This window comes from Phragmites australis, chromosome 4 (assembly GCF_958298935.1).
Source record: "Phragmites australis chromosome 4, lpPhrAust1.1, whole genome shotgun sequence".
Taxonomy (NCBI): domain Eukaryota; kingdom Viridiplantae; phylum Streptophyta; class Magnoliopsida; order Poales; family Poaceae; genus Phragmites; species Phragmites australis.
In genome coordinates, this window is record NC_084924.1 from 39,881,647 (window position 1) to 39,942,594 (window position 60,948).

At 44.3% G+C, this 60,948-nt stretch overlaps 5 protein-coding genes across 7 annotated transcripts in view; 2 read left to right on the forward strand and 3 right to left on the reverse strand.

Moving 5' to 3' along the window:
• The window catches only part of LOC133916482 (uncharacterized), a 5,388-nt gene extending 5,168 nt beyond the window's left edge, over nt 1–220 (reverse strand). The window contains exon 1 of the mRNA XM_062360163.1: nt 36–220. Within this exon, the coding sequence (XP_062216147.1) occupies nt 36–124 (89 nt within the window). The 5' untranslated portion in view covers nt 125–220. The remainder of the gene's footprint in view (nt 1–35) is intronic.
• A 14,254-nt stretch (nt 221–14,474) lies between these two features.
• Nucleotides 14,475–16,564, reverse strand: LOC133914394 (probable phospholipase A2 homolog 2). The gene is made up of 4 exons (XM_062357507.1): nt 16,208–16,564; nt 16,064–16,109; nt 15,568–15,693; nt 14,475–14,952 (listed from the first exon to the last, which is right to left on the reverse strand). The coding sequence occupies exons 1-4, from the start codon at nt 16,496–16,498 to the stop codon at nt 14,768–14,770; spliced, it is 648 nt and encodes a 215-aa protein (XP_062213491.1). The 5' UTR covers nt 16,499–16,564; the 3' UTR covers nt 14,475–14,767.
• A 5,139-nt stretch (nt 16,565–21,703) lies between these two features.
• LOC133914395 (transcription factor bHLH30-like) lies at nt 21,704–24,206 on the reverse strand. The gene is made up of 2 exons (XM_062357508.1): nt 23,406–24,206; nt 21,704–22,510 (listed from the first exon to the last, which is right to left on the reverse strand). Exons 1-2 carry the CDS (start codon nt 24,189–24,191, stop codon nt 21,980–21,982), a joined length of 1,317 nt encoding a protein of 438 aa, XP_062213492.1. The 5' UTR covers nt 24,192–24,206; the 3' UTR covers nt 21,704–21,979.
• A 9,992-nt stretch (nt 24,207–34,198) lies between these two features.
• Nucleotides 34,199–34,786, forward strand: LOC133914790 (uncharacterized). Its single transcript, XM_062357805.1, has one exon. The coding sequence runs from the start codon at nt 34,199–34,201 to the stop codon at nt 34,784–34,786; it is 588 nt and encodes a 195-aa protein (XP_062213789.1).
• Nucleotides 34,787–52,141: 17,355 nt separating this feature from the next.
• LOC133916483 (putative metallophosphoesterase At3g03305) lies at nt 52,142–57,036 on the forward strand. Of its 3 annotated transcripts, none has more exons than XR_009909504.1 (3): nt 52,142–52,488; nt 53,987–54,703; nt 54,849–54,983. XR_009909504.1 is itself a non-coding variant. In XM_062360164.1 (3 exons), exons 1-3 carry the CDS (start codon nt 52,143–52,145, stop codon nt 55,028–55,030), a joined length of 600 nt encoding a protein of 199 aa, XP_062216148.1. In that variant the 5' UTR covers nt 52,142; the 3' UTR covers nt 55,031–57,036. The 3 variants fall into 3 exon arrangements, 2 of the variants coding, with proteins under 2 accessions (XP_062216148.1, XP_062216149.1); XM_062360164.1 differs by having other exon boundaries at nt 54,632–54,703; nt 54,849–57,036; XM_062360165.1 differs by having other exon boundaries at nt 53,987–54,983.
• Nucleotides 57,037–60,948: the final 3,912 nt, after the last annotated feature.

Consider the following 60,948-nt stretch of genomic DNA (forward strand, 5'->3'; position numbering starts at 1 on the left):
GAGGGGAGAGAGGGAGGGGGGAGGGATAGGGAGACCTAAGCACTTCGTTGTCCCGCTCAGCCTCGCTGACCTCCGCGAGGAAGCTCTTGAGGAGCTGATCCTCGTCGGCCTCCGACGACGCCATGGAAAAGGAGGGAAGGGAGGAACCGAGGAGAGGAAGACGCGGTCGCGGACTCTCGGTTTGGGTGGGCCGGGTCGGCTTCGGTTCGGGGAGGACGACGACGAGGCGACAGAGCGTTGCGTCGCGTCGCGTCGCGCGGGGAGGTAAGGCTGGGATGGGATCGTGGGAGTCGGTGGCGTAACGGACGGTCAAGATTTGCTGTTGTCCGAAGGTGCCAGGTTCCGCCGCGTGGGTGGTGTTGTGGCTGGTCCGGTGGAAGCATAGTGGGCCGAGTCTAGGGCCGGATGCTCTGGCCGAGTGTTGAGCTCGAAGGACTTCTGTAGCAGGGCCCAATGCATGGCCTTCTAACTTATAATTTCGGAAAGGAAAAGGTCTACTATTTCAGAAGTCTACTATTGATCGAGTCTACTATTTCAGAAGTCTGTTTATCCGTAAAATCAGATTCGGTGTAATCTATTTTTTAACTAATTTTGATGGTAATTTCATCTCACTGATAACAACTTAGCCTGCCCTTAACTGATTTTGCATCATATTTGATGGTGTTCACTTTATGCTAGTTAACTCTCTAAAACTTATAGAGAAATTAATAAAAATCTAAATAAAGTGAAATTAATTTTATAGATCCTATTAAGTACACCTTACACATAAAAAATATGTTTTTGTATGTTAATATTTTTCTTGACATGAGTTAATAAATGAGCTGCATGTTTTTTAAAGCACATTTTTTTACCAAGTTTTCTCTCCATGAAATATGATGCAAAAGATATTATTTTTGAATTTTTTTTATATAAGGTTTTATAATTGTCTCTAGTATTTTAGAATTTTTATGATTTTTTAATTATTTTAATTTTTTATGTCATGTCATCGAAATGCGATAGTAGATTGAGTTGTTGTCACGTAGGATAAAATTACTATTAAAACTAGTTAAGAAGTTAAATTATATCAATTTAAATAGTTAAAGAAGATAGAATACCTAGTTTTACGATTCGTGGATAATAGATTTGAGTAATAGTCAAGGGAGACGTAGACTTTTTCCTTTCGGAAAGTCTAGCGCCCGACGGGTCGGGCTGAACGACCAGCGTGGGAGGAAGGTTTGTAATGACGCGGGCCAGGCAGGGTGCACGCGCGTGAGAAGCTTTAAGCAAGACATGGATGAGTGGACTGACATCAACGAGCAATTTGGGTTGTATTTTGTTGTACTAGTACGTTCAGTTACTTTTGAATGATCATATCTCACTCATCTGTTGGCCGTTTTCAATCGCTTGCACCATTGTGTTCTTTAGCATGAACGCAACAAAATGATATCTATATTGCATATGCTTTAGATATTAGAATCATACACTGGGTTCTTCTGAGTATATAAGGTAAGAAGGGGGGGCACGTCGAGAACAGGAGCACTATAATCTCAATCCCAGAGCAATCAAACAATCATAGTTCACAATCACAAAATAGGCCTTCAGATCTTTGAAGTTATGGAACCTTTAAAGACTAATCGAGTAGAAGACCAGCATCCATCTAAGATTCACGTCAGAAGCCATTTTTCAATCAACTAGATCTTAAGAGTTAGATACATCAAAATTCCTCTAGTTCTTAGGATTAAACTCATCAACATCTATATTGTACTCTATGATCCGAAGAATAATCAAGGTAAATATAAGAAATCGATCAAATAGTATTCTAATTAATCATCAGAATGATCATATACTTAATCACGACCGCGATAATTAAGTAGAATACCATCTTAGTAGTCTCAGCACATGTTTTATATTCAAGATCAAAACGCATGACTTTCTAACATATAGCATTACAACAAAGCTAGCGAGTAATTAAATTATATTATAAGTTTTTAAGCATTCAACTATTTACAACAATTTACATCAAAAGAAAGCTAGATGATAAAGAACAGGTCACATCTTAACCAAAACTATAAACTACGCAACGAAAGATTAACAACTATGAACCAACAAAAACTAGGTAAAGCCATATGCCCTTATGCTCCACCAAAAGCCTCGTCACACAAATAGCTTGCACTACTCATTTTCGTCACCTACATCGGCAGGCGTGAAGTATCCAAACACGAGCTCCTCTTCACCGGTAGAACCTGAAAGAGCAACGTGAGTACGAAGGTACTCGCAAGACTTAATCTATAATAGGTATATATAAATAACCCGACTCCAAGAAAAATGCATTGAGATATTAGCAATGAACCGGCCACATGATTAACTAACTTTCACAAGCGAGATGTAAGCTTGACGTACACATGTGAGCATCTATAAATGACTACAGGTATCATTCTATCCCATAATCACCATAAGAACATATGTAACTGGAAACATAATAAGTATATCTGTAAATAGAACCATCTCAACCATAACCCAACATGTCATACCACAACATCCCACATTCGTGACTCTACGACCGATACGGATGGACAGAAGTATGCTCATGACTTAAAGCGTAGTAATTCGAATTGATTTTACACCCTGCAGGGGTACAACTTTACCCACACGACCTAAATCCATCCTCTTGGCCCCCGAGACAACCTTTCTCATATCCGGAACTACACACTTGCACAGGCCCTATAGAATCAGGGTTACCGTACGCGTGTCCCGGACACCTCCCGCTCCCCACCATTTTACTTCTCCTTTATTTTTCTTACGTGTCATAGGGCCGCAAGACAAGCGTCCGCATGGCGTATGATACTCAGTGCATTCGTCCATTATCCAAATATGTGGTTGTACGGAAAGTACTAAAGCCAACGGCACCAACAAATGGTGCTTAAACGATGCAAGCAGTCTATGGCATCCGGGCTCCTCTCTCGACCTACCCCTAGCACCGCCCACATCTCACCTCATCCTTAAATCTCATATAATCCACATCATTATCATTGTGTTGGTAAACAATAAGTAATCCCTAAGCTCATGAACAACGGTTAAACCATTGCTCAACTTCTACCGAGGATCTATACATTGCTAAGCATTTTAAATAACTCTTAAGTTAGACTCCAACAATGTTATCAAGGCTACAAGGATATGGATAATCAATAACTTAAGGTAAAGATAATGCAATTCATCAACATACGTTCTACCCATCTAAACCCGACAATGGACCAACTACTCATGCAAACATATATAAAGAGTGATTTATTAAGTTATACAATACGAGATCCAAAGTAGTAGGTTGAGTATTCTTATATGCTTGCCTTGCTACTCTGGCGATTACCTGATACTCCTGGCGCAACACTCACAGAACTCAGGTAGTTTGACGGCGCCTTCACTCGCTTGGACCGTTAGCGTAACACTCTCTAAACGAATCAAGAATGCATTAAAAAAAATAATCAAATGACGGAAAAGTGTGCATATGATACATGCTTGATAATTAATAGAGTGTCGTGTTTCAAAAACATTTACAAAAGACCACTAAATGAATAGGGTTCCAAAGTTTGAAACCCCGAAAAAGGTAACCTAAGTACACAAAATATTGCATGGCTGGTGGTCAGACCGAAATGAAGGTGGCGGTTTGACCGTCGGTTTGCAGAAGGTTTTGGCACTTGGTGGTCAGATCGACAGTATGTTGACGATCAGACCGCTGTCTGGCGGTCAGACCGCCACTAGTGGTGGTCTGACAGTGAAACCTTGTCGACGCCACTTTGCGAGGCCACCGGCGAAGGCTCCAACGAAACCTTCGACCACGAAGGGTACCAAAAGCTCTATGGGACCAGTGGAGTGCTTCTAAAATGATTTTGACAATATTCACCGAGCTAAACTCAAAATACTCCATGGATAAGCCCTAGGCTAAGGTTAAGCTTGGGTCTAAATGATATGGGGATCGACTTGAGCTCAGGGACGAGGGGAAAATAGTGGAGGACGTCTCACCTTAGCGTAGGGAAGTATTCTATGAGAGGAGATCACTCCAGGGAATCTTCGATTTGGAGATCGGGCTTCGGGGTGATGTAAGGGCTTGAGGTGGATGAATGCGCATAGGGACTCCTCCGATGAAGAGGATGATGTTGATGAACTCGAGGAAGTCTTCAAGGAGCTAGAGGAAGTGCCCTCCATCGATCTCTAGTCGTCGTGGACGTCGAGATGGTCTCTCCCTCTCTATTGGTGTGGGGTGAAGGAGTGAGTGAGAGTTAGAGTGAGAAAGAGAGAGAGAGTATGAGAGAGTTGGTCGATTTCCTTAAGTGGAGCCTCTGTGATGTGGTGGTCAGACCATGGGAAGCCACATGGCAAGCCTACGTGGCTGCCCTCTGGCGGTCAGACCACGGGGAATCTTAGTCAAAGCGCGAGAACTTGATTCTATTCTTCTTCATCTCCAAGGCATTTAGGGTTTTCCTAAAGGGCTCTAAACTACTTCCAAGTACTTTTAAAACATGTTTAAACTCAAATTATCTAACGAATACGCGTAAATATAATGTCATGATGATTATAAATGCTTAATCATGTGGTTAGCATTTTGGGATGTGACAGCAAGACATAACGTAGGGCTATGACCCAACTCGAGAGGGGTGGGGTAAATCTGTATAACTTTGTGTCTCTGTTTGCGGTACACTTCATCAATTTCGTAGGTATCCCTACTTTCAATACTGCAGCAATATATGACCGAATATCAAATCCTCGACAAGTTCAAGTTGCTACAAATATTTAACTATTTTTCTTACCTCATTAGAAGTTTTTACACCGTCACTACATAAGTTGCTATAACATATTCCCATAAGATATTACCTCACCATATGTTATTGCATGATCTCTATATAAGTTGCTAATATGCACTGAAGTTGCTACCGTACAATCACTACAATTCTTATTTTGTCTCCACATAAGTTGCTACCAAAACATCCCTGTAGTTGATATAATATACTCCGTAAAGTTAATATCAAACAATCGCTGAAGTTAATGCATGGTCTTTCACATAAGATACTACTATAATTTGAAATTATTACATAAGTTGTTACACTGTTTCTACATAAGTTACTACTAGAAATTCACTAAAGTTGCTATCTAAGTCATACAAAATTCAAATATTAGTAAATTTTAAGTTGCTACACAGCCTCTGCATAAGTTGCTATCAAACATTCACTGAAGTTGCTATGCAATCTCATTTTTCCACATAATTACTACAAACCTCATTGAACACTACCGCATAAAGGGCAACCACAATGGATTTGTAACCGCTAGTACAATCGGTTCCAAAACCGGCTATGGAAATCAACTATTATCGCAGGTTGTTCCTGACTCAACTATAGAAATGATTACCATAATTGGTTTGTATCCCGAACCAACTGTGATACTATTTTAGCATAAAATACAATATTCACGCTAAAAAAACTAATATATATTTTTACCGATGAAGCTACCCACATGTCGTAAATTATAAGTCAATTTTCCATGTGCGTGCGGTTCCTAGGACTCGAACCGGTGACCACTCCACTTCATGCAGCCCAACTATCCTATGTTACTAACTACAATGGGACATGCAATTTTTTGGTTCCATCTTGTCTAATTTTTTGACAATTATTGAGGCATCTAATGACTTGAAAAGAAAAAAAAATCAACTACAATGTTTTAGATCTCATCAAAGGCTATAATTTTTATATATGTTTTTTCATCCTCATTTGTATGAATAAGTTATGAACTTTCAAATATAACTGACACTTGTTTTCCCGATTTCATCACATTATATTATTACATTTCTATAGTTGATCCTACTTAACCAATTCATATATTATTGTTTTAGCATGTTATTACTACCATTAGACCTGATCCTACTTAACCAATTTATATGAACCTTTCAATATGTTACTGCTACCGCCTATAGTTAATCCAATTTAACCATTTTATATATTATAATTTCACTGTGTATCATAGTCAATTTTGATCAATGCTCTCTTTTTTTAAGCCATAAGCATACCAATTATTATTTGTGATTTTTTTCATCTACATTATTAATTGTGAAAATATTATTACCGATGGTTTATTAGCAAAACCAATGATAATAAAGCACTATGATAGTCAGTTCTAGCCATGTACCATTTATATTACATTACAGTCAGTTCTTAGCTCTACTGCCATGTCTTACGGTTCGAGAGAATAACTAACTATGATAACCATTTCTACAGGCAAATTTTTGCGACAAAATGGGATCACCTACTTCGAGCCGACTGGAAAAACTTTTTTTAAGTAGTGGAAGTTACTACTAAATATTCACTAAAAAGTGCTACCTCATATGAAGTTTGTTATCAAACACTTGTTGCAGTTGCTACAATGTGTCCACATAAGTTGCTACTGAATATTACTAAAGTTATTATAAGACATTAACTAAAGTTTCTATTTATTGCAACTTGCTGCACCTTGCTAAAACGATGAAAAAATAATAGTTCTTCTTCCTCCTCAGAAGAACCATGGTGGCATAGCTTCGGGCATGGGTAGGTATCTGTTGGAGGAAGAAAGAGGAGGAGGAGAGACATTGCGACTAGAGAGTAGTAGAAAAACTGTGCATGCGATGGGGTCATGAGGTGGACGGCGATGCGGCTTTCACACGAGCTGCGTGAGGAGGAAGGCAGGGCATGGCCTGATTTGGAAAGTGGGCTTCGCTGCAAATGGGTAAATTCGGGGGGTCACACGCTCCGCGAAGTCGCAGCTTAACCGCTTCCTTATAATTTAGTTCTTAAAAAACTTATAATTTAGTTTTGTGCGCACTTCAGTGGAGATACAAATAGGACTAGACTAACACCTGGACATCTAGTGAAATCCCTATAAGATGCTTCGTTATAGCATTTGAATAGTATGCTCATACCACAAATGTACACTTGTGACAAGTTATATACAATCTACTCAAAAAATTTAAAGGTTAATTAGATTGATGCCATTATTCTTTTGCCCGATTCAAAAACTGCCATTTTAATTCATGAAATATGGTGGCTACCATCGCGAATTTGCATCTATCTAAATCACGCCATTATGTTCGCCTCCGATGGGTTTGAGCCCACTTCCAGGCACCAGTATTTGCATATTTCCCGTAATGCCCCCGCTGGTCTATACCAATGCTCGGATCAACTCGACCAGGTTGCGCCCCCATTCCCCACTCCTCATCCACAAGCAACGTGACAACGGCGGAGGCGACAAGGCAAGACGGGCTCTAACCGATGATGGAGGCAGAACTCATCTGAGTTTCCTTAGGCAAGATTCTTGGCGGCCTCCAGCACAGTCTGCAGTACAACCATGTCCCATTCTAGGGTTTGGGGTAGTTTGATGAAGACAGCGTTGGGGTCTAGCGCAATCGGTAGCGACGGGAAGGAGCTCCCCCTTGTTGATTGCCCTAATTGTGGGTTTCATGTGATTAAGCTAAAGAGCAAGCAAACTGCGAGCTATAGGAGAATGTTCTACAAGTGTGAGAATAATGTCCAACCTAGTTGAATCAATTCAATGAAATTTGCTCATTTTGATTATATCCGAATATTATTCGTGTTTGATTTTGTTGCCCATGGTAGGATGATCCGATGACTTGCGGTTTTTACAAGTGGGAGAATGAGTACATGTCCTTTATGTGTCATAAGGGGTCACTGGAAGAAGCTGGTGTGCCCTTCTATGTTAACAACAGTCGCGCTAGTGAAATTGGAGATGGTAATAAATAAATTCTGGAGTTGAAGCATCAGATTCACGGAAATGATGCAACATATAGTGTCACTGAGCACAATGGTATGCATGGAGAAGAAATGACTTGTAGCGGAGAGGGCGTGTGTTTTTACTGCTTGTTTTGGTTGTATGCTGGGAGTGCTCATTGCAGTGCTATTCAAGTGATGTGTAGTGTATGTCATGTTGGCTTTTGAATTATGAAGTGTTGTGCAAGTGATCATGTTTCTATCAAGTTTGACAGTGCGCATGAGATAGTATATTGCTTTAGGTTTGTATCATTGCATAGAATAATAGCTCTTGTTTTAGAATGTACATTGGTTCTCAGTATATTGCTTTAGGTTTGTATCACTGTACAGAAGCATAGCTCTTATTTCAGAATGTACATTGGTTATCAGTATATTGCTTTAGGTTTGTATCACTTCATAGAAGCATATGAGACAGTTGGACATTACTATAAATGGGAAGATTAAACTATGATGCTTCAATGATCAATACTAGAAGCAGTATTGATGCAAACTAAATTCTTCAAGCAAAATGCAAATTAGTTGCTCAACACATGAACATGATATTTCACAGTACTGTGAATAACATAGCATCAGGTCCAGAACAACCATGATCAACTCCTAGCTATTACATGTCCAGAAGCACAGAATTAGGCTCCATCTTACAAGTATAGAAGAAGCACAAAATACACAGACCCAAGGCAAATGTTGGCAGCACAGTCCTAGCCAGTATGAGAGTTTTCTAACAGCTCTCACAGATGGTGTACTTAAGGTAGTCTAAGCCTTCTTCTTCTTTGGGGTCTTCTTCTTCTTAAGGGTTTTCTTCTTCTTAGGTGTTTTCTTCTTCTTGGGTGTCCACTTCTTTTGTGGCGTCTGCTCCTCACCAGCATCAGTGGTAGCTTATCTCTTACTGGTTTAAGAACAATTTGGTCAAAATGACATGTCAAGAAGCAACAGGAACTAGAGTAGGCAAAGTTGAAAGTTAATTGTTACCTCTTATTTGGTGTTGTTGAACTACATATATCCACCACCTCATCAAATGCCTCAGCAAGCTTGCATGTCTTTTGAAAGCTATCAAAACCTTTGCATCTCCTACACCTCACAATTCTTCTGCCAGGTTCAAGATCCCCCCCCCCCTGATTCTCTAAACTCTAGGGTTTCCTGGACCTCTTTTTGCATAGGTGGCTATCGGTGACACAGGAACCAGGGGTCCCCGAGTCCCGAGGCCAGAACAGCAGAGTGCCACGTGGCGCCCTCCCACCAGGGTTATCTCCTTGAGGGACGAGAAGACCAAGTTCCGGAAGAGAGTGCTCGGGGTCATGAATAGTGGTCCTTGAGTATCCGAGTTCCCCGATGACCCGAGAAGACCAAGTACCGGGAAGAGAGTGCTCGGGGCTGCGAACAGTGGCCCCCGAGCACTCAAGTCCCCCGACGACATGAAAAGCCAAGTAATGGGAAGAGAGTGCTCGGAGCTGCGAACAGTGGCTCCCGAGCACCCGAGTCCCCCGAGGACCCAAGGGAAGTCAGTTCCAGGAGAGAGTGCTCGGGGCCGCGAACAGTGGCCCCCGAGCACTTGGTTCCCCGAGGACCCAAACAGTCAGTTCCGGGAGAGAGCGCTCAGGGCCGTGAATAGTGGCCCCCGAGCACTCGGTTCCCCGAGGATCACAAAAGGGCATATCCGGGAGAGAGTGCTTTGGGCGGCAAACAGTGGCCCCCGAGCAATCGGTTCCCCGAGGGCCTGAGAAGTCCTTCGCCGGTGGCCCCCACAGAGGCCCAGCGGTGAGGTGTCAGCTGGTGAGAGGCCCGATGCTGCATTTAAGAGGGCGTGTGTCATGTCACTTTCAACTGCTCCCCCCACGCTTGCTACCAGTCCCTGCCACGGCCTGGCAGGGAGGCGTGGGGACATTTAGTGCATAAGTCCCATCGCGCGACGTGCGGCGCGCCTCGGGATAACATCGCGAAGCCCAAGGCGCTCCGCCTGCCGCCCCATTGTGTTAGGCTTGCTCTGACCGAGCGGGCACGCTGGGCTGCTCGGTGGCTGCCCGGTGGGCCCTCCCCGCAGCGCCCGTTGAAAAACAACATGATGACGAACAAGACCGGACGGGGGCGCGTTTTCAACCCTCCCCGTCACCTCGCGCAGCAGCCCATGATGGTTGCTTTCCATTTATGGCACTTGGAACTCGCGCCATCCTTTCTGGGCACGCTATCACCCCAGCGGGCATATAAGCCGGGCGGGCTCCCCAGAGAAAGGCAGGTGAAGCTCAGAAAAAGGAGAGTTCGACGGTAGACCAGTTGAATACGAGCTGAGGTCGAGCACCGAAGAACAAGGAGCACGAAGCTCTAGACTAGACAAACATTCTTGTACACAGCAGATACTCAAAGAGACACTCTCAGAGTATTTATAGCATAAACACAGGAGTAGGGTGTTACGCTCAGTGCGGCCCGAACCTGTCTAAAAATCTCCTGAGCATTTACTACTTTCTGCATCCGATAATTCTATTCCACCTGCATCTCATTTACGCCCATTTATTTCACCTGCAAAGCAGATTCAGAATCATCCCCCGACCGAATCTCAAAAGGGATCCCTTTGGATCCCCGCTTGAGGAGTTAACCCTCCGACAGTGGCCACACTTCGAACCCAAGGTCCACCACAAGCAACTGATACCTATCTGTTATTGGTGCAATCATACCAGTATATGCTATCCTGAACCTCTGCACAAGAGTAGTAATCGTGCACAAAATCTTCTATCTCAACCCCTCTATTAGCACAGACACCAGCCAAGGAATGGTTGCATGGCTTTCTTGTAATCTACCATTGCCTATATGAGCATCTATGGTTCTGCAAGTCGACTGTGTGCCTTCTAGTCACATTATTAGCATCAACCAAGATAATTTCTGCAACATCATCATCACTCCTGGCAACCTTGACAACTTTCAGGCTATTGCTTGCTTTATGGAGCTCCTTCATCACATTTGGCAGGATTCCATCAGCCATTTGTTTCCCAACCTTCCTTCTTAGAGCTACCTTCTCCATGATCAACTCCCTAAGTCCATCAACTAGCTCGTGAAGAAGTAGACCCTTCAGTGCCTTGATCTTCTTATTGAAACTCTCAGAAATATTGTTTGTGAGGTTATCACACTTACTGGCTTCTGAGAACCAACATCTATACTAGATCCTTCCATGGTTTTTCTCAAGCCACTCTATAGCATCTGGGTTTGATTAAAAAATCTGCTACATGTGCCATCTGAATCTGCCTTCCATATAACTCCTTGCAGTTGGATACAGGTGCTGAGTAAAGACAGATCCATGATATTTCTTCATGAAATTGGCATACATATGCTTCATGCACTCTCTATGCTCAACTTCAGGGAATGCATCATTAACAACAATTTCTAATCCTTTATAAGCATCAGTTGAAATTACCAAACCTGAAGGACTATCTATGGCTCTATGTAATTGTTGCATGAACTACACCTAGTTGTTTTCTATTTCTGAATAAAAAATTGCATATGCTACATAGAATAACTAGTTGTGACCATCTACTGATGTGGTTGAAGTCAACTGTCCAGTGTATTTACCAAAAAAATACAGTGGAATCCACTCCTATGTAAGGTCTATATCCTTCTAAAAAATCCATCTATACAAGGTTTCAATGCAACAAAGATTCTCTTGAAACATGTTTTCTTACCTACTTTCTATAGCTCAATTTCAATAAGTGAAGCCGATGACCTCTTCTTAATCTTTGCTACCATGTTAAATAGTAGTTGGAATCTCTCTTCATATTTGCCATGAATTTGGTCAAGTGCTAGCCTCATCCCTTCCTAAGCCTTTGAGTACTTCAACTTAATCTTGTATTGCTCTTCAAGCTTCTCTTTTGCGTCCTTTGCACCATTCTGTTGGTTCTTCTTTAACTAGTTCCCCAGCCTATCTGCAACCCACCCTTGAGTAGTCATCTTGCCTTCCTGCAACTTGGTTGTTGGACAATTATGCTCAAATGGAAGAACCTTTAATTGGAGATAAAAACCATGAATGTTACAAAAAAAATTAACAAAAACATTGACATGCATAATTGCTACACATATATTGTGTGGTTATCATGTAGTCTTGAACCATGAATGCGCCAAGGACAACCCTCATATGAACAACTGGCAATAAACCTTGTGGCACCTGTCTTTAACCAGCAACTTCAAAACCTCTCTTAACCACTTAATGCCTAATTACTTTTCTGAAAGCAATGATGCCAGGGAACAGTGGATCCTTCCTAATGTTTGGGTTCTCAGGATCATGCAGCACATGTAGTTCTAGAGGGTTAGCATCATTTACCTCTCTACCTCACGAGGCATAGCTCCTTTAGCAGCAGCAAGTTGTACAGTGTCACCATCAGCAGGTTGAGCAGGTTGCTCTGGTTGTGCAGTGTCAACAGTAGCAAATTGAGCAGTCTGCTTTGCTTGTGCAAGTGGAGGGCCATATATGTGTGTATCATCTACACCAACATACACCTCACCACTGTCAAAGATATCATGCTCAACTTCATCTGCTTCTTCACTAGTAGGTTCTTTAGAATCTGCTACTTTAGATGCAGATGTTGCCTGGCCTTTCTCAGGAGGGGGGCAAGATTCACTAGGATTGCTAGTTGGTACTCCTGGTGGCACAACACATAAAGGTTGTAAAGCACCAGCCTCATATTGATCATATATTTCTTTCTCAAACACTGCTACCAACAACATGAAGTGCTTCTCTGATTTGTAGATTTCAAGCACATCTACAATTTGGGTATCATGAACTAATTGAACATCCTCACCAATCCTTTTGTAAAAGAACCACACCATAGGTTTCTAGGCTATGCCCCATTTGACCTTGCCACTTAAGCTTCTCATAAGGAAATCCATTGAAAAGCTGTTGGAATCCACTACCTAATTTTGAGTGATACCTTTGGTATAGGGTTTCCAACCATCTGACTCAACTGTGATAAAACCTTCAACCTTCGTCTCTATTGTGTATCAGTGCCTAGCGAGAAAGGGACAAAACCAAATCAAAATCGTGCTAAAAAAGGGAACATAAACTACAAATCCGTGCTATTTTCTACTGAGAACCAATGCAGTGTGATGGATTTAGAGGGATCGTTGAGGTCTAGGGTTACTCACGGTTTTGGAGATCTAGGCGCACTAGGACCCATGCGGTCCATCTCCTCCATCCAAGTTGCTGAACCGCTCGCAAAGGATCTTGCCTCTACGGAACCTAGATAAGCTCCGCCTCCATCGTTAGTGAGGCCTCGCCTTGCCCAATCGTCTTGGCCATCAGTAGGGTTTCTCGAGAGTAGGGAATGGGGGTGTAACCTAGTTGAGTCGAACCAAGTGTCGATATAGACCAAAGGGGGGCATTATGGGAAATATGCAAATACTGGCGCCTGGCAGTGGGTCTAAACCCGTCGGAGGCGTATATAATGGCGTGATTCGAATAGACACAAAATCGCGATGGCAGCCACCAGATTTCATGAATTATAATGGCATTTTTGAATCAGGCAAAAGTATAATGCCACCAATCTAATTAACTCAAAATTTAATGGCCTTATTTATTAGGTTGTAATCAACAAACTTGAAAATTAACTTCTTTTTAACGAAAGAATGTTTTATTCCACCATAAACTTGCCAATTTGGCCACATACCATCACATTTTCTCAAACATTAATCATTTCCACCACTACAATAGAAGATGTCATTTAAATCAGGTCATCAGTGTCGGCTAGGTCAGAACTGACACTGATGAAGTATCGGTGTTAGTTCATCATCCCGCGCTCAATCATTGATTGAGCCGGGTTGAACCGACACTGATACTCAGTATCGGTGTTGGTTCTTAATACGAACCATCATTGATATTATTACTGCTAGTTTATAATTTGAGCTGGCAGCAAATCTTGGAGTGGATCCGAAATTTTGATGCAATCTGATTTTGGCTCGTGCCCTCAGGTCTAGCCCGATCTCTCTATTTCTCTCTCCCCTATCTCTTCAGGCTGGCCGCACGCCCGCACTCCATCCGATTCTATAAGTTCAAGCCTTCCTCACTAGCCCTCTCTCTCTTGTCACCCCCCCCCCCCCTCACCGACCTCCTCCTCCCAGCCTCCCTCACCAGCAACTCCACCCTTTGCGAGATCCGCGGCGGGATCCGGCAGATCCGACCATGGATCTCGCTAGCGGCGGTGTCAGTGACTCCTTGGTGTGGTGGCAGTCGCAGTTGCGGTGGTGGCATATGTGAGGTCATAGGTGTGATGGCTCCTTGTGCGGTGGCGGTGCATGTGAGGTCGCAGGTGAGGCCGCAGGTGCAGTGGCTCCTCGGTGTGGTGGTGGCCGCAGGTGAGGTGCGGTGGCGGCGCAGGTGAGGTCGCAGGTGAGGTTATTGCTCGCGGTGCCACTGGGAGCAAGGAGAGGAGCTGCAGAGGAGCTCACAACGGATGTCGAGCTCGAGTGGCGCCATCCGGTGGAGGGATGGGTCACTGTCGACTTTGGCTCAAGCGAGTCCGGCTCGATGCAGAGGCCAGCTTGATTTCTATTTTTTCGTGAAAATAACTTCAGTGCCGGTTATGAATCCATTAGTGATAGTGTTCGATTATCATTGCCGATTATGTAGTGCCGGTTCTAAAACCGACACTGATGTCGATTTGAAACCGGTATTGATCACCTTTTTTTAAAGTAATGTGCGGATGTATATTGAGCTTTCGTCTATCATTATAATCTATCTTGTTCTATTGTATCGGCTAATAAAGGAACAACAATGTTACAACCGTTTGAATTTGGCTGCATCCCTGCCAATTAATCCTACCACAAACCGTGTACAATATACACCAATACAAACTGCACCCACAGTGGTCCACGACCTCCAACTTGGACTACAGTACACGGACGGGCGCCGCGCCGCGCGCATGCGACTTTATTTGTGCTGTTCTTTGCAAGCACGGCCTGTTCCTAGAACCGCAAGCCTCTTTGGTCGCTCCAGCAGTCCTGCCGGGCGCCGGCTACTGGCCGTCGTCGCGCTTGTTGAGGATCTTGCCCGCGAGCACGGCCGTCTCGATGACCCCGCGTATGACGGACGCCGTCTGGCCAACGTCGCACTCGTTCCCCTGGAACGTCGGCCCCGCCGGGCTCACCCTGTCGAGGCAGCTCAGCAGGTTCTCGTTGCACCGCGTGTTCAGGTAGTCATCTGCCCCAAGTCAGCAGCAAGTAGTCAGAGACAGATGGGACGACGGGACGACACATGTACGCCTGATCCACCACTCGCGTACTCAGTGCGCTCGAGTGAGTGCGTGAGGGAGATATGGGGGCGATGCAATCATGCGTGCCGACGCGTGCAAGCGGATGCAACCGTGCCGTGCCGAGAAGGAAGGACGCGACGGCCCAACGGCGGGCTACTGGCGCACCGCGCGCGCGCGCGCGCGCACGAGTTGGTTGGCTGCGAGCCTGCGGCGCGCCGACGCACGTACGCATCCGTTGGTCTGAGGGTGCTGTGGCCTTGTGCAGAAACGCGACCCTGCATCGCGTTTTGAGTCTTTGGAGTTTTGACCAAACTGGCGCATGCCGTGCGCTTGGTTTAATTTATCTTGTAGCCTTGTACTAGTCTAAGATCGTGATCTGACTGCGTTAGTTGGCGCGTCAGCTCGGAAACACCTGGCGTGAGGCCGTGGGCTAAGTTGGACCTACCCTTGGTCCGTTTGGTGCGTTCAGGTGAAGCCAGTCCTCCTTGTGCTTTCTCCTGCTTTTTTTTTTTTTTTTTTTTGTTTCAGAAAGGAACTGAAGAGGCAGAGTTCAGAGAACGTACTGTTGTGGGTGTCGACGCATTGGCCGTGGACCATGCAGCAGGCGTCGAGGGCGTCGCAGGGCGTCTCGCCGGGGCAACCGCTGTACATGATCCCGCAGTATTTCCCGTACCTCAGCAGCGGCGGAACTTCACGGGACCGTTGCATCACAGACAACGAAAGCAAACGCGTGTCAGTAATTCCCTTTTCCAGTATCCGATTGAAAAGAGTCGACTTGAAACTTGAACTAAGCTGCTTGTCCGTTCCTAAAAATTGCAGACTATGTGCTGTTCATTGTCATTCATAGAAAATGGAGCTCTATAAAGTAATCCTCACGCGAACGAAATCTTAGTACTAAGGAATAGAGGATAAGAACATAAATGAAAAAAAAACACGGTAAAGTTTCAATCATCTTCTCTGAAACTAGCAGGGAAGAGAGATCCCAAACAGAACACAGAACTGGAAGGCAAAGATTCCTCTGTAACAAGAATGACAGTGTAAGGGTTGTGACGTTCCTACCCGTGCAGAACGAGGATTCGCATGTCCGGCTACAACCCTGGTTTCCCTGACGAAAACAAGCCCATGGTGGACCCCGAATCAACCGATCAGCTCGCAAAGCACTTGCAAAAGTTCAGATTCAGTTTGCTTCCCTCTGGTCCTTACCGCCGGTGGTTCCCCAAGCAGGTCGCCGATCTTCAGCGCTCGTGAGGCCGTCCCCAACAGGAGGAGAAGCAGCAGAGAACACCGAGAGAACACGAGAACGGATGCCATTCTCGTGGTGTTCGACTGTTCGTTTGTGCGTCTGTCTCTGTGTGTGGTGTGCGAGAGAGAACGACTGGATAGGCAGAGGGGCGAAATACCACGAGAATGGCACCGGCCGGCTGAGCTTTTATAAGCTTTGGAGTTTGGACTCTGGAGGAAGTGGTTGGACTTGGACGAGAGTAAGCAGTGCATGTACTTGATGAAGATGGACTCAGGGAGTTGTGTACTCCAGCTGTGGAAGTTAATTGCAAGTGAGACTAATAGAAACTCCAAAGACTGTACGTATACAATTATACCAGATGTCAACTATATATAGTGCAGTTAATTGCAAGTGAGACTAATCCTAATTTTCGAGTACCAGCAGAACATATATACTGCTGCTAGTTGGTGGGCGTGATGCGGGTCTCACTGATATGATCCCACATGATGGCAGGCTTATGCTCACAACAAAGAACATCAGATTTAGACCTTATCTTTTTGCTCATTTCATGTAAAGACTAAAGGCTCACCAAGCAGCGGATAGAATATATGAGATTTGACCGCATGTGTGAGCTAGTCCACGTCTTGCACCAATCCTGAGTACTTAAATGTTATAGAAGCGAGATCAAAACGAGGCTGTTTAGGCGTCTTGCTGAATCAAGAGATGACCTCGCAACCGTAGAGAGCCAGCCCCAACCGCTGCACATGGTCTAACGCTTGGCCTCCTGAGTCCTCTAAACGATTGGAACATTGCACCCAAATAATTTGTGTTGAAGCTAGTTTACGAGCTTAGCTCAGGTAGAGACTGGAGGCGCCTCGATTAGTGTCGTGTGAATCCCGTTTCCTGCAGATTTGTGGCAAGTCCTCTTTAGCATGCTAGCAACTGCATCTAAACTAGCACTGGACCTTCCGTTCGCTAGCAACTGCATCTAAGCTAGCACTGGACCTTCCGTTCTAGCTAGGTGGTCCACTGGTCCTTGCACAAGCGGACTGCAAGAGGCAGTGCTCCACAAGCAGAAGAAGGCAGAAGCTTTCTGCATGCCATTGGTTAATTGGGCTCGAAAGACCTGCGTCATGCAACGTCCAAAACTGTGCACTGTTCAGTGCAGAGAGTGCAGTCTTCGGTTTCAGAGATCAGAAACCGAGCAAAAACGGCCGACGGAGCGCATCATGGTACAATTCAGTTACATTTATTTTTCCCTTATATAAACTGTTCTGTTCGTGATAGTATATCATTAAGATTGCATATATATGGGTCACCGACTCAGCTCCCCTTCTCTTACAGGGGAGAAGAAAATGGAGTCCATCCAACACTTACCTTTTGCCCTTTTCCTTTTGGCAGAGTACCCGTTTCCTTTTCAAAGTCTGCACAAAGTGTCCCGAGACCCCAAAAGGCTTAGAGGAAGAAACATGGAGTAACTTCTCTCAAAAAAATATGAAACGGTGTTCAGAAAATGGAAAACTCCGCATACATATAACCGGTCAGGTCAGATTGATTATCATTTTAATTTGGTTCCTGCTAGTGCTACTAGTTGGCCTGCACCTAATTGCGACCTATATTTTCCAATTTATATTTACTATTTGTTTTAGAAGCTAAACATATTTCGAACAGGTCGTGCGTGAATAGATTATGAGTGATCTTAGTAAGTCCATCCATTGAAAAAAATATATTAGTAAATCGAGCAAAGAATTTAACCTAGAAGTGATGAAACACAAACTAGGGCGATGTGTAGCACACCCAGAGATGAGATCTGTGGTATGAATTGCATGTAGTAGGTACGTACCAACAGTTGTATCCGTGCAAGAATATATGATGTGTATAATCTATCGCCATGGCATACAATTGACCCCGGAAAGAAAAAGAAAAATAATGATTGAAAAACAAGATTGAAATATTTGACAAGACAAGCACTATTGAGCCTATTTGACAGAGCTTCAGCTTCAAAAAATTTTAGAGTCGGGCATTTTTAGCTCTAGGAATTCACGAAGCTGGAGTTATGAATACATAGAGAATGTTTAGGTGAGCTATTTTATTTTTATTTTAGTCTAAAAATATAGACTTAAATCACTTTGTCTTAGCCTATAAATATAAGATCAAACGTGGAGCTAGTAGCTAGAGTCATCCCAAATAGGGTTTACACTACTAAAAAAGCTCGTACGAGACTTCTTGCCTTTCACAGTTTTTTTTGGAACCATGTGATAAAAATTATCGCTTACAGTTCTAGTTAGAAGTCGTGTGAGACAAGCTATACGGTTGGAACTATGAGAGATAACAAATATCTCTTATGGTTCAAATGGGAATCTGTCCCAGATAATATTAAGGATAAGTCCACTCTAAAACCATGCAAAATACTCTGGAATCACGAGGGATATCAAGGGTCCAAGCTTCTCTCACAAGGTTCGTCACTTCGTCCCCACTACTCGTGAGAAATAAATGCACTTCGCCTTCCACGCCAGGATCCATTAAGTTCGCACCAGCCGAATAATTCTCCCCCCCCCCCAAAACCCAATCTCATCCCCATTCTCCTCTCTCCTCCCAATCCTGGTCGCCACGAGCTCATCCTCTACTTTGATCTCGACACTCCTCCGCCGCGCCTCCCATGGACGCTTCTCCTACTCCATCACCATCAGTGCCCGCTCTGCCATATCCTCCACACACGGGCCTACCGTGGTCGCCACTTAGTTGGTCCTCGTTGGAGTCAGAGGTGGAGGAAGAGGAGGCCATGGAGGTCTCGTCGAAGGAGACCAACTCTAAGCTCTCTATAAAGCCAAAGGAGGTCGGTGGCAACAATGACTTTAGCCTATGATGGGAGGGGTCTCCGATGCCACTAGGCATGGGCGAGGAGGATACGCCACCGGGCACCTACAAGGAGGAGGAAGAGGAAGAGCTAGAGGAGAATGACAGTGGCGAGGAAGAGGAGTAGGTCAGGAGCAACTCCGACCTGGAGGAGGCTAGTGCCAAGGAAGTGGAAGACAATGACGACATGGTGGACAAGCCAATGCAGGCCACGCCGATGCCAAGTGCCATGCTAATGTTGTGGATGACTCCGACTCCTACGGAGACAATGATCCCCTAGGCTTATTCACCATTAGCCACTCTGTCGCCCTCGGTGGCCAGCCGGCGAAGCATCGTAGGCTAGATTAGTGTTAGCGTGTAGGTCATGCATGCTAATTCAAAATTAGCAGTTCAGATTTAGCATCTTTTGCAATCCGGATGAGCATTTTATGTAATACAGATATTTTGTGGATCTAATCTTTCTTTTGTGTAAAATGAAAAATATCAGCAACGACGACGACGATGATGAAGAAGGCTAGAATAGTGTAGCATAGTGTAGTTTGTAGGTGATATCCTAAAATATAGTTATCATGTACTGATCTTCTTTTGTGTTTAATGAAAAGACCAATTTTTAAATTAACTTTTATTGTGTGTTTAAATTCATTATTGTATTTAAATTTGTATGTGAATATATGATTTAAATTCAACATGTTTTTAACTTCATTGTTGTGTCCAATTTTTTTATCAAGTGAATGTATTACGTATAGGTTAAAAAGAATATATTTTTAAACCTTGGCATGAAACACAAGCAGGCTCAGTTGTAGGAGGTTAGGTCACCGTCATGAGGGTGTGAGTTTGAGTCTCGGGCAACTAGTGAAAATGATGAGAAAAATAATGGATGATTGTGGAGATGCCTAGATGGCTTGACCATCGTCCTTTTTTTGACAGATTTTAACATTTTTTGTCTTTTTTTCAAGCTCTAAAACCAAATATCATAGATGTATTGTCCATAACGGTTCCAGCATCGAACAATCTGAGATAATGATTTTTCTCACACGGCTTTTTACCCATTAGAGATAATCAACACATTTGATGATATAACTGTGATGACTGAAAACTATGTGAGACGAGGATTTACGAGCCGTGCGGGATGAGCCTGTGTGTGATAGTGTTATCTCCACGCACATTAAACTTGATAAAAAAATATAGCACGAAAAGTGTCACATTACCGTATCTTCTCAAGATGTTCGATACATATACAAGGGTACACAGAAACCAGACAATATGCAACGTAACAATTTCGAAAAAGTTCCAAGACTAAATTAATAACATATTCTCTTTGTAGATCTCTTTTCTCACACATATAAAAACTTAAACCCTACTTGGCACGTGAGAATTTTTCAGATTCCTACGATAATCGAACTGTTTCCTACAAAATTCATGTAAATTTTCATTAAATCCATACATTCCAAATAGGGACTCAGAGTACACACCACCTTACGTATCGTCTTCCCGTTCTTGATTCAGATTCATAGAACAAAGATGCACCTAAGGAACCATACAATCCAGACTTATTACATAGTATTGCTTCCAAGTTACTACCACCGATCAAAAATACTCAATAACTTTTTAAATATTTAGTTAGGAAATATGAAAATGGTACATGTAGATTTATCTTGAATTATACTTTCATAACTCATAAATATATTAGATTTTATAAATATATTATAATAGAAATTAGTAGTCAAATATACACATTAGAGACGGTGGTATGGCCAAAACGTCAAGTATTTTTTACCGGAGGGAATAGTAATTAAAACTAAATATATCACACACACTAAAAACAACTTTTTCATGTTATTTGCATAGCAATTTCATCCGCACATTGAACTTTTCCGAAACAGGATGTGAAAACCCCCAGTCCCATTGAGGAAATCAGAAACTACAGAGGCCTCTGATCATCGATATTACAATTTTATATCTAAACTAGAATAGGGAAATGGATTTTCCACAACAAAATGTAAGTAATTCAATCCTCGTACACCCTCTTGTTTTCCATCAGACACCGACATATTCTAAGAACCAAAATTTATAAATTCTGGTCAACAAGTCCAATTGTACATAGTTTAATTAGTGGCATAAAGTGACATTGTTAAATTTATAATTGAAAGTTATTCCGCATGATATGTAGCTGCGAGCAATATAGCGCAAAATAAGAGAAAGCAAGGAGGTAAATGTACGTACTGAATTCTTACCACAAATATTATACAAACGATGATGTGACGAACCCAGATTAAGATTTGCCTCGAGTCCTAATTGAATAGATCAGAAATAAATTGTTGGTCAAAGTCAAAGTTTTGGGACCATGACAAGTCAAACAACACCCTACAATATGAAACCAAGGGAAAAACAAAGCTCGACTGCTAATTCTGAAGGTGAGTGATGTTTCTACACGGAAAAGGTATGAAACAGCTAGAACAAATATGCTAGTTAGCTAGCCTCATATCCCTTCTCTGAAACATGCATTAACTATTGTCTGAAAGCATAGCACATCAAATACTAAAAACAAGATATACATTGTGTTGTATGACTGATGACCGGCTAATCTTATTGAAAGGTCTGCACGGTTGTACTCCAGAGATCCCATGACCGGATGCTAAAGAGAAAGAAAAACCTTGTATTGATTGCTGAGATATCCCCATGCAGATACACACACCACCTATTGAGACCAACACACACAGATCGAGAAGACTATAATAAATGAAAAAACTAAAAAAAAAAGTCTCATTTGGCAAACTTGCATGATCCATAAGCAGCTAGCTAGTTGCGCGGTATTATCATCAACTATGAGATACTGTGGTGTTGTTTTTACTGTTGTTTCGTTCCATTTTTGCACATCTCATCAAGTGGATGTTAGCTTAGATAGACCTGTTCTCTAGGATCACCGCGAGACTCGTCGTGCGCTGCCGCTTGAGCCCAGCGCCTGATGACGCTGCTCCTCCCGACTCCTCGGCGGCCGACGACGCCGTGCGCTCCATGACGGCGCGCAGCGCGTCCTGGATGGACGCGACCGTGTGATGCGGCGACATGGGCGCCTCCTCTTGCTGCTGTTGCTGGTCCCCGTCGGTCCCCGGGCACCCGGCGCTGTCATCCCCGGTGACGACGAGCACGTTCTTGACCCGGCCGCCAAGGGTGGTGATCTCGGCCTTGAGCGCGCGCAGGCGGAGCGCCTTGAGCGCGCGGATGAGGTCCGGCAGGAGGTCGGCGCGGTCGTCGCAGCAGATCGATGCGCGCACGACGAGGCGGCCGTCCTCGTCGCTGGACGCGTCGACGGTGAGCTCGTCGGACTCGGTGGGCAGCGGGCACGCCTCCTCCGTGATCTCGGACGTCTGCCGCTTCAGCTCCTTGACATGCTGGATCACCTCCGCGAGAAGCGAGGCCTTGTCCGTCTGCGTGACACGCACGATCCAAACAATCAAACACATGGAGTAAATCACAAGGAAAAAGACCACGAGCCAGCACTAGTTTAGTTGAAAGAATGATGACAGGAAAAGGATGCATGCAGGGCAAAAGGGGGCCGTGCGTGGCGTGGTATGCATGCTTCCGAGCGTGGGACTCACACCCCCCTACTAATTGGAGCACGAACAAAACGTAATCAATACAAAATGTTAGTGCAATGCATGGGTTGCTGCTGGTGGTGCTCGAATGCACCCTTCCACAAGCGATCTGTGTTCTTACTTTTGGCGTGAAGTGGGCATCTCACCATCACCACTCCCGATTCTTTATACTTGTTATGTTAGCACGCCTACATGCAGTCAAATCCACTCTAGTTCGTGGAGTGTGTATTTGTGGTGGTGCACTAACTAACTATAGTTAACACGAGAAAATTTGTTAGTGGCATACGACTATACGAGAACGTGGCTGGCTTGGGATATAGCAGGTTTGCAGAGGATCAGAGACCCGGATCCTTGGCAGTTGCTAGGGCGGTAACCCGGATGGAGGATCTCTCGAGATGGCCAGCTTTTGTTCATCTTTGCTGCCACTGTATACTGTTCATGTCCGAGCCTGACACGGGCTCGCGTGTTTGTCTCTCCTCGGAGAGGCCGGCAGTAACTCCCCGCGTCGCGAGCTTTTTGTTTCCGTCCCGGTCTCTCTTTTTCGCGTCAACTAGGAGGCTCCCTCCCTGGCTCCCTCTCCCTGTCTCCTAGCTCAGCCCTACACCAGTGCTAGCTGCTGTGCTATCGGATGGAGAGCCAGCAGCAATGGAGTTCGCGCGCACGCATAACATGCGCGCCTATGCAGATATGCGCGCGTTGCATGCATAAATTTATTCTATGACGTTACCTTGGTTGTGTTGGGCAGGAGGCTGCGGAGACGCGCGAGGTGCGTGTTGATGCGCTCGCGGCGGCGGCGCTCGGCCTCGCTGTGGCTCTTGGACGCGGCAAGCGCCTTGGCGTCCATGATCTCCTGCGCGGTCATCCGGCCGAAGTCGCCGAACGGCGACGATGCGAAGGGCGGCGGCATCATCATCCCTGGTACAGGGGAGCCGCCGTGGTGCCCCAAGTAGAGCCCGCCGAGGCCGAGCGGGTCGGACGACGACGACGTGCCGCCTGAGTGGTGATCGTACGCGAACTGGAGTGCGCGCCGCGCGTAGAAGTCAGCGAAGAACGGGGGAGGCAGGGGCGGCTGCGGCGGGAGCGGCGGCAGCAGCGGGAAGAACGGGGTCTGGCTGCCGCCGATGTTGTGGCTGTGGTGGATCGCACCGTGCGGGTGCTGCTGTGGCGGCGAGGGCCAGCAGAGGATCTGGGACGGCGCCATGGTTGCACTCACGCTCCCCACGCTACTACTCGCTTCGAACACCATGCCCGCTGCTTCTTGACCACCGCCATCTCCTACTCCTCGCTCCACCACACCGCTCGTTGCGCCATCGCATGCCCTCGCCTGCTGCTCGAGCTCCTCCTCCTCCTCGTCGACGAGCACGCCGACTTCTTGATGGTGGTGGTCACTGTGACCACCCATCGATCGATTTGAAGGTGCAGCTAAGGTTTGTGGTGTACGTTCGAGTGCAAGTGAGATGGATGCTTCTGCTGCTGGTCTCTCTAGGGCTAGCTTTTGTATAGGGTGTGGCATGTGGCAGCATGATGCGCCTTTCGGCCTTTTTGTCTTTCGCTTATGATCTCCCCCGGCCTCGCAAGAATTATGGCGACCTCCCCTGACCCTGATCACACACACAGACGCACAGCAAAAAAAAAAAAAAAAAAAGGTCCTCGCCTTTTCTCGCTTCAATTCATCAGCCTCTAGTCCTAACCTGATAGCATTACTTGGCTGCCACGCCTTTCGATGGCCTTGTGGGGGCAAAGGCTAGTAGGGTAATATAATTACTTGGCTGGAGTAATGGAGACAGGAGGAGAAAAGGGTGTGTAAATGGAGCTGATCGATCAGGCCTGGAACAGAACCGTAAGGGAAGGGTAGAGAGAGACGCAGAGCGGGAAAATATTGCATGTAAGGAGAGAGAGAGAGAGAGAGAGAGAGAGAGAGAGAGAGAGAGTGTTTCTGCAGCTTATGTCGTGTGTGTGCGTGGAACTGTGGATGCATGAATGCTCGGTCATGGCCCATGTTATGCAGGAAGCAAGCACCCGTTCACTTTACCAATCCACGCCTCCCCGAGAGACACAATCATTGTGTCTTGGAATACACACCTCGCCGGCCTGCGGTTAACAGCAGAGCAGTACGAGTACACGAATTTGTTACTCTAACCCCTGCGTGGGCGCAGGATTGAACAAAACAGGATCCGCGCAAACAGCAGGCTAACTACTAGTGGCGCCACTCATCTGCGCCACGATTATCAAGTGGTTTCAAATCTTAGCCCATGATTAAAGAGCTCGCCAGGCAGCTAGGTCGCGAGGCGAATGAGGTGAGATCTCCCCCCCCCCCCCTGCATGCCGGCGCCATGATGCGCCCGCGCCCAGGCCCCCTGCCGCGATGCGCGTCGACGACACGATCATGCTGCTGTGCCGCTCGCGCTCTCCCGGGCCGGTTAACTCGAGCGGGGAGCGAGGCGCGGGGGGGACAGGTGGAGCAGCCTCCTACCACCAGATATCGCGCTCCCCTCCTCGCCTTCTCGATTGTTTTCGTACGTCGTGGGCACAGTGCCTGGCGCCCTGGCTTGCGCGCTCTGGCTCGTGAGGGAGCGGACGGAGGAAGGCATCCGTTCCAGAACGGTCAGGCTGCATGGCACGGCACGCCCCTTAGGCCATGTGCGCGTCATGCAACGTGACGCGCCCGAGCGCGCGGCAGTTTCAGAGGCGGGGGGGGGGGGGGGAACTAACCGGTCGAGGCAAAACGACTGGCCAGGGCTCATCATGTCGTGGCTCCGCCGCATTCACACCCTGCAGCACAGGCCTGGCCTAGGAAGCTTAGGAGGAATAAAAGAAAAATCCAGTAAAAAAATACATTATATATCCATCTGATACTTTCACATAGCACGGATTCAGCCCAGAAACCTTAGGAGCAAAAGGCCCAGCACCCTCCAAATATGGGCTGAATCCGCCACTGCCTCTCTGAATTGTTTGAGCTTGACCTCTGCTCGTACCACGTCTCCCTTCGCCGGTGCTGATGGTGATACAGAGTCGTGCGTATTTATGTTTCGCGTATGATGCTCACGTAAAAGGTCGGTCGATCCCTCTCAGTGAGTCAGACCTCTGTCACCACAGTGTAATGGAAAGCATAGAAATTCCTTTTGCCACCTCTGTACTTTCTTTTGTGGAAATGGAAAGCATAGAAATTCGACTTTCATATAATATCTTAATAGAATTTTATGTAATGGTCGATTTATTTTTTGGATTCTATATTATCTGCATATCTAGAATCCTAGTAAGAAAATATCCCTAACAATATATTATCTTAATAATTGAGTATTAAAAATGACTTCCACGCTCCCTCTGGAGGTAAAAAAAAACTAACCGTTAATCGGTGGAAAAAGAAAAAAATATACACGGTTGATTGTTATTGTCATAATCATAACCGCTAGATCTAATGTTGCTAGAGGTAGACTGATACCTACACGACCAACTTCACAGTCCATCCTTAACATGTTCCCGTACTACGTACAAATTCATAAAAAACATCCATCTGATTCTGACGAGATACGCTCAGACACAATGAATAAATATTCGCCATCGCTCGACATAATCGATCGCTTACCAGGAACGCTTGACTTCTTCCCACCTGGAATCGTTTGCCAGGATGCTGAATTTGTTCTCGGCCGGGATCGCTCGACAGACTCGATCAACAAGCAGAATTCAGATTTCTCGCCCCCTCGCCGGGATCGCTAGACTGAATCAATTCGATTAGGTTTTTTCTTTTTTACGTTGTTTTAGACGAACCGTGAGCTAGACTACGTACTGAATTAAATTTAACCTAAATCTAAAATAGTTTCAAACCCACTGAACTACCCTTAGATCTACCATTGACGCTACCCTCGCCTTCTTGGCCACCTTTGTCGCCGCGTTTTGCCTGAGTGACGCCGTCGTCGAAGCCACCCCAACATTGGCAGCCTCACCGCATGCATTAGTATCGCCAGAGATTAAAAGCAAAGTGAAAAATTCAGTTAAAACTGAAGCAGGTTGGCGACCAGGGTGGTCGGTATTCCCTGTAGACTGCTTCCTCTCGCTGGAGTCGGCATGGCCACACAGACGGTGCCCACAAGCGACTCGACCAAGATTTACCGAATTTTTCATGACTCTGAGAGTCAGAGATGTGCACGAGAGTACAAGATGAAACGAGAGCGCCTGCTCAGGTCTTCGGTATGATGAACGGGACGGACCGTGGTGGTGGCGCACATGGCGCTGTACGAGCGTCACCGGTACTGATACCGGGGCCCGAGGCCGGCCGGCACATCGGACGCCCCTCGATGGAGCTGACGAATATATATATATATATATATGACACCTATTCTATACTCCTAGGAGTATGTACTCCCACATGCAATATACCACCTAAACAAACACTTTATACTCTTTTATCATTTTTAGTATACTCTAATACTAATTCTAAGATACTCCAATATGAGTTGTATGAAAAAAAATTCAATGTTAGCCTTTCATTTTTGCTATATACTCTTTTTTATACATAAAAGAAGTATATACGCAAATTATGATAAAAATCATGGAATTTCATAAAAAATTTCGTGGGATTTGTATTGTAGTATCTTATAATTACTAATGAAGTATATTTAAACTGATAAAGAAGTATAACACACGTGTAAAAGTGGTATATGAGAGGTGGGAGTACATACACCCAGGAGTACATACTAGTTTTCCTATATATATATATATATTAACAATAGTCTACCATCGTCCATTCATATATCACGTGTAGCTCGTTCACCGAGCGAGACCTTGCTATCGCAATAAACGTGCGGCACCTTGTTGTGGCCGAATTTAATTTATTTCTAGTAGATTAGACGTCTGTGTGCTGTAATTTTTTTTATCGACTCGTCCAGTGTCATTAGATGTTTATGCGATATTTTGGATACCCAGATTTGCTAAAACAAAAAGTTGAATACGATGATTTTGATGGGAACTACGACATACACGGATGGTGTCATGTACGGTACACGGCCATTATAACCTAAACATGTAACACATCTAAACCTAGCATGCCTTAGAAAGTGTAAACAACATAATTATAACATCTGATCTACTGAGTGCAACATGAATACTTTTCCTTCCTCGCCCCTTTCGACTCTGCTTCACGCACTCTACGTGCTCTCTCACGCTTCCTCTCTCTTTTCGTCATCATACGATTATGCTCATTTGTGAGAAACAGTGACGTCCTAAGAGGGGAGTGAATTAGGACACTTAAAATTTAATTGGCTTAAAAAACTTTACAAGATAAATCTATCTCAATTTCTATCTAAATATGCTCGAAGTTTATCTAGTGTGTTTACTCTACAGCTCAAGAGGATTATAACCTACTCTAGCAAGGTAAATTGCAAGAATATAAAAGAGGAAATATAAATAAGGTAGAGGGAATAACTCGGCTAAAGAGATTTTTATCCCGTGGTACCGATGGCATGAATGCCACCCCCAAGTCCCCGTTGGAGCTCCACCAAAGATATGCTCCTGGTCGGCACCCGATCATGACTCTTGAGCTACCAAGCCACCAAGATAATGTCTCATCACTAGCCTCTCTTCCGGTCACTTGCTGTCGTGATCACTTCGGAGCTTAAGCCACCAAGGCAAGAGTCTCCACGTCCCCGTACACGTATCTTGCTGCCGCTCCACACCAAGTCGAAGGGTCAACAAGCTTGAGCCACCAAGGCCCAAGATGCCGGTGAGTCACCAAGACTCTAAGGCATTAGCTATCACTTGATACAAGCTAGGATCACTCTTTGATCCCTTCTTCAAGCTGTATCACCAAGCTACAACTCACTCTAGGCCTATAAGCATTAAACACTCTCTAATCTTGTGCTTAATCGCCTTAGATAATCACTTTAAGTATTTGGTGGCTTGGATGTCTTCTCAAGTGTATATGAGCTTCCTTTAGACTCCAGCAAACCTACTAACTAGCCGTTTTCCCAACGACTTAGAAAAGCTATTAACATCAGATGATCTGGTGAGAACAGTAGTACTAACACCGGATCATCCAGCGAGTACAACCTCAGAAACTATCCGTTGGAACTCCACTCAATGCATTTGTGAACACCAGACACTTAGGTGTACCTTCAAATCTATCACCAGACCTTCCGATGAGTTATATTGAGCCATCCGAGCCTTGCAACCTCTCTGTGTAAAATGCTCCGGTGCATTTTATCTTCAGAGCACCGGCTGTTCTTCATTCTTCAATACTTGCATTCGCCTCTGCAAGAAATGCCCCGGTGCTATAATCCGGTGTGCAAAAATCAAGCAACAGACCATCCAGTGGGTTGATCTTCAATATTCTGCACTTGCGTTCTTCTCTGCAGGAAATACTTTGGTGTTATACAGTGCAGATCACCGGACTATCCGGTGAGGTTCTTAGCCTTCTCCCCCTTTGTCAGAAATATTCCGGTGAGTTTAACACACAGAGCACCGGACTATCTGGTGGGTTGATCTTTAGTCTTCTGCACTTGTATTCTTCTCTGTAAGAAATACTCTAGTGTTACCCAGTGCAGATCATTGAACTATTAGGTGAGGTCCTTAGCCTTCTCCCCCTTTGTCAGAAACACTCTGGTGATCTCATGTTCTATTCACCGAACTATCCAGTGAGGCTATCAGCCTCTGGATATAATGCTCCAATGAGTGCAAACTTCTCTGCATCGGACTATCTAATGAGGCAAATCTCATGAGACTTTACCAATTCAATCAAACTTTGTCTTGGTTGTGGTGGCTTCTTGATGTATTGTATCCATGATACCTACTAACATATATTCTTGATAAACATGTTAGTCCTAACGGCTATGTTGTCATTAATCACCAAAATCACAATCATGGTTTAATAGGACCATCTTCACTACAATCTCCCCTTTTTTGGTGATTGATGACAACACAACCAATGCAAATAGCAAATAATAAATGATACCAATCGTAAAGAGCATAACGACTTACCACATTGCTTGGATGCATGTTCTTACCATTTAGTCCCTCTTTGTTGTGGCTTACCCTTTCTCCATTGCCACTATCTCTCTTGATCGACCCATGCAAGAACTTCTCCTTCTTTGTCAACCTAGGTGTCTCATGTTGCTTCTTGTAGCAAAGACCAGCAAGATTGCTACAACCATTGCATATTCTAACTTGGAAGTGGGATGAAATTGGTATGGATTTCATAGTCGGGTTATCCAGAACTCAGAAGGGTAACGACTCCATATGGGTTATAGTGGATCGTCTAACTAAAGTAGCTCACTTCATACCAGTCAAGACAACCTACAGTGGGAACAAGTTGACAACCTTGTATATTGACAACATTCTAAGACTGCACGGAGTTCCTAGGAGTGTCGTCTCTGACTAAGGACCGTAGTTTACATCAAGATTCTGGAAGAGTTTGCATACTGCCCTAGGCACTAAATTGGACTTTAGTTCTGCTTACCATTCACAGACTGATGGTCAAACTGAAAGAGTAAAAAAGATCTTTTGAGAGCTTGTGTGATAACATACAAAAAAGACTAGGAGCTCTTCAGATTCCGATCCATAGTATGTTCCAATTCACTTGTTAAAGAAAAAAGTCTATCATTTGCAGAGTTCTCTTACAACAACAGCTTCCAAACTAGTTTGAAGGTGTCACCTTTTGATGATTGTATAGAAGGAAATGTAGGACACCTCTGCTGTGGTCCGAGGTATGAGAGCGTACGCTCTTCAGACATGCGTTAATAAGAGACGCGGAAGAACAAGGTTCTCAAATTATAGAGAATTTAAGAGCATCTCAAAGCAGACAGAAAGGTTATGCGGATAACCGAAGGAGATACTTGACCTTTGAAATTGGAAACTATGTCTACCTCAAGGTATTCCCAATAAGAGGCACTCGGAGATTCCAAGTTTATGCAAAACTAGCACCAAGGTATGTGGGACCATACAAGATTCTCGACAAGATTGGAGCAGTGGCATACAAGTTGGCACTTCTAGAAGAGATGTCTGATGTGCATAATGTGTTCCATGTAACACAGTTAAAGAAATGTTTGAGGGCTCTAGAGGAACAAGTTCCCTTAGAAATCATGGATCTGCAGCAAGATCTTCAGTATGAGGAAAGACCTATCCGAATCTTGGACGTGATAACTCATCAAACCAGAAGGACTACAGTCAGGTTCTGCCAAGTATAATGGAGTAATCACACAGAAGCAGAAGCTACATGGGAGTGCGAAGAGGATCTAATGAAGGATTTTTCAAACCTCTTTGACGAGCTTTCTGATCTCGAGGTCGAGATTCCGTTTAAGTGGGGTAAGTTTGTAAGATCCTGAGTTTTTAAACATGTTAATTAATTGTAAATTTCACTCCCAATTAAAATGTTTTATGATTAATTAATCTAACTAAAGTCAAGGAAATATGTTTATGTGTACGAATGTATGTATACTAGTATGTATACATTCATATATGTCAAATGGACTAAGTATTCCAAATTGCACCAAGTTATCTAGCATGCTTAGGATTTAATACGTCTCCTCAGAAATGTCGCTCTTAAAACACCTCTCCTCGGAGATAAGATTTACTGCTATCAATGATAACTCATATATCATGAATCATCAGTGGTTGTGAATTCTGTGATGGTTGTAAAATCATTGATGTCGTGTGAGATATGGTGGGTGATATGTAAAAATGAGTAAAAACTGTTTGGTAGGGGCAGGTGGAGTAGTACTCTAGATGAGGATGCTCCTGGGGGTTTGGTTTACCTCTATGGTATTCAATGCCAGAAGATACTTGCCCTGGCCGTTTAAGGGTCGAGTCATTGCGCCATCACGCTTAGCCACCCCTATGCAACCATACATCCTAAATGAGCAGGACTTAACTTCTCCTTTACTGGACTGAGTTAGGCATCATACTAGGAGGCTGAGAGAAGCGAGGAATCAAATGGCCATCTGTCCCTTTGTTTGAAGGTTGCTAGTACCAGCCTAGGCTTAAAAAGTGGACTGGCATTCAATACATGGACTCTGGCCCTTAAGGGTAAATCTTGTAGAAAAGCCCGACAGGAAAGAGGATTAGAGTGTCTCGGTATGATTTACTCCTCCGCTTGCAACGGTTGAAGGCTGAGCATATCGTGTGGGTACAGTGTACAACTTCTGCATAGTGTAAATCTATTCGAATAGTCGTATCCACGGTCATGGACATGCGACAATAGTAACTGTTTTAACTAGACTCCGGGTGCGTTGTCTTGATGAGTGGATGTGGACTAGATGTCCATGTGATGAGGTTGCTGTCTCAATCCGCCAGGATCTGTGTGGTACTAGAGGTATACCAGATGTGATGATAGTAACCACGGAGTGAGGTATAGCCCCTCCTAGGACCGAAAACCCTCAGACATAGCTTGTTACCTGGTTTTGAACTATTTAAACTGTTTTAAAGTCAATCATAGATCATACAATAGAATACCTGCATAAACTGCTTTACGCATAAAAATAAACCATAATGCCTCATCCTTGAATTACCCCTTTATGCATCTATCAACACCTTCAAGTAGTATATGACTTGCCGAGTACATTCCATACTCACTCTTGCTGTCATTCAGATGAGGAAGCCGATGCTGACTTCGTCGGAGGTGAAGACGGAGATGAAGAGTAGTCTTAGAAGTCATGTTCGTATCAGCTGCTTGTGGCTTTGGGCCTTTACTTTCTGCTGTGTTTTTGTTGGCCGTTTGGCCATGTTTGTAATATATTATATGGTTTGTAAACCTTTTGGGGTATGAGCCTTAATACTTATGTATAAAGTTTGACTGTGATACTACAACTGTTATACTGTGCGTATTAGCTACTTGACCCAGAGACTGATACGGGAGGTATAAGAGATCCCGGGTTTGGGGTCTTACAGAAGTGGTATCAGAGCCATGCTTGGTTGTAGGACTTGACCTTAGGACATATTTGCTCGTGTCTATCTATTTTCCAAAAACTATGTTATCAAAACAGCTTCTGTAGTTGCCTTCTGTCTTGTTACCTTTGAAAAACTTATTATGCTAGTTCTAAGTTGTCCCTTTTTCCCTGGCAGATGGAAGACGAGGACTGCAACACAGTGTGATGTCTATGAGTGAAGGGCTTTTTCAAGTTGCTGTGGGAAGCTTGTTATCAGTTGGGGTACAATCGACGCCCCGAGTACACGGGGCGTGAGTACGACGAGAATGGTTCTTATAAGTGCCAGGTTCTTCTGCATATCTTCAACTGCTCAAGGCACCCCAGCTGGCGACCAGGGCACATCAGCACCACTGGAGTATGATACCCTGACACGTAACAGTTGCTGGCCTACGAAGCACTTCAGCATCTGTGCAGGAGACATGTTAGAGAGGTGGTACACTCTCCCATGAGGCACTTTCCAGTTGCCGCTGGCCAGCAGGTTGCTTGGTGTGCACACCTAACTGCCATGGAGGATGCAGGACAGGAGGAAGAGGAGGACAATACCACCGTGGTTGTCACAGCACAGTACCTTCACGCCTTGGAGCACTTGCACAATGAGACCTACCAGTTGTTCTAGGCTAGTCGTCAGAGGGCAGAGGAGTCAGACTTGGGAGAGAGCTCTCTGCGTAATACTGGACAGATCAGAGTCCAGGCCACAACCGCTGCAAACACCGCGGCAAGGAACCGCGAAGGATGGTAGAGGACGGTAAGGGTGCATCACAGGGATCTTAATAGACAGAATACCATGAATGGCTCCCGAGTCAGAACAACTGATAGGAAGAGTACCTTCACGCTACCCGTGAGTCGGACCCAGCACATCATCCTTTCAGGTGTACCTGTTTTACCTGCATAGATAGCAGCAGCTATAGCAGATGGCAGGATTGGCCCCTCACCAGTTCCAGCAACCAGTGGAGGATTACTGTCTGCCGAGCCGATCAAGGATGAAGATATGGTGATACCAATCGACGACTCCGAGGTGGAGGAGAACCCAGCGAGCGTGAGCTTGTTAGTGACCACGACAGTGACAACAACGCTGATAGGATCTCCGACCCCACTTCTACCCTGACACCAGCTGGGACCCTCCCACCGGTTGAGTCAGCTGCTGACAACGTCGTTGACAGGTCAGCAGACGATGCTTAAGGATGATGTGATGTGGTGAGTTAGTAATAGGAGTAGGTTACCTGTGGCTTTCGTTGTAGATAACTCTGTAGTCTAATGCTCTGTGAGCATGCTTTTGTCGTTGTAGATCAGAAATTTTTGTATTAGTGACCTAGAGAGATGATCCTAGGTTTGTTTAGTACATATTGCTTGTGCTTATGTGTGGTGTTGATTCTTGTTGACTCTTAAATGCATGCTTGGCAAGGATTGTCCTTGCTTATATCTTGTTTGCCCCTCATTTTATAGTTGTATCTCAGCTCTTGCTTCCTCTCTTATCTACAGAGAATAGATGGAGTCATCCAGGTAGTTGTCTCACTTTCGGCAACAATGCCAGGGCTCTCTCATCATTGTAGCCCCTGAGGGTGGATCTGAAACTGGAACTGTGATAGGATCCAGAGGGAGAGCCGCTATGGACCAAGGTAGAGGTAGAGGCAAGGTTGCCAACTCCCAAGTTAGTAGGGAACCAATGGAGCAGGAAGTCCACCAAAGCCACCGCAGCAGTCAAGGAACCCCACTGCTCCCACTGCCAGAGAATGACCTCGTGGTGGTGATTGCCAATCAAACCTGCCTACTAGAGGCCATAGCACGAACAGGAAACAACAACCGAGGTTATGGACCTCAGAATAAGATGTCAGAGTTCAGGTGGATCAAACCTCCAACTTTTAACAATACCGAAGACCCCTTAGAGGCTGACGACTGGCTTAGGGCTATCACTAGAAAACTCATGGTCATCAACTGTGAGGGTCAAGAAAGGGTGAATCTAGCAGCCCATCAACTTACTAGATCAGTAGCAAAATGGTGGGAAAACTACTACGATGTATTAGTAGATGTCGATGCCGTCACTTGGGAGAAATTCTGTGAAGAGTTTCAGAAGTACCATGTGACGAAAGGAACTAAGGAAATGAAGGCTGACGAATTTCATAGTCTAAAGCAAGGATCAATGACAATAAATCAGTACATCCGGAAGTTAATCCGTCTTTCCCGCTATGCCTTGTAAGACATGTCAACAGACAAGAAGAAGCAGGATCATTTCAAAAAGGGACTATAGCGTAGCTTGTATGTCTAACTCGTACCTATCATCTACCACGACTTCAACACTATGATGAATGTGACCATCCTTCTAGAGGAGGCTCATGCACCAATAGAGGTAGAAAGAAAGAGAAAGTTCTCTGACCAGAGGCAGCAGGGCAGTAAGTCCCAGGGGATAAGTCTCAACCGTAGGCAGAGATTCCAATATACTCCCTCTGTTTCGCAATGTTTGTCCACGCCCACCATTACGTACAAACCAAGGAATACTGAAATCGAGTGAAAAAATACATAGAGATGACCATGCTACCCCTAATCAATGCAAGAATGAGAGCAAGTAACTCACTAGCGTTGGAGTAAATATATGCATGCACTCAAGGGTATAGCAGAAAAATAGACCATAAAGCATCCTTGGTTACCACAATGGACAAATAATTTGAGACAAATACTCCCGAGGCCATGGACAAACATTGCGAAACGGATGGAGTAGGCAGCAACAAACTATGTAGTATCAGACCCCAGGATTCACATCCCGCACAATAGCATCCGCTTCCCGTAATTCTAGCGCAGGGCAGACTTCAACAGTTACACAGAGAACATGCTACATCTGTCATCAACCAGATCACTACATGAAGGACTGCCCCAATGCCAACAAGAACAATGTTCCAGCCCATTCAACTCCTAGAGCTCCAAGAGCAGGAGCAGAATGAGGAGTGAATCAATCAACCGAACAATCACAGAACTATGGAGGAGGCCGTGTCAACCACATTGATGCGCAGGAAGCGCAGGAAGCACTCGAAGTCATACTCGGTGAGTTCCCCGTCAACTCAACCTTTGCAACAGTCTTATTTAATTTTGGAGCTTTGCATTCATAAGTTGCTCCTGTTCTGCTGCTCTGGCTGTCGACAAAGTCGTTAGCACCACTCGCATCATTGTTGGTGTCCATAAATTGCAGAACATTGGGCTCCTTGGATCCCATTCAAGGTATCCCACCTCGCGGTATGCGTCCAATGGGCTAGACTCGAGAATACCAGTGTGGATTAGTCCACCCTGATCGTCCCAGTGGAAAATCATAGTTCCGAACGTGATCTCTGATCCAGCCAGGGGCATTTCGAAAGCGATAGTTGACTCAAAGCGGCCGTAGAAGCCGACGTTGGATAATCCGATACGAATATGCACTCGAGACATAGTCGATCCTGAAAAGCAGAAGATCCCTACCTGGCGTGCCAACTGTCAATGAGTTTTTCCTGACAATTTTTCTGTAAGAATAACGGGTTGGTCTTCATGATTCAGGAATTGAATAGGAGACGAGGCACCCGCGATGTATACAGATCTAATTGGAGTAATATCCTAAATCATGTGCGGTCAATGATATATCTGTATTCATTTGAGTGCAAGCAATGTGTCTATACATATTACAAGAAGTAGATATGATCTAAACTAGACTAATGAGGAAGTCGCAAAGTATCTCCTGTGGTCCTAGTGCTTGTGTCGAGTTGCAAATGAGTTGTGTTTCTCCAAAAAAAAAAGATAGTCTCCCTTTGGGGGTCTGGGTCATCGTCTTATATAGGAGTCTTGTACCATATTCTATTTCGCCATAGTTAATAGGGAGTCCTTCATCTTGTCAAAAAAAAAAAGATCAGATAAATCCTATTAGGATGTTAGTTGTTTTTGAGTTGGTTAAACAATCGAGACCTTTATAATATGCGTCTACTATCTCTGAGAAGTATTAGTTACCACATATTCAGTTTCATAATATCTAGAGTTATTAAACATATATACTGTATACCTTATCCATATATAGTATACTCTTTATATGTATATAGTATAGTTAGATATTCAACGAAAAAAATTCAAAATTAGATAACATACATAAGCGTATTTGCTCAAACAGATAACATGTTGTCGTATTTACAAATTTAGCATCCGTATTCGGCGCATCATTTACCAAAAATGGATTTTCGGCACACCATACGCTGAAAAACCCATATTTGACACACAGTATGACGAATACTGCACTGCAGCCCATATTCGGCACACCGTGTGCCGAATATCAAACGTATTCGGTACACGGTGTGGCGAATACGTGCTACAATGCCGTTTTCGTCACACGGTGTGCCAAATATGACCGTGTGCCGAATTAGTGACCGCACGGTAGGAAAATGTCATATTCGGCACAACATATGCCGAATATAACCGGGTCCGCGGTTTTTCGGCCTACGGTGTACCGAAATTTTATTTTCGGTAAATAATGTGTCGAATACGAATATTAAAATTGTAAATACAATAATATATTATCTATTTCAACAAATACGCTCATGTATATTATCTAATTTTGAATTTTTACCGATATTCAACACGTGGCGTCCACGCGGCGGTGTTTCTATACTCCGTTAGTAGCTACTAGTGGTAGTGGCAGAAGCTTTGTACTACGGGACGCCAGCCAAGGAGGAGCAATTTAGAGAGAGCCTCCGAAGATTCTGCTGAACCGCGCCGCGGTGGCCTCGCGTGACCTCCCCGCGCGACCCGCCGGCAGCAGAAACTTCTTTGTCGCTCGGATCCACCAACACCGGCCGTTGTATTACTACTGCACAGGTCTCTTCAGGCAGAAGAAAGCACAAACGACACTAATCTGTCAGAAATTTTGTACTGGCTATTTTTTTTCCTTTCCAAAAGACATGGAACATTGACCACTTATGTATTAATAAGAAGAGAAGCAATCATATACGTAAAGTTAAAGTATTTGTCTGGCTGAGACTGAGCAAGACTAATTGTAGAAAACTACTCACTAGGGACCCCTCAATTAAGAAAAAACTAGATAAGAGAACACAAACTGATTACTCACGAAGGATATGCGAAACTAGTTCCGCGAGGTGTTTTGCGCCAGTCGAGCACCAGGTGCGAGCTTCATCTTGAATCATAGAAACCAGCTGAGGCAATTGCTTCTGATTACAATTGAAAATTCCATCGTTTCTCTCCTGCCAAATGCTCCAGATTAGCAGAACGGCTTTTGTTGTAGTAACAGATAAGCCTATAGTTAATCTATGATACTAGTCCTTAATATACTAGCATATCAACCTGTGCGACTAGTACAGACTAGAAATTTAGTTTACGGTTGAATTGTAGATATTTATGTTAATAATGTTTGTATACTAAGATACATCAACTATTTATATTTAAATATTAGAATGTAAAATATAAATGTAATTTTTGTTCATAATATTGGAATCATGTTTATTATTTGTGAATGGATCTAATTTATATTTTTCATTTTATGTGTTATGGAAATTGATTTTTATTTGTTTCTTGATTTTTTTGAAATTATTATTATTTTTAATGTCGTCACCGTATCTCATATTATTTTTTTAAATATATTATAAATTCTTTGATATTATTTTTGTGTGATAATCCGTAATATGTTTGCGTTCTGTTATTTTAATTTTGTAATGTTTGATTATAATTGATTTGAACAAATATGTTGATTGCTAACGTAATTAAGTTGGGGTTTGATAACGTAATTTTATTGGACAAATGGTATCTATAATAAGAAAGGAGGAAAGACAAGGCAAGAAGTAGTTTTGAAGCTGGATTCTATGTTTTGTTTTTAATCTTCTATGTTGTTTTGTCTGGTTGTTAATCTATGGTTACAGTTAGTCAACCAATTAATTCGACGGTTGGATATTTTACTTTTTTATGATAATTTCTAGAATGTTTTTTGATTAATATGGAAGAAAAAAAACCTCTAATTAGTAAATATAAGAATCAGTAACCTACCGATTTGATGGTGAGAGACTTGGATAGCTAGCCCACACACAGATGGCGCTCCAAATTGATGGTGCTTCCGGACATTCTACGAAGAGATGGTGGGCTGTTTCAAGATTGCGGCGACATAATTGGCAAGAGTCGTAGTTAGATCACTCCCAAATCTGTAGCCTGTTTGCAGTCCCTACACAGTTTTGTAGTAGTAACCAAAATCTTGCATATGGACGGGAATCTAGATTGCATTCCGCCTTCGAACTGCATTGATAATGAGATTTCCTGTCCTTCAAACAGGCTATCCTGAGAAGCATCACTGTAAATGCTACCGGTAGAGAGGTTTCCTGTGAAAACTGACACCTCTGTTGCGCTTGGGAAAAAAAATCTGGTTAAGGTCAATTTCATCCACACCGTCGTGCACTTTCTTGGCGTATTGCTAGCTGGTGCGACCTACCAAACTACTCTTACTTAGATTTGCGAGCTATATATGAACAGGCCGGGACCGAGTAGCCAGTGATCAAGATTCTTCTTGATTAAGTAGGCGCTACAGTTTCCGGTTAGTGTGGTAGCTCAAGTATCACATGCCACACGTTATTAGCTACTACTTTGTGTCTAGCAGGTACGCCCCACCTCTACGTTGATACTCCCATACAAGTCATGGTGATGGACAGATTAAGTCGTGCAGACAGCAAGACATTTGGCCACCCCCCTGATAGACAAGCCTCCTTTCAGCCTTGCCTTGTGCAGTCTCGTCGTTCAGGACCCATCTGTAATACGTACCTGCTGGTGCCGCGGCGCGAGCGGGACGATCTGGTTTGTCCACATTGCGTTAGATCCCCAAAAATTCGATTTTGTACAACATACGTGATCGTATTTGCTTAAATGGACAACTATTTTTCGTATTTATAATTTTAGCACATGTATTCGGCATACGGTGTGCCGAAAACGATTTTTCGGTACACGGTGTACCGAAAAAGATATTTTCGGCACACCGTGTGCCGAATACGCTGTATTCGGCACACGGTGTGCCGAAAATGACTGTATTCGGCACACCGTGTGCCGAATACAACCAAAAAGCGTATTCGGCACACGGTGTGCCGAATACAGTTGGTATTCGGCACACCGTGTGCCGAAATACCCTTTTGTCACGTCAAGTCACGTCGTTCTTTTTACTTTTCTCTTTTCTTTTCTTTTTGCTTTTGTCCTTTTGTGCCCACGATTTTTGGCCGGCTGCAGCCAACTGCATGGCGCATGTGCTCACCCATGCTCACCTATGTGTTGTTGTCTCCTCGGTGAGGCTTTAAATGGAGAGAGCAAGGAGGCATTAGCGAGCAGAGAAGAGCAAGGAGGCATCAGCGAGCAGAGAAGAGCAAGGAGGAGAGCAGGGAGATGAGAGCAGAGAGGAGAGAAGAGCAGAGCAACAAATTAGTGTGAGCAGTCGAGCCCGAAGAGCTGCGGTGCAGCAGGACAGCTTCCTTAGTAGTAAGTACTTATATTTATTTGAATCATAGATTATGTATGTACTTATATTTAGATTAGAAAATATAGTTATAGCATGTAGATATTAAGTTACTAAAATAGAGTAGGTGTAAGATTTGCATATTCTATGATCTTGTAATAATAGATGGTACTATAGTGTAATAGTAATCGTAATATTTAGATTAGAAAATGTAATTAGAGCAAGTGGACAGTTCGAATAAAATGGATAAACGATATTAAGTTGGTAAAGTAGAGTAGGTATACTATTTATATATTCTATTATCTCGCAACAGAAGCAACTATAGTGTAACATTAACTGTAATACTTAGAATAAAAAAATGTAATTAGAGCAAATATAGTATTTATTCTGCTCGAATACATTGGATAAGTAATATTAAGTTGAAAAAACAGAGTAGGTACAATATTTGCATATTTTATGATCGCACAACAAAAGCAACTATAGTGTAATATTAATCGTAATATTTAGATTACAAAATGTAATTAGAGCAAGTAGATCGTTCAAATCATTTAGATAAACGATATTAAGTTGGTAAAATAGAGTAGGTATACTATTTGTATATTCTAACAGAAGCAACTATAGTGTAACATTAACTGTAATACTTAGAATAAAAAAAGGAATTACAGCAAGTATAGTATTTATTCCGTGCTAATGCATTAGCTAAAATAGAGTACGTATGTAACATACATCTAATTAGTTATTTGGTCATTTATGTTTGTTTAGCAGAGACGCTATGACTATCCATATTTATTATGGAGAACGTCCCGCTATTTTGCATGGGAGACTCGTGTCCATTCAGAACTGCCAGCACGTAGAGAGTACGGTTGAGCTACCAATTGATCTAAAAGGCTTACAAACACATGTTATGAGCCTTTTGTGTCTAGACCAGCAGTCCTACAATGTTATCCTAGAGGGTGTTAGGCCACGGCCTGTACCAAACAGCTCGCTCATTGTCCATACGTTGTTCGATTTGAGAACGAAAAACGCTTGGGCCTTGTACTCACGTAAGGTATTAGAGGAGAACTTTAAAATGGGAGTGTACGTAACCATAGTATCACGACCGGTGCATGGTGAAGAGGTGGCTACTGTGGAAGGATTAGACCATAATGTGATGCATGATGAGGCGGGAGGGAATGTCAGGTAGGGCACTTCGGGTACGGATGGACCCGAAGTGGACCATGGTGAGGTAGATGCACAATGCATGGAGGATGAAGCCGGTGGTAGTGGCGATGAAGAAGGTGCTGACAATGATGACCCGGTGCCAGCGATCCAGTACTTTCATGGTGCTGGGCTGCTAAATTGTACCATCAGTGAGTATAACACCCTATCTAATTGGGGATATCATAATAGCGACATCCAGGTGGGGCAACGGTTTCGGAACAGGGAAGAGGTCATCCACTTTATCAGCAACTATGCTGTAATCACAAGAAGGGACCACAAGTGTGCCCGATCTAACCATACAGAGTATGAGGTTAGGTGTACGAAGCATCCGACTTGTCCTTACTTCGTACGAGCCCATAAGCCAAAGCACGAGAACTATTTTGTGCTGAGTAGACACATCCCACATACATGCAGCGAAGAGGCTATTAGGAATGTGAGCCACGCGGTTGATGCGAGGTTCATTGATTCTCTGTATCTTGTAGGTTTAACATGCATTATGACATGAAGGATGTAGGGCTCTCCATGTCATGGATTCATGGCCTACCACAGTTCAGCCCTTGCCCACCGGATGCGGACGAGGCAACAATTATGCAGCATTATGAGGTGTACTTGTATATCTTGCTTGGAGGCATAATGTTTTGCAACACGGCAGGTGATTATGTACTTCCGCATATTTTATGGTTAGCACGTGAGCTCACATCACGTCCGTACGAGCCGACACATTACAGTTGGGGATCTGCTGTGTTGGCTGCTACATACAAAGGATTATGTGCCGCAACCCAACGGTCAACAAAGGTGGGATCTATTTTTGGTTGCCTACACCTTCTACAGATCTGGAGCTGGGATTATCTCCCGGTGTGTCGACCGTGGGTGAGCAAGACCTACTATCCAGTTCCCATCTCTGACGGCGTCGCCGACGACATGAGACCAACGATGGGTTATAGGTGGCTTCATGCCAGGCTACGATGGAGTCACCACCAAGACCATGGAAACTACTCCCGGGTGATCAGTGATCTTGATGTCCTCAGTGCCGATCTTGTGGAGTGGGATCCATGGCGTAGTGAACGAGTGGCCGAAATTGCGACTGGCGGCCTCATCGCACCATCTTGTTTCCGTGACTCCGACCTATGGATGACTAGATGTTTTCTGCTTTATATGAACAATGTAGAAGTGTATTCTCCTGACCGTGTGCAGAGGCAGTTTGGTCATCGTCAGTTGGTGCCAGTACCTCCCCCACGAGACGCTGGTCAGGCGCACGAGTAAGTGTGTTACTGTAGATACCATTTTGATGTTACAAAATTTTAACTATTTATGTCACATACAGGAGGAGTGCCCAAGCAAACGCAAGCACCCACGACTGGGCGAAGATTAATGCAGAACACATAACCCGGTGGATGGAGTCTGGTGCAGTGGATGTCGTCGTTCCTGCGGGACAGTACGACGATAGCTCGTACTGGGAGTACCTTGCGTGGTATCAATCACGAACGCGTCCCACCTTACTCAGCGGCAGCGTACCGCCAGCCCCTAGACCCTTCCCCGAAGATCGTGCCCGGCTTCTACATGTGGTGGTAAGTGATGTTGTACTTATAACGATTTTCATTAGTTTGTCATCCGTATTACTGACATAACCCTCAACAACAACAGACCAAAGCGGGGATCGAAATGCATAGGCATGCGGAGCATGACCGTTGGGAAGCGAGTGGGTCAGCCACGCGAAGGGATAGGCACCCTCTCCGAGACTACATGAGGACGAGAGGGTCTCGCCTTTGGTCCGCGATACGTGGACTAGGTGGTTGCGCCCCGCGTTGTAGGGCATACGACGTACCCGCCATGGACCCGTCCCGTGCCTCCCACAGCAGGCGCTCATCCAGTGCTCAGGAGGCACATTCACGGGAGGTCCCTTCGTCTGCGGCACATCATGGGACACGTTCTTCTGCTGGAGCCGAGGAGGTGACACCTGAAGCTCCCGCTCCTGAGGAGTGCATACTGGGTTCCCAGCCCCCTCCGTTCACACAACCTACTCAAGCTACGCAGAAAACTCCACCAGGATTATCAACTCACAACGAGGATGTCATTGACTGCACACACCAGACGCCCACCTGAAGTGGCACTCAAGATTTTGACTGGGCTGGTGCATTGCAATCGAGCAGCTTCACGGAGCTACTGAGCGGCCAATACCCCCAATATCCCGATGCACCAGGGGGTTCACACTGGTACCAGGAAGCTGGGACTTCATCATTTCGGACTCCCACCGAGCACGTACTACCGGCGGTCACACTCCCGCATGACGATCCTACAGCGTGGTATATGCAGGGCCGAGTTAGCGGTTCTGGATACACATTCGGCGGAGTTGGAACACATCATGAAGACGAAGATGAGGACCAAGGGCACACATGGCAGGGGCCAGCTCAGGCGGCTGGGATGAGGGCCACACACCCGCCAGACGCTTACACTCCTGAGGATTTCTTGCGGCGTAGGCATCGTTAAAGAGCCATTTGTACTATGCCATACACTATATTATGTACTCATTTGTACTATGCCATACACTTCAGTGTTCAAGTAATTATATTTAGTTTACATAATCTTTTTTAACTAATTATGACACATAACTTATTTATCAGTAACTTATTAAGTATTTGTATATATCATTTTTGACATTTCATACATGTTTATTGTTTGTTAAATAACCAGCGAATCGTGCTTTGGTGCAGACCAAAAAAGTTGCAAGAAAATCTCAATATGGCGAGAAATTCTACTACTGCATTCCCATGGACATATACAACGATCGATATAGCATTAACTGCCTGCTTGCAGGTTGTGCGTGGAGGGAAGGATGATCCCTTCAAAGAGAGCAACCTAATCCAAGCTGTGTCTAAATTAAATACAAGACCGCCATGTTCTGCGTTCACCGTTCCACTTCTACATGTAACAACCGACGACCTTAGGGCCCTATTACATGAGCGCCGCCGAATATACCTCAGGGTTTGCGAACTAGCCGACCATCCTTCTTTACTGGGTTTCTGTATGAGGCAACGAAGGATGGCAATGTTGCCCGACCAGTATGCATCCCACATACAGGTTCGTCATTTTCTATTTCATCACCATAGTTGTCTTATTGTTTTTTATTCGAATACCCCTTTTCTGCTTTAGGCATTCCCAGAAGACGCGGAGTTAATCAACAAAGAAATACCACACCTCTTGGCAATGCAAATGCTCTTCGGCGGGGGTGTGCTGCCTGGTTCGCGTCGAAGACGACGAAGATCAGCGAACCCAAGGGGTACAAGAGCTGATGAAAATTTGATGCCACTAATGCCTCGGTGTTCCACCAGCCACACAGGAGAAGGTTCAACTCTTACTACAAGAGCACATCCTACTACCGCGATACCTGAAGACGACGACGACGACGACGACGATTTCATGCCACCAATGCCTCGGCGTTCCATCAGCCACATAGGAGAAGGTTTAACGAACAATACAAGAGCACGTGCTCGAACCGTGATACCTCCGGACGACGACGATGACGACGATTTCATACCATCAATGCCTCGACGTTCCACCAGCCACAGCCACACGGTTCAAGGTTCAACGAACCATACAAGACCACGTGCTCCAATCGTGATACCTCCAGACGATGACGACGACGATTTCATGCCACCAATGCCTCGGCGTTCCACCAGCCACACAGGAGAAGATTCAACGCACAATACAAGAGCACGTGCTCGAACCGTGATACCTCCGGACGACGACGATGACGACGATTTCATGCCATCTATGCCTCGACGTTCCACCAGCCACAGCCACACGGTACAAGGTTCAACGAACCATACAAGAGCACGTGCTCCAATCGTGATACCTCCAGATGATGACGACGACGATTTCATACCACCAATGTCTCGACGATTTTGTTAATCTACATCATCACTTTCTATTGCCATTTTAAGATGATCATTGATACCTTATTAATCTTGCCCATGTTCGAATATACCCTGTTTTTTTACTCATGCATTTTAAAATATTTTAGATTAGCAAATTTTTAATTTTGTTACATAAATTACACAGGCAAATCACGTAATGGGAGGAGTACGAAAAAAAAGGTATTTCGGCACACGGTGTGCCGAATACCAACTGTATTCGGCACACCGTGTGCCGAATACGCTTTTTGGTTGTATTCGGCACACGGTGTGCCGAATACAGTCATTTTCGGCACACCGTGTGCCGAATACAGCGTATTCGGCACACGGTGTGCCGAAAATGCCTTTTTCGGTACACCGTGTACCGAAAAATCGTTTTCGGCACACCGTGTGCCGAATACATGTGCTAAAATTGTAAATACGAAAAATAGTTGTCTATTTAAACAAATACGGTCACGTATGTTGTACAAAATCGAATTTTTGCCCCGGTTGCGCCACTACTTTTATACTCAGCGAAGTCCAAGCGCAGACTCCCCTCCTCCCGACTCTCCTAAGCCTCCACTCTCTCCGTTGACGTGCACACGCACTCCTCGCCGCAGCCTCCTCTGCCAGTCTGCCTCCGCCCTCCGACAGCTCCAGCGAGAGGTTGCGAGCTGCAGCGCACGGCCGGCGACCAGGTCCAACGTCATCTCAGATAATATGGTTGGCTGCTGCCGGCGGGGAGAGAGGCAGGGGCCCGGCGGGCTACTGGGGCCGTGGCTCCTCATCGCCATCCTCGTCCACTCCTCCTTCCTCGGCACCAACGTCTTCACAGCCGTCCACGCCGCCCGCACGTCGGCGTTCGTGGCCACGGCCCCGCTGCTGATGGCTCCAGCGCCGTCGCCCGCGGAAGACATGGTCGGAGACAGCAAGAGGAAAGTGCCCACAGGTTCGAACCCCTTGCACAACAGATGACGCGCGAGGCCAGCCGGCAAGATCAGAAGATGACATGCATGTTCGGAAGAGACGACGGATGCAGAAGGTGCTCTTCGTGATTGAGCGAGCATAGACAAGGCAAAGGTTACGGAGCTTTGTGAGATTTGACAATGGCCCGCCTGCCGTAAGCTTCTGGTTCTGCTTCTTTTCTCCTCCGCGTTTCTGATGTTTCAGTTCGTTAGCTCGGGCTCAATCGAGGAGAAAGGAAGTCGAACGAGAGGGGTATTGGCTCGTGCATTAGCTAGTGCTCTTAGTCTTAGGTAGTAGTAGTATGCTCTTCTTTCTCTTAGCTTGGCATGTTTGATGCTTCAGGTAAAAACATTCATGTACTCATTTACTAGTATTTTTTCTTCAGGATGAATAAATATATGTTCATAAGTTCATTTTGTGCTCTGTATTGCAAAGAGATGGCACTCTAGTTGCGCTTCTTAATGAAGCAGAGATATCCATGGCCAATGCAGACATCGAATGCAGTTTTCTACTATTCGTACCGTTGAGTTGACTTTGGGAAGTTTGCACCCTGCTTCTGCTAGCTGCATTGACCTCGTTAATGGCAGTCGAAAACTCTGCTAGCTTCATCATATTGAGCTTGGAGTTCTGGAGTACTACCGGTACCTTGCTGTGGCGATTCCCGGAGTTTATGGGTGCCAGTGACGTTGGACAGGCTTCTTTTCTGTGAAGACGAGTAAAGATCTGTCTGGATGCATGCCTGCAAAACTCGATTCAGCTTGCAGTACCAGTGTACCACCATCCAAAACAGTCCAAGACAAGGCCTATGCAGCTAGGAGAGCACTAGAAACGACGTTAATGACCAAGGAATTTGACTTCACCGTTTTAAATCAGAGATCGTTCAAACGCGTGCTCCCAGTTACCTTTTATTTATTCTATATTAAAAAAGATAACTTATTTATTCGTGAGAGTGATAGTATTTATTAAATAATTGTAAGAAGAAAATAAAAAAATATATATAAAAGTTCAATAATAATTTATATTTAGAGAATAATTGAGGACACTAAACAACCTACAGTTGTAATCAAAGAGAGTAGTGACTATCTATAACAATTAGATATGCCCTAATTAATAGCGCGCATACATATATATACATATATTACTCCCTCCGATTCCATACTAAATGTCGTTTTAGATATGATTTAGGATACTAAGATGGCTTAAAGAAATCTGTTTTTTTTTACTATTTTACTCCCATAACTAAGTACTTGAGAGCTGTTCAATATAACAATAAAAAATAAATAAAGTTACTGGTGCATGCAACACTAAAATAATTATAAAGGTAAAACGGACTAGATGACCTTAAAATCTTTAAACGATTCATTTTCAAACACTTCACTAAAATTATATATAACGATATTTAATATGAAATTGAAAGGAGTATATAGCTTGCTCTTTTCAAATGCGAGTCAGGATTATACCAGTGCTAGCAATTCCTTGTTTCATGCGCACATACAATTGCGTTGCTCAAACGGAACCGTGCATCTTCGTGGGATTCATATGCGTGCTTGGCATTTTCCTCTTGGAAGCAGCCGACTACTAGTAGTCGCGCTTACGTGCAGCTAAGCGAGAGCGCGTGTGCGGTAGTGCAGCTTCACGCACAAGGCGCCGGAAAAGGCGCCCTCATGTTCTCCGCTCCCTGCCTCCATTTTATATATACTCCCTTCTTTTCTCTGCACTAACCACGACGCGTTCTGCGTCATCCATCGCGCCCCTATCTTTCACCGGTACTGAATTCATCCAAACCATCCGTCTCAACGCAACCTCTCCATTGTTTTTTTTTTGTCGGAAGGGGAAACCATATATTAAAAGGAGATTGCAAGCATCATTTTTTACGAAAGGCCCCTAAGTAATACAGTAATTACAACAAGGACCCTACTTTCTTCTTCCCCTTTGGTTCAGGCTGCATTTGCTGCTCACTCACTCCAAACTTTGGAAAGCCGCAACAGAAACTCGTTGAAAGAACATTAGCCGTCAAGCTCTCCGAACCGACATCACCAACACTTGACGCCTCCGCAGATCGTAGCCACCCAGAAGACCCAAAACACAAACCTGGCATCACCAGTTAGAACGTCGGCAGCCCAGGAACCAAAGGCAAGGGGAACAGAGAACTTTCCCTCCATCGCAACTTCATCCTATCAACAATTACCCCATCAACTGACACATACCTCACGAACCCATCGCAGAAGAGGACGTCGAAGATGACACCCGCAGCAGTGACGAGTGGAGGACAAAAGCCGATCGAACACATTTGCCGGTGCCATCGGAACCATAACCTACCCCTACCTAAGCTAACCTGCTGCCTCACTACTGCTAAAAACTACCCTATCTAAGACTCCCGGCATCGATCTATCGATTCCCCTCGACCTCTAGTGTCGAGGCCATCGGCGGAGAGGAAAACTAGCAAGATCGACGACGGATTTTTAGAATCGCCTTGAGTCGACTGAGGTTTCTGTAGCTACGTATAAGCATTGTCCGCTGGTCTTTGGTTTGTACAAATAGTTTTTAACCTCTCCATTAGTTTAACTAGTAATAGACTCGATGTAATAATTTGTCACGGTAGTATTTGATTAATTATATTTTAGATGAACTCTTTATTTAGGTATTTTATTTTTATAATAATTTTTTCTAAGACTATATTTGATATGGATCTTTTTTCTATTCTAACCTCAATTTCAAGTATTATTTATTTTATTCTATTTGGACTATTTCTTTAAATATTTTGTTTTCCAAACCATATGAAAATTGAACCGCTTAATTTTTATAATTTTTAATTCCGAATTTTAACTATTTATTAATCGTATTTGATATGAACTTTTTGTTAATTTAGACCATTAGATATTTATAATAATGAGTATCTAAATTTTTTTCTTTTTTATTAACTAATAATATAATTTTGTGATCTTAAAAGCGAATATTGATGGATCCTTTTTAACACTCAAATTATAATATTATAATAGATCCAAGGTCAAAATATACTGGCCAGCATATGGCTGCGCACACTTTTGCGTCTAACTGGCTGGAAGTAAATCTTGCCGAGATGGTTAGGATTAGCATTCTGATAATAATAGATCCACTTGGCGTTTACGTACTACGTACAGTGGGATGCCGATATTTTGACCGTGGTCACTTCACAGAGACGGCTACTGACAGACAGAAAGCTCTGTTTCGACGCGACAGGACTGGTAAAAAGGTGACCGCAGCCGTATATAGCAACACGAAAGCCTAACTTAGCACAAGTACTGTGGAGTAAGACTCATATGTTTATCGAGAGAGAAAAAAAATGAAAACGCACCTATGCGCGGACAGGCCCATCTTGGTGCACAGGTGACGTTAGATCACACCCAATAAATTTCTATCTCGACTTAGAATCCTATGTAAAGAGATTTTTATTTCTTTCAGTATTTTAATAATTTTTATTCACTGTTTTTTTTGAAAGGATTATTAAATTTATTGTCTTTAGAATGAGATTATCTCTTTTACTTTTACAACCTATTCAAAAATATGTTATTAGAGATGAAGAAAAATAAAAAAAATAAAAAAGAGAAAAAATTAGAAAAGAAACAAAATAAAAGAAAAATGGCTGGATGGTCTTAGGGTACGTCACGCATGTCAGGTTTACTCAGCGTAGCTTGTATCGGGCGGCTTGTATACATACCTGTATTCCGTGGTTTAATCTACAACGCAGGTGGTTGGATGGAGTACGTACTTGGATTAGGTTTGCTCTAGTAGTTTAGTGTGTGTGAGGGGAAGAAATTAATGCCATACAAGTGCGGCCCTCCTCTCTCTCTCCTTTGATTAATCCACGGAAAGCTTCTGGTCACGCAGCTCAAGAGATTCCAGTATCCATGGCGCGGGCGAGCGACGGAGGGAGCGCCGACCGGTGCCTGGGTCGCCACGGTTTCCGGGCGTTGTTTATCGCTTCGATGGCGTTGAATGTTGCCGCTACCATTAATGGTCGCGTGAGATGGAAGCCAACTCGTGTACCCGCATTGGTGGTTCCCTTCTCTGTCGCTGGCCCTGCCTCGCTGCTCCATCGGTCACTCCAGCTGCTGCGGCCGGTGAGATGATGTTCTTATGATGATGATGTTTGGTACCATTACGGTGAATAGACAGATGAATTGATACGTGGAATAGATAGATGAATAAATAGGTGAATAGATAGAATGGATATATGTAATTTTAAGTTGATTTAGCATTTAAGCCACATTCAATAAAATTTGAACATGATGAATCACATCTCGCATGGCAAATTATATTAGAGATGATCAAACGAGTCAATTGGATCGATCCGGTACGGATCCATCTCGGCACGGCTCGATACACTTGACTATTGCAACGGGTCGTGCTGTGTCGGTCCACATATCGCGTCCTCGGTCCACAGCACGGTCGACACGACGGGCCTAACAGCACTCCAAAAATAGAAAAAAAATCAAAAATAATAGCTACAAAATTCAAAAAAATATAGAAAATCAATAAAAAAAGAGCTTTTGTTATTATTGCTGGGCCATGCCTCCTGGACCATCGCGTGCCCGAGTCATGCCGTGCCGACCCGGCCCATCTAGGCTTGGGTCGGGCCGTACCAACAGTGTCGTGCCTCAGATCGATTCATGTTACACGGCTCATTTGGACATCTTTAAATTAGACTACCAGTGCGAGAAACCACTGGGGGGTAATTATTGTTCAGGAATTGATTTTAGCACTATAATTCTCACTAGAAGCTTCTTCGCAGTCGGCTTTATTTAACATGTTAGAAAATCGGATTATAAATAGGAATTTAGAGTTTAGGAGCACAGATTGATTCAATTTAGGATGCTTAGATAATTATTATTGGTAAAAAAGATATCATTTCCCTTTCAGATTAGGATGAATTGCTTTTGCTCTCTTACTCAAACAATATCCAAAAATGCATCTTTAGTTACATTTCTTATTTGCAAATTGCTAGAGATGACACCTCCAACTTTCGCTAGTTGCCCACATATGTGGCAACATCTTGAAGGTGCTTCCGACTCGAATCTGAGATCGAATAGATAGGAGACCTTCTATCAAAAAAGAAGTTCTAGCCATAGCCCAACCAACTACCTCAACATGAACCAACCTAATATGGTTGACATCAGCGAGGTAAATTGATTAATAGATGAATGTATGAGCTAATGTATGATTGATAAATATATTAGTTTTCAATAGTCTATGTTTTCCTTACGTGAAGATGGATAATCCATCGAAGAGTGGGATGACTGAAGCACCAAAGCGGCATGGTGGCCAAGGTCTCAGCAAGAAGTCTAAATGCTGATTTGTCATCATAGAGATCTCGCCAACCGAGGCACCTCTTGCACTCGAGGGAGTAGTGGCGCTGTACAAAGACGTGTTGTGAGGTAATTACTAGGGATAGCGTTTCCATCACCTATGTGGAATGGCCGCAAGTACCTAACAATCCAAACATTACATTTTCATGAAGGATGCGTTACCGCCCATGGGAGCTTCGTGGAAGAATTACAAAACCACATTGAACTGCAATTATATCAAGAAGGGTCAAACGCGACTTCTACCAGCATCTTCAATTAATGTGTGCATTCCATTATGATGAAAATATTCCTCCATGTCGCACTGGATTTATAGATTCAAAAATCACAATAAAGCTAATTATAAACCGACAATGATGAGATTTTCTATGTCTACTCTTTCGCGGCGGTGTTCGTGAGGGAGCGCGGAGGTGTCGGATTAACAGTATTGGGCCATGCCGAACCGTCGTGTTGTGCGCTGCAGGAAAAAGCCCGGCCCAACTATACGTCATTTTCAAGTCGCATCTAGCCCGTTCAGGTATCCCTGTTGAGCAACTCAAAATAAAGGTCCCGTCTGAGATTGATATGATTTCAGTCCACGTACTACATCCCAATATGAGCCAGATCTGGGCCAAATTTTTTTTACTGTCACGAGTACGAGATCGCATAGCCATGCTTTAGGCCCACAGCCCACGATCGCCTGTGCCTTGCAGACCGGGCTCTTCTTCCTCCACAATGCAGCACGGCACGGAACCACCACGCGACTCCGTGCCGTGTGGCGACCCCCGAGCCTCCCAGCCGGCAGCGATGCCCTCCGAGCTCCCGCCCCCGGTTCCTCTCCTACTGTTCCTACTCCTCCTCGTCCTGCGGCCGTGCGCCTCGTGGCAAGCGGCCGTCGACGACGCGTCGGTGTCGAGGTCGGCCTTCCCCATGGACGGGAACGTGGCGTGGGTGGTGCAGGTCAGCAACCTCCACATCAGCGCCTACCACCCGGAGCGCGCTGCCGACCTGGCGCGCATCCTCGGCGCCTCCCTGCGTGCCATCCGGCCCCACCTCCTCCTCGTCACCGGCGATATCACCGGTGAGCCCTCTGCTCTCATCTTTCCGGATCTGAATTTTGCCTTGTGAAGTGCTGCAGATACCGTAACATGTACTCCAAATAATATGGGAACGTTGTCCCGTGACCACACTGGAGTTGTTTCCTTCAGTGCCCATATTTTCGTTGCCGGAGTTTACTAAATAGAAACAGGGCAATGCCAATACACAGTTCTAGGATGATGATATTACAAAGAGAGAGATCATTTGTATGGCTATATGCAAGAACCATACGTACCTGTGCAATTGCCCTTTTCAACAAATAGATGGGAACTCGACTAGCTATGGTATGATCATAGCATGAACTCGCCATAACAGAATAAACTTTCCATAACAGTACTTCTCTTGAATGTATGTGCATCTAATCATCAAAACATATGTCTAAAGAGACCAAGTGGTACTGTAACACTAGGTCCTTCCTTGATATTTTAGTGACAGTTCTATTTATTTCTGGAGAGGGGAAATGATTTCGAACAGTAAAAATTGACCAAAAGGTTATCAAAAATATTTAAAACACCAAATTGGTATAACACCCAGAGACTATTGTACACAATATAAATTTTGGGCATCTCGAGTTATTAGTGCTATGGCTTTTAAGAGAGCTAAGTTGTTAGAGCCAAGTACATAGCTACATGCAAGTATGGTAGAGAGAGAGAGAGAGAGAGAGAGAGAGAGAGAGAGAGAGAGAGAGAGAGAGAGAGAGAGAGAGCCTTGGTTAGAATAGTAAGGTAATGGGATAAGCACACATATGATTAATATGATTGATCGCTATTGCAAAGAATCGGTGAAGAACTACCTCAACACAGGATGAGTACGAATGAATTACCTACAAGGAAATTATTGATGCAATTGTTGGAAGAGGCGGTATTGATAGATATTTGATATTAGAGGCAATCACGATACATATGGAGTGCCCTATAGGGTAGGAAAATTGGACTTCTTCTCAACTTACAGCGTTAACTCACTGCTTGAGCGATTAAGCATCATCGGTAGTATATTGCTTCAGGTAAGACTTGACGACTTTTCCCTGTGTCAGCTCTCATGGTTAAGGATCATTGACTTTATTCAAGGTGGTTGTATTGCTAAGCACCATTCTGTACTCGAATCCTAGGGACTAGGGTAGTCAAATTGTAGTTAATATTTTTGTGATTTAATATCCTGTCTTGTTTCAAGGTGTAAATTGTAATAAATTTACTGGCATATCATGAAATGTTAAACATTGTTGACCAGTAATCTGACACAATAGAGCCTTACAAATTACTATGCATAGAATGACAAAGCACCTTTGTCTTGAATGCCATTTATGGTTAACTAGTACACCAAGCACTAATGTCCCATTTTCTATCACTCTTTTGTGTACTAATGGTCCAATGCCAGTTATGAAATATATTTTGGGACTAATTGTGCATAATGTATTCTCATGATTACACATCTATGTTAATTACCCTTTCAATTCTGGAACTGAATGTTGCCCTCCACTGTAGGGAGATAGAAGCTACCTCTTCCTGGGCATTGATGATACAATGAGTGTTGGCATTCGTTTTCCTGCAAATCTATTTGGTCATCCAACTAATAAGAGGATAGAAGCAGTAAATTCAAAACTTCAGTACTGGACCAATCATCCAATATTTCAATTACAATAGTTGTTTTCGAACATTTCCCTATGTCATTCACTACATCGTCTGAAAAAGGACAGTGTTATGAAAGTGTGTTTGCAAGGCAGTAAATTTCAGCATATCTATGTGGCCATCTGCATGCAAAAGTTAGTAAGCATCTTTGGAGGTATCATGAAATGAGAACAGCAATAGAATATCGCAAGTCAAACTTTTGGGAATGGGAACTTGGAGACTGGAAGGACTCCAGAGTCCAGATTGATGAGGATTTTAGCTATAGATAGAGGTGCAGTCTCCTTCATAGACCACACATTAAAACAGGCACTCCAAACTTTCATCACGGTCACATATCCGACAGATTCGAGAAGTATGAATATGCTGGAATCAAATAAGCGGTCACTGAGAAACGATATAAATGTTCTTGTTGCTAGCTCGTCTGCTCACAGACCTTTGTTCCATGCCAAATGGAATGCTGAAAACTACAGAAGTCCATCGTCTACTCGCTACTGGTTGCAGCCTTGCAGGTGTTTGTGGTTGATTCTCATGATGTAAAGACTTCAAGTGGGCAGAGACCATTTTCAGTCGAGGGTAAGATGGCAATTCCAGCACTCCCATGGCTCAACTATCTGGTGTTTGAAGTCCAATGGGAACACATGTATCAAGTTCTTCTGAGTAATTTGGCCCTCATCATTGTATTGTTGTTCACCCCCAAACTGCTGTATTATTTTGTTAGGAGAAATCCATCGTACCAAAGGTAGGCTGTCAGTTCTATCATCCCCTATCCAGCAGAGAAAGGCTTACTTTTGGTTGGTCTGGTTTTTAATGGAGGGTGCAAGGAGTAAACCTTTATGGTTTCTCTGGTCATATATGTTCTCGGCTCATCGAAATGCCATGGTTTTGGGGTCGTGCAACTGAATGGAGAAATTGCTCGAATGTACTTATCTGGATGGAGCATGCCATTTTATGACAGGGGATTGACAGGCGACAAACTGGGCAACACAGATGTGCTCGTCATCACACTACCTTTCCTATATCTGGTGGCTGTCCCTGTAATAGTCCTATATATGGCTTGTTTGCAGAAAAGGCTATTTCTTATTTGCAACACAGCGGAAGAACAGAAAATTCTGCTGACTCAGCAAATATGTCTGCTGAAGCGGCATGCTTGCTGTCAGGTGCTCCAAGGGCTTTACTAATGAAATTTTCTGACATGATGGTATCCTTGATGATCCATTTTTGTGGTAGCTGGACAAGGAGGGCTCTTCTACTTGCATGTTTGATCACTTCAGCGGTACATTTGAAGGTGCGTCTCTCTCCTGACTTTTCTAACAATGCAATTTTTCATGTATTAGTATCGGGGATAATGTAGATTTGCGTTTCTTGTGGCATATTACTTTGTGATCGATCTTCTATTACTACTCGCGTGCATTTTTTTTTGGAACTTGGAATGGTAAGAAGGCACATATTCAGCATTATTCTGCTCTACAAAGTGATCATGCAAGTATAAAAAATTATGGGATAAGGTACATTGACCCTCGACCTCAAGCTTCGTCCTAGGGTCGTCGACCCTGAATCCTTGGGGTCACATACCATGTCGCGAATTGTTGTCCCGAAGTAGTATACCTCTTTTGTACCATACTTTTGACCGATGTCAACCTGCATCCTATGACATTGTTTTTCAACCTAGTCGATCCGGATTTCTAGTGACTATGGTGCACACCTGCTTGACAATGTGGAAGAACACCCTAACCGTGTCAGCAACATTGTTGAGATCCGGTGGCATCCGGTCGAGCTCGGAGCTGCTACTGCTGAGGTTGTCGTTGATCTATTTGACAATGTTGGGGAGTGTTAGTAACCATGCAGGGAATAGGATTTGGAAAAACTGGTGCAAGGATTAGAAGCAAGAATTGGGGATAGGCGAGAAAATATATTGTATTAGGGATAGAACATATTCGTTCACAGCTCTTGTTTTAATATCTCCCAATTATTACAAGGGTTTGGCCTCAGCTCTTCTTACGTGCCGTTTGGATTGTTGGAAATGTGTGGTTGGTTTGGGAAATGGGAGGTGGGATGAAGCTTTTTCGATGTTTGGTTGATGGGCAATGGGTTTGGGAATGGGATATAAAGACTTCATTTCTCACCCTTTCAAACCCAGGGCAAGGGTGGGGTAGAGGTGAGAAACGTACGAAATTCCATAATTGCCCTTCGTGATGTTGCTCTTTAATGGCTGTCTCTTTATTTTGAAAGGTCATTTGATTATTCTAACTAATTTTTCTATCCCTGTCCCATGCCAAACCAAACAAAGGACTGACAATAAAATCTTATAACCATATCTCATACCCACCTCATTTCATCCTCCATTTCACTTTCCAATGCTGTATCCAAACGCTACCGTACTTGCTAACCCAATCTTCACTGTTAACCCATTAGTTAGGCTTAGTCTTGCACCCGGTCCTTCTAGGCCCCTTTGCCAAGTTCTGCTGGTCTTCACGGCTTGGGTCATCCACAGGATGGGCCTTAACAGGTAGGCACTCGACGATGATGATGGCTTTTATCTGCATAAGCCGCTGCGCGAGGACTGGAATGCCCACCATGGGCTTGTCGTTCTTCGAAAGCAATGGGTGGTACTAGAACAGCAGCTCCTCCTCGACGCGCGCCTGGTCGTTGTTGGAATTGATCTCGGCCTTATCCCTGACGTGACCGAGATAAAAGGAGGACCGTTTGCCCTCCATGCGCTCTGATCGGGAGCCCCAACCAACAAATGGTGGTGGTCCCACCTTGTGCTGCGCTTGATATAAACCAGGGGGGAGTCCCGTAGGGCATGTGACTAGATTTTCGCATGTTAGGCTGATCTCCCCCCCCACAACTCTAATCCGATCCTAAGAGAACGCAGTAAACAAGGTGAAGGCTACTGCCGCCTCCTCATCCACTACGTGCTGGTGATCGACTACATCGCCCAAAGCTTCTTTATCACGCCGGCGACCACTTCACCATCATCAGATGGCGTCACCGAACTCAGGTAAACACCTCACGCTTCCGCACTTAGGGTGTTTGATCTTAGGGCTAGCTATTATGTTGATTAAGTGAAGCTTTAAGGTCTAACATTTGGCATCAGAGCCATTCTAGTTCCTAATCAAACCCAATTAGTCTTAATCATGTTGAATTACGATCGGTTGACGCCAATTAGCGGTCAATTGTTTCCAATTTTGATCGGTTTAAGTACATTGATGATAAATTATGTGATTTAAGTTCAATTTTAGGCTCGGATCAATGCACAAGTTCATGTTTATGTCTCGGATTAATGAAATTAGGATGAATTCTTGTATACACTTTCATGAATTAATCATTTCGAGCTCGGGTCAATTCAATCAGGCGGCTCTTATGCTTATACATTCATGAACTAAGCTTCTATATTGTGTTGATGATTCATGGGGCTCGGGTTCGGTCAATTAGGCTCGGATTAAGTGGGATTAAGCAATTAGAAGGAGGGGAATTGGGGAGATTAAGAAAAACCCTAAGAAATTCCCAATCCCCCCCCCCCCCCAAATCCGAACCCTAAACCCCAAATTTTTCCTCTCAATCCCGAACCCTAAGCCCATTTCTCAGAACTCAAAGCAATAGAAAGAGGGGGGTGAGGACTTACGGCTCCAGCGGTTTTCTGTCGCTATTCATGCCCGTCGGAGTTCTCCTCCGGCGGGATCTTCCTCATGCGCGCGCGGTTCATCCGACCGTTCTCGCCTCCTCCGTGGGACGAGATCTCCTCTCGCCGCGCGCTCATCTCCTCCCGGGCTCCGTCGCACGCGCGCCTCCGTCGATTGGTTTGCGGTGGAGCCCTTGCCCTCTTCTCTCTCGGGCGACCGGCGGCCGCGCTCGGCGCCGTCTCTCTCTCTCTCGGCCGGGCCAAGTTTTCCGTCGCCGACGAGCTCCGGGTCGGGCGGATTTTTCGGGGGGAGAGAGAGGAAAATGAATTAGGGTTAGGGTTTCGGCCGACGGGGTTTTTATATCGGGCGATTTCGTCGGCCTGCCGTCGATCGCGATGAACGGCTGAAAAGCTCCGGGCCGGCACGCGCGCGAAGGCAGATTGGGCCGTTCGCGGTGGCTGGGCTGCGCCCTCGCTCGAGCCAGCGCACGCGCGTAAGCTAGGCCGTGCCCTCGGCCGGGCCGGCACGTGCACGCGAAAACCTCTGGGCCAGGCCGTGCTGATGGGCCAAGCTGGGCCGAAAAGCCTTCTTGGGCCGTTTTCTTTAATGTTTTGGGCTTTTTCCATTTATTTGGAATTTCCAGTGATTTCTAACGTTTTTTCATTTATGCACTGGAATATCTAATGAAATTAGCCCAAAATTAATGATGATTAATGCATAAAATATTGTTGTTAATTCTCTGGTTCAATTGGATCCAACGAGAAAAATTTTCCGGAGAATTTTACGATCAATTTATATAGGTTCATAATTACTTTCTGACCAAAGTTGATTGTAATTATGTGCCATCTTTATGTGTTCAATTTAAACTCTTTTCCGTTTTCTGTCCAACGGTGATGCGGATTGGAGTTTTATTTTTGCATGATTTTAATCAAACCAACGTAGGGTTATTTTCGTGCAAATTATTTCCTTATGATAAATTTACTGATCTGGCCCAATTCTTCTCTCCAGCTCTTAACGCTTCCTCTATTGCCGCCACTATTGACGGCATAGAGCAACTCACGGGCAATAATTTTCCTGCTTGGAAAGCTAAGGTGATTGTTGTCCTTGGTGTTTTAGACCTGGACTATGCACTCAGGGTTGACGCTCCCACAGCTCCCGCCATTGGCGTGGAAAATTATGATGAATTAAAGAAAACTTATGATGCACTTTCTGAGAAGTGGGAGCGGTCCAACCGCATGTCTCTTATGATAATGAGGAACTCAATATCAGATGCTATAAGGGGAGCAATCCCAAACTCAGAAAAAGCTAAAACGTACTTGGCATCTGTGGAGGAGCAATTTAAAGGCACCTCCAAGGTTTATGCCAGCACACTGATTCAGAAGCTCCTCAACACTAAGTATAATTATGGGTCTGGTGGCATAAGAGAACACATCATGATGATGACAGATATGGCTGCCAAACTCAAGGGCATGGATATGGAAATCTCTGAGGGTTTCCTTGTCCACTTCATTATGACCTCTCTCCCTCCTGAGTTTACTCCTTTTAAGATAAATTACAACACTCAGAAAGAGAAGTGGAGCATGAGCGACTTGATCGCAATGTGCGTCCAAGAGGAAGAGAGGGTGAGGGCTGAAAATAAAGATTTTGTGAATCAAGTAAGCAGCCCTAAGAATAAAAGAAAATTCCAAGGGGATTTCAAGTCTAAAAAGAAGTTGCATTTCGTCGCTAAACACGACAAGGCAGCACAGAGGGCGCCCAAGGCATTTGCTCCTTCTGCTCCTGCCTCTCAAGAATCTAAAGATGACGGATGCCACTTCTGCCACAAGAAGGACCACTACCAAAAGGATCGTGTTGGTTTCCTGAAGTGGCTTGCAAAGAAGAGTAATGATTTCATAACATTCATTGATGAATCACTTTATGCTGATTTTTCCCTTAATTCATGGTGGATTGACTCAGGTGCCACTGTGCACGTTACCAACTCCTTACAGGGATTCCTTACCGCGAGAACATTAAGAAAGGGGGAGCGAAGTCTTAGAGTGGCCAATGGGAAGGAAGCTCAAGTTGAAGCTATCGGATCCCTTCCATTAGTTCTTAATAATGGCTTCACTCTTAGATTAAATAATGTAGTCTATGTTCCTTCTATGAGGAGGAATCTCATTTCAGTTTCGATGTTAGATGATGATGGTTTTCATTGTAATTTCGGAGACAATAAATGCATTCTTAAATTTAATTCAGATGTTATTGGTCTTGCCATCCGACAAGACAAACTTTATATGCTTCCTCTTAATGAATCCCCTGTGACGATGAATATCTATGATGTAAGCCATAAGAGAAAGAGAAGTACAATTAATGAGACTTCTTCGAAACTGTGGCATTGTCGTTTAGGCCACATTTCGAGGGGGAGAATGGAGCGTCTCATTAGGGAAGAGATTCTCCAACCCTTAGACTTCTCCGACTCTGACCACTGCATAGATTGCATTAAAGGAAAATACGTTAAGCAAATAAAGAAAGGGGCCACTCGAAGCACATGATTATTAGAATTAATTCACACGGACATATGTGGTCCTTTTCCTGTGATATCAGTTGACGGTTTTGATTCTTTCATTACCTTCACTGATGATTTCTCCCGTTACGGCTATATCTACCCTATTAAAGATCGATCTGAATCTCTCGATAAATTTAAGATATTTAAGGCTGAAGTAGAAAATCAGCACAACCTGAAGATTAAAGTAGTGGGATCAGATCGCGGGGGAGAATATTATGGGAGGCATACCACATATGGGCAAATCCCTAGTCCTTTTGCCAGATTCCTTCAGGAAAATGGCATAGTAGCCCAATATTCTACACCTGGTGAACCTCAGCAAAACGGGGTAGCTGAGCGACGCAACCGCACGCTTATGGACATGGTGCGAAGTATGCTCAACTATTCTAGTTTACCAGTTGGACTGTGGATGGAGGCACTTAAGACAGCCACACACATTCTTAATCGGGTTCCCAGTAAATCAGTTCCAAAAACACCATATGAATTATGGACTGGAAGAAAACCCTCTTTAAAGTATTTACGTGTGTGGGGCTGTGCAGCTGAAGCTAAAGTCTTTAATCCACACATTGGGAAACTAGATCCTAAGACAGTTAGTTGTCACTTTATCGAGTATCCAGAAAGATCAAAGGGATATCGCTTTTACTGTCCAGATA

Coding starts and splice junctions, on each gene's coding strand:
- LOC133914394 (XM_062357507.1), bottom strand. CDS start 16,498: ATGCACTGCTTACTCTCGTCCAAGTCCAACCACTTCCTCCAGAGTCCA. Junction 15,694..16,063: donor CGAATCCTCGTTCTGCACGG/GTAGGAACGTCA, acceptor GGTCCCGTGAAG/TTCCGCCGCTGCTGAGGTAC. Junction 14,953..15,567: donor ATGCGTCGACACCCACAACA/GTACGTTCTCTG, acceptor GACTTGGGGCAG/ATGACTACCTGAACACGCGG.
- LOC133914395 (XM_062357508.1), bottom strand. CDS start 24,191: ATGCCACACCCTATACAAAAGCTAGCCCTAGAGAGACCAGCAGCAGAA. Junction 22,511..23,405: donor TCCTGCCCAACACAACCAAG/GTAACGTCATAG, acceptor CGTGTCACGCAG/ACGGACAAGGCCTCGCTTCT.
- LOC133914790 (XM_062357805.1), top strand. CDS start 34,199: ATGGACCAAGGTAGAGGTAGAGGCAAGGTTGCCAACTCCCAAGTTAGT.
- LOC133916483 (XM_062360164.1), top strand. CDS start 52,143: ATGCAGCACGGCACGGAACCACCACGCGACTCCGTGCCGTGTGGCGAC. Junction 52,489..54,631: donor CGTCACCGGCGATATCACCG/GTGAGCCCTCTG, acceptor TACTGGTTGCAG/CCTTGCAGGTGTTTGTGGTT. Junction 54,704..54,848: donor GAGACCATTTTCAGTCGAGG/GTAAGATGGCAA, acceptor TTATTTTGTTAG/GAGAAATCCATCGTACCAAA.